The 72,089-nt window shown below is 37.7% G+C and overlaps 3 protein-coding genes across 13 annotated transcripts in view; 2 read left to right on the top strand and 1 right to left on the bottom strand.

Annotated features, from left to right (window-relative positions):
• Positions 1–12,307, top strand: part of tns1a (tensin 1a) — a 121,779-nt gene extending 109,472 nt beyond the window's left edge. For 7 of the 10 annotated variants that reach the window (XM_042725729.1, XM_042725728.1, XM_042725726.1 and 4 more), the window contains 18 exons: positions 532–2,064; positions 3,226–3,303; positions 4,130–4,317; positions 4,474–4,549; positions 4,782–4,865; positions 5,140–5,166; positions 6,026–6,173; positions 6,296–6,927; positions 7,035–7,124; positions 7,313–7,441; positions 7,526–7,621; positions 7,775–7,852; positions 7,987–8,058; positions 8,140–8,169; positions 8,428–8,596; positions 9,051–9,119; positions 10,137–10,166; positions 10,257–12,307. In XM_042725729.1, coding sequence (XP_042581663.1) covers positions 532–2,064; positions 3,226–3,303; positions 4,130–4,317; positions 4,474–4,549; positions 4,782–4,865; positions 5,140–5,166; positions 6,026–6,173; positions 6,296–6,927; positions 7,035–7,124; positions 7,313–7,441; positions 7,526–7,621; positions 7,775–7,852; positions 7,987–8,058; positions 8,140–8,169; positions 8,428–8,596; positions 9,051–9,119; positions 10,137–10,166; positions 10,257–10,398 — 3,671 coding nt within the window. In that variant the 3' untranslated portion in view covers positions 10,399–12,307. The remainder of the gene's footprint in view (positions 1–531; positions 2,065–3,225; positions 3,304–4,129; positions 4,318–4,473; positions 4,550–4,781; positions 4,866–5,139; positions 5,167–6,025; positions 6,174–6,295; positions 6,928–7,034; positions 7,125–7,312; positions 7,442–7,525; positions 7,622–7,774; positions 7,853–7,986; positions 8,059–8,139; positions 8,170–8,427; positions 8,597–9,050; positions 9,120–10,136; positions 10,167–10,256) is intronic. The other 3 variants (XM_042725727.1, XM_042725730.1, XM_042725731.1) reach the window with 3 other exon arrangements.
• Positions 12,308–24,938: 12,631 nt separating this feature from the next.
• col18a1b (collagen type XVIII alpha 1 chain b) lies at positions 24,939–50,103 on the top strand. The gene is given in 42 exon segments (XM_042725725.1): positions 24,939–25,895; positions 30,936–31,477; positions 31,982–32,095; positions 32,288–32,344; positions 33,515–33,581; positions 35,125–35,171; positions 35,466–35,651; positions 35,752–35,778; positions 35,874–35,936; positions 36,366–36,449; positions 36,846–36,881; positions 37,329–37,481; positions 37,577–37,630; positions 37,745–37,789; positions 37,942–38,004; positions 38,870–38,937; positions 38,939–38,987; positions 39,142–39,210; positions 39,306–39,332; positions 39,442–39,540; positions 39,616–39,651; positions 39,804–39,887; positions 39,992–40,024; positions 40,175–40,210; positions 40,520–40,579; positions 42,381–42,458; positions 42,561–42,596; positions 42,772–42,825; positions 44,275–44,346; positions 44,442–44,507; positions 44,622–44,655; positions 44,868–44,921; positions 45,048–45,082; positions 45,191–45,304; positions 45,395–45,560; positions 45,742–45,806; positions 45,900–46,028; positions 46,925–46,957; positions 47,207–47,578; positions 49,185–49,382; positions 49,484–49,599; positions 49,691–50,103. Coding segments are annotated over 42 exon segments (4,746 nt in total). The 5' UTR covers positions 24,939–25,075; the 3' UTR covers positions 49,896–50,103.
• A 1,457-nt stretch (positions 50,104–51,560) lies between these two features.
• On the bottom strand, positions 51,561–64,596 carry slc19a1 (solute carrier family 19 member 1). Of its 2 annotated transcripts, none has more exons than XM_019097785.2 (6): positions 64,202–64,596; positions 63,343–63,946; positions 55,731–56,511; positions 53,374–53,566; positions 52,894–53,035; positions 51,561–52,738 (listed from the first exon to the last, which is right to left on the bottom strand). In XM_019097785.2, the coding sequence occupies exons 2-6, from the start codon at positions 63,619–63,621 to the stop codon at positions 52,538–52,540; spliced, it is 1,596 nt and encodes a 531-aa protein (XP_018953330.1). In that variant the 5' UTR covers positions 63,622–63,946; positions 64,202–64,596; the 3' UTR covers positions 51,561–52,537. The 2 variants fall into 2 exon arrangements, with proteins under 2 accessions (XP_018953330.1, XP_042581658.1); XM_042725724.1 differs by having other exon boundaries at positions 64,244–64,596.
• Positions 64,597–72,089: the final 7,493 nt, after the last annotated feature.

The raw sequence follows: 72,089 nt of genomic DNA, 5'->3' as shown, positions 1-72,089 counted from the left end.
TCAACCTCCGACTAACCTTCCGTTAGTCCATTGGAAATTTCATCCACCTAGCCAAAACTTCCCAGGAAGATAATTTTTTTTTCTTTACTTTATTTTACTTTATTTCTGCTAAAGCAGAAAGTTTTTTTTTTTTGGAAGGACTTGGACATTGTGAATGACTGTGTGTGAGTGAATGAATTAGAGTGAGTGAAAACCAATACTTAAACAGAAAAATACATAGACAGAATTTTTCAGTTTCTATTTCATAGACAGATTTTTATTTAATAGCAGATTAAAATTGGCATCTCTTGTCAAAGATATGCTATGACTTCAGATAAGGTGCTGTGCAGAGGATGTGTCCTACGTTCCATTTTAAGAATACTGCAGAATAAAGAATGTATAGGTTCAGTGGCATTTCATGAGGGTGAGCAAATGATAGAATACATTTGATTTTTGAGTGAACTAGAAAAGAGAAAACTGTTTCTAATGAAGAAAACCGACAAAGGGATTCTATAATGTTAATGAGACCATTTTTTATAACCTCTTTTTCAGATGTGGCTCATTCTCAAGGTCCAGTAGACGGCAGCCTTTACATCCGGGTTCAGAAGAAAGACTCTCTTGAGGGAATTGTGTCAGCCAGTGGTGCTTATTCAACTGATCGTGTTCCTCCTGTAGTTGAACACGCACTTCCTCTTCCAGTTGCCAACCATCCACTACCAGCTGCAGACCACGCTCTTTCTGTCAGCAGTGACTCAGGAAACTCTACTGCTTCTGTTAAGACAGACCGCACAGATGATGCTCAACAGCCTTTGTCATCCTCAGGGCCTGTGAGCCAAGCTCCCCCTGAGACTGCAGTAAGCCCTTGTGAGAACCGAGAGTTGGAACAGCTTCTGAGTGGGTCAGAGGGACCACCACTTCTCCCTCATCAGAATTTCCTCTCTTTTGCCAACACAAGCCCAGGGGTTGGAGTGCGGCACCTTGTGCCTGCCCAGGTCCACGTTAACGGACAAGCTGGTGCTGAGCGTGAAGCTGACATCATTGACGACGAGCTGCCAGAAAGCCAGATAGGAGATAACAGTGCAGGCAGTCTTGGCACACTCTCTTCCTTTGAGGGTCAAGATACACCAGCTGACAGCAAACCAGTCACTGAGTCCACTGTAGTGGAAGTAGTTGAGAGACAACGTGGGAATTTCCTAGAGCGAAGGCTTAAAAAGGAGATGCCTGTGCACCAGCTTCGAGGGTCATCATCAGCACATGGACTGATAGACTACAGTGGGCAGAATGAAGGAATGTATCGCTCGCAGTCATATGGTGGTCTAATGCTGGATGGAGGACCTCGGTACTTGCCACAAGCTCCTGAACGTAATATCAGCAGCCGAGAGGCAGTGCAGCGAGGGCTCAGTGCTTGGCATCAATATGGTCTTGTGGATGACCCCTTCTTTGGCTCGAATGGTGCTCTGCCACGCTTCCCAACTCGTGGAGGTGGTTCACAGCAGGATGTAGAACAGTCTATAGATGCCCTAAACATGCTCATGCTTGACTTGGAGCCTTCACATACACCATTTCCCAAATCCCAGAGTGCTCCACCAGGAGAGAACATCTCAGCTTTCCATCCACCATTTGCCCAGACACTAGCCAGACCTTCTTACCAGGCTGACCAGGCCATCTATAGTGTCACTGGTGGCCCGCCTCTCTCTTCCTCTGCCAGTTTTGGTCAGTCCTCACAAAGATCATCACCTGCTTACCCCATGACTCCACTATCTGAGCACCATCAGAGGGGTTACCAGTCACCTCAGGCCATTTCACCTATGTATCAGCAAGATCCCTACAGTATCCGTGGAGGTTCAGTTACAACACCATCCCCAACTTTACCCCTCCCATCTCCAATCAAACCCCAGTATGTCTACCCAGGAAGTAACGGGGTGTCTTACTCTCCAGACCCTCAGGGCACTTTCCCAGGCCCTCAGCAAAGCTACAGCACATCATCATCCCCACTGCCCCCTGTTACCATTGCAAAAGAACCTGAGCCAAAGTCTGAGGATGAGATGCTGAACCTTGAGGGACTTGTGGCCCACCGTGTGGCAGGTGAGGAAGAAGGAACGAGTACATGGCTTGTGCTGCATGCGTAAGATGACTGAAACTTGAAAAAAGTGTCCACTAAAGTCTATAAATAATCTATAGTTTATGTGATGCTTTTTTTGGTTGTAGTAAACTATAAAAAATGAGTTTGCTGAAGCTGACATGCATTTATTATGGTTCATTATTAAAGTCTGTAAGTGTCAACTTGATGGATAATCAGGATATGACTCTACCCAGCCTCATTTTGACATCATTAGAGCATGCAGTTTAGTTTAGCCTGCTCCTGGCTTCATTTAACAGTCTCATACAGAGTGTGACGGCATCTAATGTTAAGCCATATTTGACAAAGAAAGACAATACACCCAGCCCTGGTAACTTAATGGAGCCATAGTAATGTCAACAAGTTCGCTCATCTCTTGATTTAGTCCTGTAGGAGACCAAACATAAACATTGGAAAAAATTCCCTGCAAGTATGTCCCACTGCATAGATAAACAATGAAGGCATGTTCTAAAAGTTGACCTACACACTAAAGATTGATGAAAGAAGATTATGGAGGTGTCATTATTTCTCATGTAGATATAGAGTATTCTTGGCAGACACTCACACTGTTTATGTCAACACTGTCCTCTGTGTAGGAGTGAATAGCTGCATAGATAAAAGTCACCAGTGGCCAGAATAGACCTTACAACTCTGTGCTTCAGCTACCATGCATTCTCTGGCTTTAACAGCAGACTATTGATATTACAGGAAAATACATAAGAGCACCGCCCTCTGGCAGTGAATGGATTTGCTGGAACAGGATTTCTGTCAAACATATTCTAATGAGACTGTTGTGTTTATAGTGCTTCTTAGTACCACAAGTAGACCACTGTATCATTTTTGTTTCTTGATAATTTACTCACATATGGAAAGCCACATGTAATTACACAAAAATATTATAGAAAGCAGTACAGTTTGTAATATTGCACTGTATTTTAAAGAACTACGTTGAAACCCAGAAATTAAGGTTCAGATTCACCCTCTCTTCATTCTTCATGTTTTTTTCTCCCGTCTGTCTGTTTCTGCTGTGGTATATGGATGACCCCTCACACCACTGTTTTCCAACATGCACCTTCATACTCCTCCTCTTCTTCTGCTTCAACCCAATCTCCATCATTCCTCCACAGAGTACAACGCCCGTATCCGGGGCCTCTCCAATAGCATGTCCTTCCGGTCTGAACATCATCGTTCCTATTCCTTCTCTGGTTTGTCCCCTCTCACGATCCTACATTTCTCCCTCTGTCCTCCACTCCCTTCTGTTCTCTTTCTACATCTCTGTCATCTTATTTTGCATTCTGCCTGGTTCTTTTTTTATCTAGAATTATTAAAAGGTCAATAGCTGAAAGAATGCAGGAAAATATAATAAACCTTTAAAGTATTTAAAGCATGTCAAAATTATTATTAGGAGTCAGAGTCTGTTTTTGTTTTTTTATTGGGATCCCAGCACAAGGTCATCAGGAATATCACATTTTGGGGTATAACTTCTAAACCATATGGTATGTCACAGATTATTTCAGTTTTATAACACTGTAATCCTGAACTGAAATTAAACTGAACACAGATTTTATGTGATTTCATGACTGTCTAGAAGTCTTTCACCGTATTGGATTTTGGCAAAGTTTTGGTTCTTATTTTTCTAGGCCTTTTACACCAGACTGAATTAAAATGGTGTAAGAAGATTCTCTGGAGTCTCAGTATCAACAATAATCAAATATATGTTGTTTTTAATTACATGATTATAACTTTTGAATGCAACCAGCTATTATCATAAATGTACACATACTCTATGTAAGGCCCGATTCTGGGGAGGTTTCAGTCATCAAAAATATAGCCACTAGAGGCCAATGAATGATGAAAGGCATGACTTATTTTAATAAAACAGCTATAATTCTTGAAATAATCCTTAATTTAATGACGCTAATGACACTGATATTTGAAGAGTTAAAATTGCCAAAAAGTTAAAGTTGTACCCTTCTTACACATGATCTGCATTTGCTTGAAGAACTTAGAACACTTTTCCATGTTCTTTAGGATCACATTCACGTACAGCAACCCCAGATGAAGCCATGCCAACTATGCGTCGACGAACCACAAGTGAAAGCCAGTACCTCAGCAGCCAAAATGACAGTGCAGCCCGCAGAGTGTGCTCTCCATTGAAACCTGTATCTCCAGACTTTGCCAACACAATTGCAATGAACCCAGGTGGACAACCTAAGGAGGTATATAATAATGTATGAATTTAGGAGATATATGCTTTACTTTATCATTTCATTTGACATTGTAATGTTTTAAATAAGTTATTGTAAAGTGTTTTTACTTCTCTTAGTTGTACATTATACTTTAATATTTTGTCATCCTGTATGTTTTCCTTTCAGAAAACAGTGCATAGCTACAGGGAGGCCTTTGAGGAGATGGAATCAGCTCCTTTTAGTCCTACCCACAGTAGTGGTGGTAAGACACATTTCCTGTTCCCAACCTTTCCTATATTGTCCACAACCTTAATACAGATAAAGCTAGTGATTTAAGATAAATCTCTAAAACGACGTATATCACTTATGGACTCATATTGACTTATCATTTCCATTTTTAGCACTTTTGTAGTTCATTTCTATGCATGACTGGTGTTTTTCTTGTGGCTTCTGAGCACTTAAAACTAACAATGAAAGTATTTTTGTTTAAATAGGCCATTCTGGTCAGGCCGCTCTTTCAGCCATGGGAATGAAGGCACAGAATCCTACAGAAGCTCTAGTACAACAAAGCAGTTCAGGTGAGAATCTGTAAAACCAGTATGGTGCACTGTCCACTATTTTCCAATTTTGCCATCATTTAATAAATAGACTGCATGGTTTATTTACCATTACATGGCCAATAGTGTTCAGAAATACCCCCCTGCCCCACCCCTTTCATCCATCTAGAGTGCTAATTTCTGTCACTGTCCTCCTGCTGTGCATTCCCACCACATTCACACTGTTATTATTCTCTTCCCCTTTTAAAAAAACTGTCATTGCTCCTCTTTCTCTTTTTATGCCTGCTGCTGTCAGATTCTGATTCTAGTGATGATATGGAAGGTAAGAGTATTTTTCAAATGACAGTGGAAACCCTTAGACTGACATGCTTATTTTCTCAAAGAATGCTACACTTTCCTTCTTGCGCACATTCACTCCTGTTAACTCCTGCAAACCCTCATGTTTATGTGGGTTTTATTGAAATTGCATTTCAGTATTATAGTGTAAACAATATTTTGCCAAAAGACTCTGCTCTGTGACTCTAGAAGTTTTATCCTATTTTAAATTCGATGATAAATCCAGAGTGGCTAAACATGCTTCTGAAGATCTACATTCCTGCAGAGCTCATGGTGCATTCAAGTCATGTTGTATAGATCATATTTACAACTTGAACACACATGAATGCCATCACAAAGTGGTAATTATGAGTGGGAAACTAAGTTTCTTTAATCCCAGAGTTCCTGAGTTGGGGGTGTGTCATATGAGCATCTGTATTGACAGTAAATTTGTTGAAATTAATGAAAAATTGGGGTTACACTCTGCAGGACGTTAGCTCTCCAGGAGCAGGGTTGGATATCCCTTATGTAGACCCATTTCAGGACAGCATTTTCCTTTTAAAAAAAAAAAAAAAAAAAAAAAAAACACATAATACTAATAATCAGCTCCTTCTGACATTGGTATTCTTGTTCTTAAGTAATAACCCTGCTGATTTATATATTTAGTATGTCATGTGGAATAAAATGATGAAATCTTTCTGAGGTCAACCATATTGCCTGCCCTCCATTTTAAATTTTGTTGAAAACATACAGTTTTGAACTCATCCTAGATCTTTCATCACATCATCCCCAAATTTGTGTCATATAATGTTAAAGCAGTGGTGGTTAAAAGGCTTTCACAGTTTTTATTTATTTATTTATTGTAGTGCAACATGGTATTGTGGCAACAGGAGTCAGAGGAGGGGGATTGATTTCTCCTCTGCAGCATCAATCTTCTCCTGCTTTTGAAAGACCAGTTGCTCCTGCCCACACTTTCAACCCACCTCAACCAGTCAACAATGCTATTTCTGATAGGTAACTGTTATCTGACCACTGTCCCAAAATATATGTATGTGTCCTCATCTGTTTGGGTGAAATGTATCTGATTAATTTAATATACTCACACTTTCTCCATTTTATGTTGCACTCTCTAACAGTTTTGGAAGGCAACCTGCCTTTGCATCTTTTCCATTTGAGCCCGTCCGGGCTCCTCTCTTCCCAGACACCTTTACTTACCTTAACCCTGATGAGGCCACTGTTAACATCGTGGGTGTTCATCACGTTCCAGGAAGCCCCAACACACTCCATCGTACAGTTGCCACCAATACACCTCCAAGCCCTGCCCTTCAACGTAGGCTTGGTGGTCCAAGTAGCCCTGCTTTGGGACGACGTCTACCAACAGCCAATGGCGGCAGTGAACCAACCACACCCAATAGCCCTCTTTTGGGTCGCAGTGGCAAGTTCATCCCGCCAAGCCCTGTGCTAGACCGCCATTACTCACCTGCTCCAGTTGCCTCTGGCCCAGATTACAAAGCTCCACCTAGGGTTCAGGCCACCCCAGATGAGAGACATGTAGCAGAGTCCAGGCAAAGCACCACTTCTTTGGTTCAACCTGGACCTGCTACCCCTTCATTTCCCCTAGAGCAATCTTGTAGCCCCTCATTGTTCCTGCCCCTGGATGTAACAGCAGGATCCATTGCAGATAATTCTAAAACTGTTCCAACAGACAGCATAGAAAGTAGGAAAGCTTCCACTCCTACACAAGGACCTGCAATCGCCTCAATATATGGTAACATAAGAACTGCAGATAGAAATCTTGAAAATAAATTTACTAAATGAAACAGATGTGTGTAATCATTTGATCAACTATTCAGGAAACCATTTGTTCTTTTTCAGCAGATGGACCTCCAGATATAAGAATCAATATCAAATTTGTTCAAGATACATCCAAATTTTGGTACAAGCCAGAAATCTCCAGGGAGCAAGGTAAGATATTTGATGCCAGTTTTCACACTCAGTTTTCTCTGAAACTGTTTAGAGTGGAGCCAAACCCGTCTATCATAGAGCAGGCTGTATCAATACACTATTTTGAACATTAGTGTAGTTAACAGCGTTTTGCCTTAGTTGATATATATCGATGACTAGTGATTCATTTACTCTTTTATATGTTCCAGCCATTTGTATTCTTAAAGATCGTGAACCAGGAGCATTTGTCATTCGAGACAGTAACTCTTTCAGAGGAGCATATGGCTTGGCCATGAAAGTAGCCTCCCCCCCTCCAACAATGCAGCAGAACAAGAAAGGTAATATAACTACAGTACATGCATTGTGCTAATCATCACTGAACAGAACATCATCCTCATTTATCTTTTTATTCTTACTTTGAGTTGGTGACATCACAAATGAGTTGGTACGACACTTCTTGATTGAAACCAGTGCCAAGGGCGTGAGACTTAAGGGTTGCCCAAACGAGCCCTACTTTGGTAAAACAAATTTCCAGTGGTGATGGTTTTATGATTTTCTGTCTGCTGTGTATTGTACTAACTTAAATTGGTACCCTTTGAATAGTAGTCTGCAGTCTTCCACACATTAGCTTGTGTGTGCTATAACTTGTCCTTTGTGGATGTATGTATTAGGGTGTCTGTCGGCTCTCGTATATCAACACGCCATCACACCTCTGGCTCTTCCATGCAAGCTTATGATCCCTACAAGAGGTGAGAATGCTATTATCACCCAATCCCTGTAGCCCCTGTAATTGACCTCTTCTCAATAGGTGCCAATTTTGTTTGTATTCCCTAATCACTGACTGACCTGTACTTGTCTTCATGTGTGACCCTTTTGTGAACAGATCCAAATGAAGAGGCCTTGGAGCTAGCCACACCAACAAGTTCAACCATGGATTTATTAAAACAGGGAGCAGGTGAGTGTTTCTTTCACTTCCCTCATTGCTCTTTATAAATCTCATTGTCTCCTAATTGCTTGTCAATTTCTACCACTTCAGGACCTCCTAAAAACACAGAAGATTTTTATGGTAAATATGGCATATTATCTGACACTATTATTTGTGTCACTGTTTGCATGCTAATTTTATAGTAACTACTGGCTATGAAAATCAACTACTCACCATGTGCATCTGAAACCTGTCTTTAAAATAAGGTGATAGCAGCTGACATGCCTCAAATAATAGCTATGATGTCCCTTTTTCATGTCATTCCTTGTATGTGGGACTGTTTTGGTGTTGTTTGAGATACAAACTCTATTTCACACTTATTTTATCTCTTTCTCCCAGCATGTAATGTTTTGTACATAAACTCTGTGGATATGGAATCACTGACTGGTCCTCAGGCTGTGGCCAAAGCCATCACTGAAACGCTTGCTGCCAGATCTTCTCCTACAGCAACAACTGTCCACTTCAAAGTCTCCACACAGGGCATCACACTCACTGACAATCAGAGGAAGTGAGTGGATTTAATATGATTAATTTAAATTATTACATAGACAACTGTTAAATGGACAGTTCACCCAAAATGTTAAATTACCCAATGATTTACTCATCCTTCAAGCTATCCTAGGTGTATATGACTTTCTTCTTTTAACCAAATACAACTGGGGTTATATTAAAAAAATGTCCTGTCTCTTCCTAGCTTTACAATGGCAGTGAACAGGGTTTAAGATTTTGAAACCCGAAAAACTGCATCCATACATCATAAAAAGTGCTACACATGGCTCCGGGAGGTTAATAAAGACCATCTGAAGTGAATCAATGCATTTTTGTAAGAAAAATTGTTTAAAAAAATTTTTTATTGAAAACTGTAATCTCTAGCTTCATTTTTGGGTGAACTATCCCTTTAGTTGCTGTCTTGAATCAAGCTTGTGTGATCTTGCAAAAACCAAACTTAATTTTCCTTGTAGGATTTTTTTCCGTCGTCATTACCCAATCAACATGATCACTTACTGCAATTTGGACCCACAAGACAGAAAGTAAGTATTTTGTTTAGGTATTTTAGTTTGCTCATTGCATGGTCCATGTACTACATTTCATCCTTTCAGAAACTGAAATATAGTTTTACATTAAAGTGCCCCTATTATGGGTAATGAAAGGTTCAAATTTTGGTATTATACAATAATAATCAAGGGCTAAGATTATCACAAATTAAACAAGATTTTGATGCACATCTTTCTTATTAAATCCTTGTATTCCACCTCGTAGTGCAATTGATAGAGAATCACTTAAGATACTTTTCTGTAGGCCTATTCCACATAATAATATTCAATAAAACAGTATGTTAACATGTAGGCTACCTAGGAGCTTGCTTCATGAATCCGTGAGTACAGTTTACAAATCCGAGGGAACGGATTGCGAAAGCGTGTGCACGGATAATGAATTTGTGGGTACGGATTTAAAAACCGAAGGTACGGTTTACAAAATCTGAGCGCACGGATTGGAAATTTGTGGGTACGGTGTATTAATCCGTGGGCACGATTTGTTAAACCGATGGAACAGTTTAAGAATTCGTGAGTATGGTTTACAAACTGAGGGGACGGATTGCAAAACTGTCGCCACAGATTGTATTTTTTCTAATTTCTATTTCATCATGCCTGTAATGCCTGATTAAAGTAGCAGCATTACCAGGGAAACCGCTATTTTACCACTCAAAATGCGGCACCTAGTGGCAAAGAATGAATTTGCATTTGTTTTCAGACCAATGAGAAAAGACCAAGAAGTGGGCGGGCAATATGTTGACATCAACATGAAACGGCTTGGGATTCGTTTTAAAAATGACTCGTTTCAATGATTCAGATGAAAAATGACTCGTTTCAATGATTCTTTTGAGAAACAATAACTTTATACACGATGCACTTTCAGATTTAAAACTTTGCAGGATGTTTTCATTCACTTCATTCACTGTTACACACTGCATGAAAGGTAATTTTCAAAAATCCATAATAGGAGCACTATAAATTCAGTAAGAGTTTCATATCCCATTGTTTTCCCAGATGGAATATTGCAGAGGGTGGTGTAGCAAAGTGAGTATACCACATTAAATCAGTGTCAATAATTTTGTTAAATACTCAGAAAAAATTACTAATAAGACTTTACTCTGGTTTATAATACAGACTGTTTGGGTTTGTGGCTCGAAAACAAGGAAGCACGACTGACAATGTGACTCATCTGTTTGCTGAGCTGGAACCAGACCAGCCTGCTTCAACCATTGTCCATTTTGTCTCCAAAGTCATGCTGAACACCCAGAAACCTTGAGTGATCATCTAGCAACCATCTTGGTTTTCTCACCAAAGAGGATTTGGTTATACTTATCTCATTTTTCCAGAGTGGATTATTCTTTTTACATACATTATTACTTTATTTTTGTTGAATAACTCTGGTGGTTGGGTTCTTACTCTTTCTTCTTTGTGAAGATTTGAAAATGATGCTGTTTTTTTGAGTGAAGATCGTTCTGAAAAAAGCAGATTAAGAATATGTCAGGGTTAAAGTACTGTAGTAAGTGTGAATGACAGGGATAAAGGTTGTCCCTTTGGCCTTCTTTATCAGGAGGCAGGACTTTACAATAAAAAATACAAATAATATTTAGAGAAAATGCCAGTATTGTAATTGAACAACCAAAGGTAGAGTTCAGAAAAAAATAAGGTCTGACAATTATTTTATTTTTTGTAAAAAAAGAAAAAAAAATCAGATCGGACAAGTCAAAAACTCAAAATTCTTCTTTCTGTGTCCTCCTGTGAAAAGTATGAAGAAGCCATTTTGCATGTTTGCTTGCAAGAATCACAAGAGTAAGTCATTTTCTCTGAATTCAGAGGACATTAGTTTGCTCTGCTGTTACTCAGAAAAGCATTTTGCAGAACTTAGCTTTTCACTTTAAATAACAGACCAAATCTATTAATAAAAAAAAAAAAAAAAATGTGGTCCAAAAAATGTCACCTTGCCAAACTGATCACCACATAAAGACTTGCTACACTTGCCTGCGGACATAGAAATAGCAACTACACTGCAGTCACTGGAAACTTTATGCTGAGATTGTATATCCATATGGATAGTAAAGAACATTGGCTCTACCCACAAATGTCCTGGCTGTGGTAGTAGATGTTTAGCTTTTTCTGAACTGTGCTTAACATCCCATTCACAGCTTTGCCCCAGTCAGTGACAATTATAAGACAACATTTTGTTGCATACTGTTTGAATGCATGGGTAGATCCATTTTGTACTTGTCTTTAAAATGTATTATGACAAATTATGACAATTAATGAATATTTATTTTTGTTGCAGTATTACTCATGGGTAACTAATATTAAAATATAGTGTATAGTCTACAGAAAAAAAAACTTGACTTAAAAGTTAAAAATAAATTATTTTAGCTAAAATATCAAAATCAGGTTTTGAGAAACTCTTGATGTAAAATGTATGTTACAGTTTTTGTTGTGCTTTATTTGAATGTGTGTTCACTGTGTCACTTGTGTTAGGTGATTTAGAATGAAAAGGCATGAATGTGGAAGAAACTGAAAAAAAATATTTTAGATTAAAAAACAAAACACCAATTAATATATGTATAGAAATTTGACATGAGTGCTGCCATTATGTGTGTGATTAAAATAGCTCCTGGATTGATGTGGATTACGTTATTGGTCAAAGAGAGGTCATTTAATTTGCTGTTTTCTGTGGAAATGTAAAAGAGGCAATGTAACAATATGTTTGCCAGAAGTATATAGAATTTCATGTAATGCACGTTCCATCCTGTCAATGACTAGGTTGTTATAGTAGGTACATTATCTGTTCACCATCATTAAGTACTTTATAATCATTGATGGGGCAAAAGAGACTGAATATTTAAAAAATAATAATCTAAAGTAACTGACAGGATGAAAAGTGTTTTATTATAGATTTCTCTATAACAAGAGGCAATGGTGGTACTCTTAAACTGTAAGCCATTAATAGGAAGTCAGAGCAGTTCACCTAAAATGTGTTAGCAGTGCAATATTTACTGTCAGGTTTTACTGTTTTTCAAATGTAAGTTAGAAAGGAGCATGATCATGGATGAAATGAGAGAAACTGTGGGGTTTACAGTCAATTTTGTCTATTTTCAAATGGTCAAAAAGGAGCAATTTGAAAGATCATGTGCAGTTGAAAATAAAGAAGAAAAAAATCATAAAGTGAACCATTTGGTAAATGGTGATCATCTTGAAATACATTGAAAGATGTGTACATTATCTTGTGTTTAAACTGCTGTCATTACAGTATTTATGATAATCAGTTTGAAGTGCTTCATGAGTTTCTCAGCAGATGGCAGTGTTTCACATTAAGGACCACATTAAGCGACAAACATAAAAACACGGTATTAGATTCAGCAAAGGACAAAATATTTTAGTTCCACAGTGATCAATGAATCCTTAAACAACACAATGTCTACAGCCACCCTCTAATTAATACTAAATTATTACACCAGAAACTGATTCAACAACAGGTGACTTAAACAGAGCTTTAACAATGACTTCCCTCCATCATGATGCTAAGTGCAAGGACAGCTGAGAGTCAGATTAACAGATTTGTAAGTAGCTCAATCTAAATGCCAAAAATATGATACTTTTTATTATTATTATTATTATTATTATTTTCCATTAAAAATTGTCCATGAAAAACATAATTTAGATATCCAAAAATAATTAATATAATTAATTTCTAATTATGTTTTTGGGGAATACAACATGACCTAGTAGAGGCTAGGTTCCTAATTCAGTAGCCCATGTATAATAAAATAAGTTGAGACAGGGATTACTGATGACAGTAAACAAAGTTCTCCAGGCTTCTCCATTCTCTAGCTTAGGTCATTTCTAATCCAATCCTGTGCAGAAAGAAATGTCCATACAGATAGGGTTTTCTGAGTCTGGTGTGGAAGATCTTCACTGGCCAACCTAAACCCCATTCACCTTCAGGATCAACTGGACCTCAATGATGCTCACCCGAATAAGAGTATATATTGATTTTCCAACATCTACTCTAATAGTAAGCCTTTCCAGAAGGATGTCAGCTGTTAAAGCATAAAAGGGGGAAATACATGGTTTATTTGCCTTCCTTTAGAGATAAATTGTTCAACAAGACACGTAAAATAAATACCGTTTAGTGATGGTAGTCCTATGTGGTTTAGTGTTCATTGTCTCAAAGTGTGTGTTGGGAATTGTTTATGTTATAATGTACTGTGCATTTTGCTTTACTATCATATAATTTCAACGTCATTCATTTTTTATTTTATACTACTGAGTATTTTCTGTCAGGAGAATGTCTTTTTTTAAAGAGTTTAATTATAAATCAAAATTGACGTCATATCAGTTTTCACAATTTTGATAGGCATTTATCAGTTAGGATACACCTGGGGGGGAGGGGGTGAAGAAAATACAGTGAAAAACATTCTCTCTTTCCCTTGCTCTCTCTCCCCATCTCTCTTTACCTTAAATAATGTTTAAAAAGGGTACAAGAAATGTTCTTAATGACTGCTTTTTGTAGAAACATTTTAGTACATTCGTTATTCATCATCTTGGTCATTTTTTTATTAGTCATTTGACCCATGCACAAATAATGTGTGCAGACAAGACACTATTCAAATACAAAAACAAAAGTTTTACTGTAAAAGCTATAAAATGCAGACTTTGTGTGTGACTCTATGTCTGGTCAACTATGACATTTCAGTCATTTTATTTTTAACATAAAAAGTGTTTTGTTCATCATTTCAAATAAAACGTCTCAGTTATGAGTAACCCTCATTCCCTGGAGGAGGTAATGGAGATGTCATGTTGTAACAAGCGAATTGGGATCTCACCTCGAGAGACTAATCTACTTTGAGTGTAAACTAAACGTGCCAATGGACATTGGCATGTGACGATTGCATCTGGCTGCCGCTGATCACAGCGTGAGCATAAAAAGGTAGCAGGTGTAACCCATACCAGGTTTTCGCTGAGAGGCCGAGCCAGTAACTTGATGACTTGACTTGAGCCGATGGGACTTGATGTCTGGCTGCCGAGGGGATGGAGGAGCTCGACAGGGTCTACTGTACGGACTCTCTGGAACAGTTTAGCAAGCCGACACTATTCCAGGGCCTCTCAGTGCTTCTACCCATTTGAGGTGAGAACACAGGAGGATACTGGCTCCACACGAAGGCTGTAGAATCTACCAAATGTGTTGGGGGTCGCCCAGCCCACAGCTCTACAAATATCTGTCAGCGAGGCACCACGAGCCTGTGCCCAGGAGGATGCAACACTTCTAGTTGAGTGAGCTCGCAACCTGAGTGGGCAGGGCACACCCTGTGCCTGATAAGCCAGATTCATGGCATCCACTATCCAGTGGGCCATCTTCTGCTTAGAGACGGCATTCCCCTTCTGCTGCCCTGGTCTGAGGGCCTCAGGATTACCTGGGAGTCAGCTGGCCCAAGCTCTAGGCATGAATCGTTTACCGAAAATGCATGCAGGTCCCCTACCCTCTTGATGGAGGCCAGTGCAAGCAGAAGCAGAGTTTTCATTGATAGAAACTTCAGCTCAACTGACTGCAAAAGTTTAAATGGGCCCTGCTGTAGTGCTTTGAGCACTAGAGACAGGTCCCAAGAGGGTATAGAGGGGGGCCGGGGAGCATTTAACCCTCTCGCCCCCCTAAAGAACCTGATGACCAGGTCATGCTTCCTGATTGGTTAGCAGCAATCACAGCAATATAGACTTTAAGGGTGGAGGGAGACAGCCTTCGCTCCAACCCTTGCTGCAAAAAGGAAAGCACGACCCTGATCGGGCATCTCCAGGGGTCTTCTCAGCAAGAAGAACACCACTCGATGAACAGGTTCCATTTCATGGCGTACAAACCATAGACAGTGCTCTCACCGAAGTGACGGTGTCAACTACCTCCTGAGGTAGGTCTCCTAGAACCTCTGCATTCCATCCAGGGACCAGACATGAAGTTTCCAGAGGTCTGGACGCAGGTACCATAGGGTGGCCCATCCCTGAGTTAGTAGATCCTTCCTCAGAGGAATCTGCCAGGGAGGGGCTGTCACGAGGAGAATTAATTCCAGGAACCAGGTCCGAGTGGGCCAATACAGCGCCACAAGCAGGACCTGCTGCTCGTCCTTCCTGACCTTGCACAGCGTCTGTGTGAAAAGGCTCACTTGGGTAAATGCATACTTGCACAGGCCCCACGACCAGCTGTGTGCAAGTGCATCCATGCCAAGTGTAGAACAAATGGCAGTGGGAGTTTTCGGGAGAATCGACTCCAAATCAGCTGGACTGTCTGGGGATGGAGTCTCTATTCTCCCGGGAAAGCAGCTCATGACAGCTCGTCGGCTGCATGGTTGAGCAGGCCCAGAATGTGAATGGCACGAAGTGACCTCAGAACCTTCCGACTCCAAAGGAGGAGGTGGCGGGCGAGTTTTGACATGCGACGGGAGTGCAGACCACCTTATTGGTTGATGTACTCAGTGGTTGCTGTGTTGCCCATCCGGACCAGCACGTGCTTGCCTAGAACACTGTGTTGACATAGGTTTGACTTCTTTTGACTTGAGGCAGTGTATCTCCTTAGCACCTATCAAGCAGCTATCTATGGTACCTAGCAACTACCCTTGTATCCACTGAAAACAATAATTAATTCATATTTAATGTTAACTATGTTAATGTTCTAACTTCTGACCATTTTAAGTTCTTTTGTAACCATTTTTGAAATATGTGCCTCTAAATAGAATGTGCCATAATCACCTCATCATAGCATCATCTAAAATTAAAACTTAATATAATAGTACTTAAAGGGATAGTTCACCCAAAAATGAAAATTATGTCATTAATGACTCACCCTCATGTCGTTCCAAACCCGTGAGACCTCCGTTCATCTTCGGAACACAGTATAAGATATTTTAGATTTAGTCCCAGAGCTTTCTGTTCCTCCATTGAGAATGTATGTACGGTATACTGTCCACGTCCAGAAAGGTAATAAAAACATCTTCAAAGTAGTCCATGTGACATCAAAGGGTCCGTTAGAATTTTTTGAAGCATCGAAAATACATTTTGGTCCAAAAATATCAAAAACTACGACTTTATTCAGCATTGACTTCTCTCCCGGGTCTGTTATGAGAGCGTTCACACCACTGCAGTTTAGTGATATCCGGTTCGCGAACGAATCACTCGATGTAACCGGATCTTCTTGAACCAGTTCACCAAATCGAACTGAATCGTTTGAAATGGTTCGCGTCAACAATAAGCATTAATCCACAAATGACTTAAGCTGTTAACTTTTTTAACATGGCTGACACTCCCTCTGAGTTCAAATAAACCAATATCCCGGAGTAATTCATTTACTCAAACAGGACACTGACTGAACTGCTGACCGAGCCAGATAACGAACGAAACATTGACTCGTTCTCGAGTCAAGAACCGGTTGCATCGGTTTTCGGATCACCGGTAGTGATGGGAAGTTCTGTTCCTTTCCACGAACCGGTTCTTTCGGACAGTTTGATTCAATAAACCGGTTGCCAAAAACGGTTCACCAGTTCTTTTGCGCTCAACGTAATGACTTCATTGCCGATGATTGCCCTTGATTCAAGCCTTCGGTTTACCCGCGCTCATAACATTAGCACAGAATCAGTTCAGAATCAAATACCAAAATAACCAGCTCGGTTCAGACGCGCTGTGTGTCAGTCTGCTTCACGCTGAATCACGCATGCCCAGTATCATCAGCTCCTCTGTTCTCGAACCGGACGCGTCCGACAGAAACGGTTCTTGACTCGAGAATGAGTCAATGTTTCGTTCGTTATCTGGCTCGGCTCTGTGTTCATCTTCAGTTATCTCTTCACAGCAGTTCAGTCAGTGTACTGTTTGAGTAAATGAATTACTCCGGGATATTGGTTTATTTGAACTCAGAGGGAGTGTCAGCCATGTTAAAAAAGTTTACAGCTTAAGTCATTTGTGGATTAATGCTTATTGTTAAGTCAATGCTGAATAAAGTAGTAGTTTTTGATATTTTTGGACCAAAATGTATTTTCGATGCTTCAAAAAATTCTAACGGACCCTCTGATGTCACATGGACTACTTTGAATATGTTTTTATTACCTTTCTGGACGTGGACAGTATACCGTACCTACATTCTCAGTGGAGGAACAGAAAGCTCTCGGACTAAATCTAAAATATCTTATACTGTGTTCCGAAGATGAACGGAGATCTCACGGGTTTGGAACGACATGAGGCATTAATGACATAATTTTCTAGAAACTAGAAAAGGGACAATGATTAAGTCATTCTATATGTTAATTACTTTGTCTTTCACTGCATCATTTATTCCATTGAACCACTTTAATCACATCTTTAATCTATAAGGAAATCACTTTTTGTGGAAATCGTTTTCATCTATTTAAAATTTGTTTTATCAGTATCTTTTTCTACCACTATTACACATACATACAGTATAAATATTAGACCATACTACTTCAGACCCTAATGGAATGTATGTGAAGAAGGAATCAGAAATGGTACAGATGCTCCTAACATGTCAGAACAGATGCCCTAAATATTACAGTCATGTTCTATAAGCACCTTACTGTACAGCTATCCTGTTATTATGGGCACTGGAGGGGAAAGACAGCCAACTATTATGGTAAAGAAATATTAGTAAAGGCAAAGTAATAAATAAACAAACAAACTAATAAATAAATAAACTGGGTCACTGTGAACAAAGCATGAGTTTTGTTTTGAATTAATATAATTTGTGGTTTCATGATTTTATCTTTAAAACAAACAGTTTGGGGTAATGACTATAGTCAATAGTCATATTTGTGTTAGTTCAGTGTATTTATTTTTTTAATACACATATCCCAGAGCAGCTGTACAGGAAGAAAAAAGAAAGAAAGAAAGAAAGAAAGAAAGAAAGAAAGAAAGAAAGAAAGAAAGAAAGAAAATGATAAAGATGATAAAGGAAAAGAAAATAGCCAACACTATCGGCTTTAGGACCCAGGTATATGCATTTATGTCTTTGAATCATTCATTAGAACAGCTCTACTGTACAGTCCATCTAGGCTGAATTAACATCAAGTGCAATTCTGATAGTGGAACTCCCCGAAGATAGTTAAGCGATGCGCTCAAGATTTACATTCACGCCCCTCTTTCTGTATTACAATGTTTTCATTGTTTATTGGGCATGCATTACTTCTCCACTGATGCCGTTTTTTAATTCTTATATACTTTTCATTTCAGAGGAGTTATTGCAGAAATAGAAAAACATGATAAAGATGCCATCTCTTTGGTTTATATTGGGATTATCGTTTTACCTGGTACTTACGGTGAAAATATCGGAAGCTCAGCAAGCAGGTATCAAAATCACTTGTTCTGCTTGTTGAAATGTTGCAGTTACAAAATTTCAGTTGAAATGTCATTTGTCCAGCATCCATTATCATTGTAAATTAATTATTTAACATAGCCTACTCTGTTTTGATATGGTGCCAGCTTTCTGTGTGATTCTTTGAAAATTAGCAAATTATCCACTGCAAATGTGGATAGGTACAATATTATTTCTCAGTGGTTAACCTGCATGATTTGTTCACATGTGTTTATCTTACATGTATGTTTACATGTTCTTTACATGTCTGTAGGTAGGTTAGTTCTTTTTTATGTTTTTAATTAAGAAATAGCTTTTGATTTTTTCAGAGTTTGATGGAATGCAAATTTCTCTCCTAAGGCTTCCTTTCCTTATATAAACTAACAGGGTTACAAGGTTTTCATGATATTGCTTGCAGTATGCAGGGTTGTACAAAAAAACATTTAACATCTGGTGATGTCAGAGTAAAAGGTTGTCTAATTAAATGTATCTTTCAATGTCTTTCAAGCTTTTTCAGTTTGCATCTTGCCTTATAATATGCCAACTTACTACATACCATTCTTAATTCAACTGCAATCTTTTTGATACAGCGCATCTGGGCTCTTTCCACTTGCACTGCTACTTAGAGCTGGTAGGAACAGTTTACACATATCCTAAATCAAAATAATTCATTCAATCATAATAAGTGGTTCAGCTTTTGTAGACATTTCAGCTTTTGTTTAATTTTGCAATTGACAAGGCATAATAATTGAAGTGGTCTGTTACATGACCAACGTTGGACCAGCACATACAGTACTTTTCCTACTTTTCATTGATTTTGAATGCTCATGGTCAATTTGAAAACAGTTGATAATAATTTTAATATGCACAATATAAAGTGCGTAGAATGCATGATTTCAGTGGAATTGATTATGCATGTCCATTTCCATGTATCATATTTAGGTGACAAACGTTGTCATACTTTCAGTATTCTTTTTTCTTTCAGTTCACTTAAAGCAACACTGTAAATTTTGGCGCTCTAGCAGTAAATAATAAACACAATTGCACTCATCCCGTGGAAGAACATTCTAACCAGAGCTACTTCTCCAAGTTTATGTCTATAGCGATTCAAGCAGGTATGTGTTACTCCACAGCGGTGATGACCCGAACAGGTTACAATAGTCCAAAAATAATCACTTATTATAAATGTACCATAGTGATTTGGGATAAGACAAAAGGCGTTTGGTAGATGAATTTATGATGTACTCGCTCATTATATACATTTTGCAAATTCTGAACACAGAAAAAGTTACATTGTGTTGCAATTAAAAGTCACTTTAGTTTTAATTGTAAAGGCGGGATTGTGCCTCTGTGTTTTGATTCTGATGAATGCTGCATTGTGAATTATATGGAACATTCATTCCATTACTTCACTCTGCCAAAATCCCACTCTTACATAAAGGCATAGGCTACATGGTAAAAACTTTGTGACAGGATGAGTCACAGTTGATAGTCAGTAGAGGACTTTTCAAGACAAATATTCTGATGATATATATGTTTTCAACCTGTTAATTTGTCATCAGTTTTGCTAAAAGTGGTTCATAACAAAAACAATAGTTGTAATTCATCCAGCAAAATAAACTGCACTTTATAAAAGAATTGTCCATACAGACAACAAACTGTATATTACTACATTTCAAACATTTATTTGAAGCCAAAAATCAGTATATTGAGTAAATATATTTTAGAATAATATATTCTATATAGTACATAAAACAGCATATTGTAAATGTATTATTTGCAGGCAATATTCATATTATTTGCAGGTACTATATTCAAGTATATTCAAGTAGGGAGCTAATTTTTAATGTTTTTTTTTTTTTTTTAGTTTTATAGGAGTGGTTTACACTTTTAACATTGACCACTATAGTTGATGGAGCAAATGCAATGTGTCTGACTATCAAAATGTCATCACTTATTGTTTTTGTGTTTACAAAAGATGTTTAAGGCCATTTTAAATTTTTTAAGGTCAATCTATGCCCAGCATTTTGTGCAATTATTGTTTTAGAGTCAGCACTTTTACAATACAATGTGCATTCATATCCTTAATTTAGGTTTCCTGTACTGATTTTACTGCTAGGATGTATGCCTGTTTCCTTTGGAGATTCCCTTTTTCAAACAAACACAAAATCTCATGGGTAAAGGTGGCTTTGGTAGAAAAAAGAATATGGTCGATACCAAAATTGACTCTGTGTGTAGAGCAAATGTGGTTGCCAGGTATAAAAACAATACATTTGAGTCAGGTAGTTACATAAAGTGATGCTGGTTCCAACTCTTAGCTTAGCAATCCCTTTAAGGTAATCAAATTCTGTGCCATTAAGGGAGCTTTAAAACCTTTAAAACAGTAATTGGCTGCCCTTAAAATATTTGTGACACTTATCTATATAATTACCATCTGTCAGCATGTGTGTGTGATGTTAATAGTGTGGGAAAGCAAGACACTTCTGTCACTGTTCTAGAAACATTAAGTGTAATTAGACCATGCTTTGCAGAAGGGGGGGGGGTTACTTATAAGGTAAAGTTTCATAAGCTGCTTCTTACTTTGGTTACTTCTTTATGATATGGTCTCCATGTTGGTGCCTATTTTATACAATATTTCAGTGGAGTGCATAAACATAAAGCCTCTACAAAACTCATGTTACATTTAACAACAACTGCAATCACTACAAATATTGGTATAGTATGGACTGTTGATAGATTGTACAGTACATGTCCCTAGTATCACCCAAATATACACCCATGGAATGCAGTGTTCTTATAAACAGTAAAGGTATTGTATCTGCATCTGTTTCAGTCACGTGACCTTTTCTTCATAGCTGCCATATTTATGACCATCTGTGAAATACATTTTCAATTGTATCAAATCCCATGAATAATTTATACAGATCTGTAGTCAGCACAGCACTGCAGAATCTGACAATTGTTGAAATCTACATTTATTTATTCCACAATCAATCTACAAACGTGCTTCATAATTTTAGGATGTGTCTAGTGTTAAATGTATTTAAAATCACACTAAAGCAAACGGAAGTGTAATTTTATTGAGTGCATGATTTTAAACAATTTTTTCAAAAGTATTATTCATTTCTTTATTTGTAAAAAAAAATACAAAAAAAATAAAAAAAAGAGGAAAGAAATTTCAGAGTGTACTTTTAAATAAGTATATGCAATCTTGTCTTCAAGTGTGGTCTCTGTGTGTACTCCATAACCCTACGAGAAGCTGTCCAGCTGAACAGGATTATAAGGATATAAACTCAGTGTTTGCATAGGCCATTAAGACAGCTGTTCATGTTGCATCAAGTGTTATTTGATGAGCGTTTACATAATGCTGCTAGGCCAATATACAAGTCAATTATGAAACAGCCTATCCAGTGGTTTTCCCAACAATTATAGATCTGAAGAAGGCAATCACAGCTTTATGTTCATTGGTTAATGCATGCATATTATGATTTTATTATTATTATTATTATTATTATTTGTTTTGTATTCCATGATTTTTTTATGGCTAGATAGTGGAGATTTGAAAGTGTCTCTCGAACACAGACACACACGGGTCAGTGTTTGACATGTGGGTGTCATGTAAAGAAGTTCGGTACTGTTTTATAGTGAATTTTGGAATAGGCTGCTGACCTTCTCTGAACACTGAGCACTTTATTAATAATACCTCAGAGTGGGATAAACTCATCCAGCAGTTGTCTCAGGTTTGCCCCCTTGGGTGTTTGTCTGCCCAGCTGATGCCCCTGATCTGATCCCAACATGCTTTGTAATTCAAAGTTTGTAAGAATCAGAGGATGTTATGGAGGATATTACGTCTGAGTTCCTGAGTAGAATATATGCTTATTCTTTTTGTTCACACGCACTACAGTTCAACATAATTTAAAAGCCAAGGACTGTGCAAATAATTTACATTGGAAATTGATTCTAAATAAATATGCTGTTCCCAAAACATGCAATTTGATTGTATTTCATGCCAAAACCAGAAGGTGATTTGTTTTAAACTTAAATGCCCAGCCATTGTGATTTTGTGCCAACAAAAATAGGTTTTAAGCTATGGAAAATAAATTGTTCTTAAAAAAAAAAAAAAGGTCAAATGAAGCTGTGCATGAAATCCCTGATGGCAATTGTATTATTGTTTCCCAGGCCTGTTTCACTGGCCTGTGATAGCAGAGTCAGAGGTGGTCTAAGGTCAAGTCAGGGTTAACACTGAAAGGATCAAGAACAGTTCATAACATCACCACATATAGTGCTGTAGAAAAAGAATTTTGGCATGGAATGTTGTAGTATATAGGTAAAAATAGGTCAAATGGAAAAATATTTGCAATTTTTCATGTTTTTGATTGCTTTAGTTAACAGCTTTTGGGCACTTCAAAGTTAAGACATCTGTTAGTGAAGCAGAGTTGGGTCATTAACTGACAATGATCTGAAACATCCAAGCAAGTCTACATCATGATCATAATGGTTAAATAAATAAATAAATAAATAAATAATACGTTTTGGAATCACCTAGTCAATATCTATGGAAAACCTGGAATGCATAGTTCATTCTCAACCTACAAATGACCTGAAGCAGTTCTGCAGTTAAGAGTGAGCCAACCTTTTATAGTGTTTTTGTTTACTTCTATTCATTAACGGATATTGGTTGACATTTTTGACTGAATATCAATGTGAAAATTAATCTAGATTTTTTTTTACAGCACTGTAGCTGTATGCTACTGTAGCAGTAAATGTATAATTTTCTCTTGTTTTACTATATTCTTTATTATTACTATCATCAGCAGCATCTCAATGTATTTGTTTTTATTAGTTTTTTACCTTGATTAGTTGTGCATGTAGGCTAATAATTTTCATTTATAATGATAACAGCCTGTGTACTAAGGCCAATTCGTACTGCCAGAAGTCCCAATGACACATTTGCTAGGTTTTATTGGGCCAGTGTGTTTGCCTTGTTGGCAACACCCTGGCGGTGTGAACTAGCCTGGAAGATACTGTGAATGTGTCTGTGGGTTGTGCCAATTTCAAAGTTTGCATGTAAGAAAGACAGGAACTGTGAGAGCATGCAGCTGAGGGAGTGGAATAGACAAAGAGATTGTTAGAGGGCCAAGTACCCATGGTGTGATCAGGGTAAGCTGAGAGCATATGTGGAGTGAACAGCTGGACAGACAGTTTGAGATCTTGAGCAGAGGAGGTTCACGCATGGTCAGAATCAGAATGTGGGAAAAGTGGCTTTCACAATGATGAGGTTATGGGTTTCCACACGTACGTAGGCTGAGACATCCACCAGATCAGATATGCTGTCAGCTGCTGTGTGTCTGTCACTCAGACCCACGCCAAAATGCCCTGCTGACATGAATAGATGTACAATGAGGTCTCAGTACAACCAGTGAGGGACTGAGAAGAAATGCTGGGTAAACCATTTGCTTGGTTTTCCCCTTAAATAACTGCAGTGCTGTGTTGTGCAGATCCTTTAGAATATAATGAGGGCTAAACAGTATTAACAATGAGTAAAAATGACTGAAGATCATACACAGTCTTTTAAGGACAATATTAAAATTCAGAATTTATGTAGGGGGTTACTGATGCCACACAGCTTTTAATGGATAATGAAGTCTGTCCATACTATGAACGTAAAAAAGGTCTAATGTTGTTTGGACCTCCACAATCTTCGAAAAGTCTTGTATTGAAGAAAGAAATGCATAAATGGGATCATTTATTTTTGGTGTAAAGCAAAGTGTATTTTTGCTCCATTTGAGCCCTCTACAGTCTACAGTGGAATACACTTTTGTAAATGTATCACTGCTGTAATCGCTGTAGCTGTACACATTGTACACATCCCTTTTCATGGAATTTTGTACCCACTTACCAAACTTACATACTCCCAGAACAGACATTTAGTGGCGAGAAACCATTTATCTTATTAGAAGTCAGTGTACCTTCAAAATGATTTTGAAACTGATATCTCAAGGCATAAAATAAAAATAAAAAATTGGAAAAAAATGTGCTTTAAGAAAATTTATTCCAATTAAATGTAATTATTTAATTATATATTTTTATATATTTTTTATTGTTTAAAAGAAAAAGGATATGTGCACATAATCCTTTTTTTACAGAATTAATCGTCAAAGATTAATTGTTAATTTTTTAACAGTCATTCATGAAAACTGAAATGGCATTGAAATGGGCACTGAAGTTCTGCAATCAAACAAGTAAGCTATATTAAATATTTTTAAGGGGTCCATTAATGGATTTTATTCTCAAAAGAGGAGCATGAGGAAAATTGAGGCTGCACATCTGTGTTCTCGAAGCGGGGTCTATTGGGACACAGAGGGGGGTTGAGTATTTCTCACATTTTGGAGGGCAAAAGTAGAAGGGGCCAATGAGGTCCAACTTATATTAAAGAGAACACGCCTTTCGTCTCTCTCTTCCCCTGTTGCAATGAGCTAAGGGAAGGAAAAGATAACTCATCTTGCATTGCAGTGTTGGGTTGACTACTTTTGCAAGACACGCCTGATAGCATGTTCTGAATGACTTGGGCAACAGAAGGACTAGTGTATATGCAAAGATGAGGTTCAGCTGGGGCTTGTCTATCCTATTGATTCTGTATGTGGGTCCTCTTAATGCCTTTTGGTGGAACAGTTCACCTGTCACAGAGGCCCCCACAGTGGACAATGACACTTCTGTTGGTGGAACGACCAGTATGGAGGAGAAAATTGCTGGGAACTGGGACCAGAACTCAACTTTGAATAACAATGTCACAGTGAGGACACCGGTCATCTCCTCGAAGCTTCGCCATTCTAAAACGGGTAATAATCAGTCTTTATCAGAAGAAGTTGAACATGAAATAAATGTCAAAGGTTCCTCAGGTGATGCCATTGGGTCAAGCTTAGGCTCAGGGCCCACTATGGATTTGGCTCAGGAAGGCAAAACAACAGCGACCAAGCTTACAGGGGCAAGAGTTACTGACAGCAGGATTAGTATAATTAGCACTTCCGCTTTCACTGAGGATTCCACAAACTGCTTATCAAGAGGGTCTGACTGGCCTTTCTGTGTATCTCATGGTGAAGTCACATTTTCTGTACCTAATTTTTTTAACCACACCCAGGCAGAGGATGTGGTAACTGTGTTAAATGAATGGGGTTGGCTCCTGCGCTCAGGCTGCCACCATGGTTTGGAATGGTTTTTTTGCCTACTACTGGCACCAAGATGCCATCAGCCCTCTGAGAAACCTGGGATAGCCCTGCTACCCTGCAGGACTTTCTGTGAGGTGCTGCTGGACAGCTGCTGGACAGTCCTACAGGAGAGGGGCCTGCCTGTGGCCTGCCACACCCTCCCCGAGGGACCAGAGCCCAGTCAGTCATGCCTAACCGTTAGTAACCACAAAGGTAAAACTGCGATGCATCTCAAACTTGTGCCACTTGTCTTGTCGGTATGTGTTTTTTCATTGGTGTGCTTTCTACCGTGAGAGGCACAGGTCACTTCCTGTCTGTCAGCGGTTGCTCTGCTCTGCTATCGCTTTGCCAGGGCTCAGACCAACATTTACTACCTGGGTATACGCTAACCAGCAGAACGTTTACTTATGCACATCTGCTGTGATGTGAGGTCTGCATCTGCATGCGTGGCTCAGTGTGAATCCATTAGAATTATATGATGCATGAATACTAATTGCACATTCATTCTAAAAAAAAAAATTATTTTTACAGACTGTTTTTAACCTGTAGCTCATATTTGTATGTAAACTCTGAGTGCAAGCATTTTAAATCAGAAATAATTATTCATACGTGTGCACTTAATTTTTGTTTCTTAATTTAGGTTTGCAAAAAATACAGAATTTTGGCAGTCTGCAATTTGTTAGTATAAGACAGAGAATAATTAAGTGCCATACAATATTTTTTACAAAATTGTGTTATAGCTAGATCTTGTGTAGTTGAGGCCTGTATTAAAGTTGTTTATTGTATTTTGACTGGTTTTGAAAGTGGCATACTTGACTTAATTGAAGAACAAGCTGCACATGCTTGTTTGCAGAAAGTTACTAATACAGGAGAAAACTGTGGTGTGGAAACCCTTAAGGAGATGGTTTAGGCATGTATCATGCTAATTATTGTGTGCACATGTTCCATCTTTTAGAATATTCCTGATTCATCAACCTAAGAAGAATAAGAATGAGATGATGTGTGTATGCACCATAAATTTTGTCAGAAACACACTTATATGCAGTTATAAGTGAATAAGAAGGAGAATGAGAAGTGTTCTGTTATGTCAGAATTAGGTTATATAACCAGTGTTTACTAATTGAGGTCAGTTCTGATGAGCAAATTGCATTGCCTTGTGGTCTCCTATCCAAGTACTGACCAAGCCAAACCTCGCTTAGCTTTAGAGTTTAGATGAGATCAGGAGAGTCTATGGTTGTCCATGTGAAATGTAGTAAAAAAAAAAATCCATCAGGCAAAGTCATTCATTCTCATGTTTCATATAAGTTCTCCTAGAGTCCTTGATTATTAAAGCAATTTATTTCTATAACTGAGACTCCAGACTACTGAGCTTTAAGTCATCTATCAACAGAACTATGTTCACCGTGAAAGCAATGATAATGTCTCTCAAGTATTTTTACTTTTGGTAACTGCTTCAAGATGCAAAATGGTGTTAGTGACCTACTTGCATTTGTACAACAGGTCACAGAGAGATAAGAGACACATGAAAACTTAAAAATATTAAAAAGAAAAAAAAGACCAATCCTGGTGAATGATATTTACGGCCAGCTCGACCATCTATCACAATAAAATAGATTTTTCACCATATTGAATCAGCATTCTTGTCAAACACAATCCAGTTTGACCACCATCTACATGTGTGAGTTGTGGTGGATGACCTCAGCCATGTTTGTTGGAGAGTAACACTTGGACAAAGAGGCAGATTATTGTGTCTCTGTGTTATTAATAAGACAAAGAACTTTCTTTTCGTGCTGGTCATAACAAGGTTCCCTCTGAAAATGTGTGTCGAGACACACAGCAGAGAATCCACAATCAGATTTAAGAGGCTTTATTTTTAGCTATGAGGGACTTTTTCTCTCTCTTTTTTTTTAGTTAGTTAGATATGTGCAAGAAATGCTGGGAGATTGATTGAAAAAAAGGATTCATTGTGAAGACAGTTGTGAAGATCTGTTGTGTGGGAAGAGCAATTCTTATATGTCACAAAGTCTTCCTTGATCGTTTAATGACCTTTTATATTTATGACCATCTCTGGCATTGCACTATGATGGTAATTAATAAGGTTGGCATTTTGATCTATCACTGTGGTCTTGGAGAAAGCACCATGAAAACTGCAGAGTTCTCAGAGGCAAGCAACTGCCAATGAACATATTAAAGAGTATCGTGTAAACCATGCTGTAAGAGGGTTTTTCTCTCTCTCTCTTACACATCTGGTACTGCATCCAGACTTCATTATTTAACATGTATTAATTTGTTCAGTGCATTCTTTTTGGATTTAGGCCATTTTGAATTCAGTTTGCTAGTTTTCCTTTTATTTACCCTCAATTTCTATAGTATAAGTCGTTAGACAGTGTTTAAAAAGAGCTGAATTATTATAATTGGCAGCTGATTCATGCTGGTCATTTCCTTGAGTTACACGTTGTCTTATCTCTTGGGAAGTATAGGAGCTCAGATAATTTTTTGAAGGGAAAGTTTATCTTAATTAGGTCTCTTGGGAGTCAAGGAGATATCAGTTAACAGGATCCTCCGGTTTCCATCTCATTCATTTAACTCCCAATTACCTATCCAGCTGTCAGTAGACTTACAACCATTAAGGAAAAATTATATATATATATATATGTGTGTGTGTGTGTGACGCTTATATTCACTGTGTGTGTGTGTAAAAACTTGAACTTTAGAATTCAACTGAAAATAAGAATATATAGAATATAAGAATATATATATATATATATATGCACACTAATAAATAATATAACACACTAAAAAAAAATATAAATATATATATATATATATATATATATATATATATATATATATATATAAACAATTTCCTGGCAGTAGGCATGTTAAATTTAGTTCTTTTTTTGTGACACTATCACAAAATTTATATTTTGTTTAGTCATGTCTTATCACAGCTGTAGGATGTACTGTATACGCATGTGGGAGAGTGTGTGGAACAGTTGGCCAATAACACTGGTGCCCAAAGGACAATTTATTCATCAGCATGTTCACAAGTGTTGAAGAAGAGCAAATGTTATTTATTGTTTAATTATAGATAGATAGTTCAAGTAGATCAGAATGAACATTCACCAGTACTTTAAATATAATTTCCTGTGTAATCATGTTTTGAAAGGATTTCTTGCTCACGTTTACACTTTTGATAATATGGTTTATCAAATTTATGTGGCAGTTAAGCTTTGAATCGGCTAGATGTTTTTATCACTTACTTTAGTAGCATTTATAATGTCTTGTGTAAGGCTATATGAGAAATCATTTTTTGAATGACTTCGCAATGACATGATGCACTCTCACTCATAGAGTAATTGGCAGTCTGAACTTTATGGTGGTTCCAGTGGCTCCACCTTTATTGTGATTTACAATTGGATTGTATTAGAGTTAATGTTGTGAGGTAGGATCCAGGAGCAAGTGGACACATCTGGACTAGATAATGGGCCAGTTAAACTTCCAGAATCCCCTGTGTGAGTGTTTTGAAAGAGGGTGACAGCACAACACAGGAATGAAATGAATGCTGGCTGAGTGGGTGAGCGACTGGACAGCCGTGTCAAATGAGAATCATGGTGTAGTATGGAAAAGCCACTAAGCTGCCATTGCCGTTGAAACATGAGCCTAGAATTAGACATGCCGTTCCCACAGTCAGAAGTGTTAGCTTGGTTCAGCCTAAAACTGCCTGCCCATCTTTCTTTATGCAAGAATTTACAACAGTTTATACAACAGTATACACAAGTATAGATGTAGAATGTAGAGAAAACCTCTTCATACAGTAACATATGTTGCAGTAATGGTTGACAGCTATATGATTAAAATAATAAGGTATTTATAGATGTTTATTTTATAACAATTCAGAGCTGTTGGCCTTTTTATAAAAAAGAGTGCACTTACTGTAATTGTTTTCAATGTCGCTTGTAGTATACTTCAAATCTTATATTTTTTATATACTGTACTTGCAGATAATATAATATTAATACAATAAAAGGCCACTAAAATAAAAATGGTAATTTGTTTCACTTCCCAAATTCATTTGTCAGTGAATAATACAGATAAACTTGTTTATTTTGGTAACAAGTTGTAAAAAAGTTTAAAAAGTCATTATCATTACATTTTCTTATATACAATTTTAGGAGTGTGACAAATTTTTACAATGAATTTATGATGTATAATAAAACAATAATAATAATAATTACTTGTACTATCATTAAAGAGAGTAATATGTTCATGACTGTTTTTAACACACTTAATTGCACTTTTTTTAAAAAGTGTACTTTGTAATAATGTCAAATTAATAGTTTTAGCGTAAAGTAATTTTTTAATCAGTTTTGATCATCTTTTGTTATGTTATGCTAAAACACTTATTTTGATTAGCTGACTAATACTGTAGTTTTTACACATTTAACTAGTGTATTATTTAATACAATTTAATAAAACTTTACAAATGTATAATTGCAATTGTTAAAAAGTACTTGACACAAGTTTTAATAGAAATGACATTAAAGTATATTTAATAAATGTGTTGTAGTACTTTCAGCAGTAAACATTTCACATACTGTATTGCATAAAAATAGACTTAAGTCATGTTTAAATGAGTCAAAAAGTAACTCTGTTTAAGTAATTCTATTTAATATAAATGTAAACTACGATATTTTTCACAACATGTACACTAAAGAAGAGTTACATGACCTAGAGACCTTTACATTTCTGTGATCTGACAATGGTCTCCCTATACTCCATCATCAACCCTGAGAAAGCAAAATTTCACATAATTAGCATGCTAAATTTAGTCTGATTCTCTCAGGAAGTACTGTAATGTACACTGTGAAGAATTATTCCACTGTGTCTAACTGTTTTCCCCTAGGTTCTGTAGACATGGTAATAATCACCAGTCACCATTTTTGTCAGTCCCCAGAGGCTGCAGCATGTTGATTTATGAGGCTGAACCAGTTGACTTTCTTGAAGGGTGTAATTTTACCTTACATGTATTAAGATTATATAATAACTGGTCCTTTTTCTAAAAGACACATACTATTTTAGGCACCAGTAAGAACTGAATCTTTTAAATATTTCAATAGCAAATGAAAAATTCAGTAATAACTAAATTCATATAATATATATTCATTTCATTTAATATATTTTTCAATGTAACATCACCAAACACTACATTCATTTCAACTGTACTGATTTCCATTATTTTTTGTATTATAGCAGAGAGTGGAATCTCCCTTCTGCAACTAATTGGAAACCCTCCACCTGAAGACATCACCCGGGTTACAGGCCCAAATGGACGAACTGCTTACCTCTTCACAAACGATACCAACACAGAACAGATGGCACGTGCCCACCTTCCCACACCCTTCTTCCGTGAATTCTCTCTTGTCTTCCATTTGAAGCCAAACTCTGAAAATGCTGGAGTCCTCTTCTCCATCACCGACTCAGATCAAAAGATTATGTACATCGGGGTCAAACTCTCAGCAGTGGAGGATGGCAAAAGAAAGCTTTTTTTTTATTACACAGAGCCTGATTCAGATACATCTCAAGAGGTGGCCAGCTTTGATGTGGAACACAACCCACAAGAGTGGAGTCGCTTTTCTCTCGCTGTTAGTCTGGACCAGGTGTCTTTCTACTCGGACTGTGTATCTGAGCCCAAGGTGGAAAAGTTTGAGCGCTCACCTGATGACTTGGAACTGGAGACAAACTCCAAGATCTTTGTTGGGCAAAGTGGAACTGATGACCCAGACAAATATCAAGTATGTCTAAAAGTACTCTGTATGTTGGCCACATTTTATTTTAAGGTCCAATTCTCACTATTAACAAAAAACATTAACTATGACTTTTGCCTCAATAAACTGCTAATTTGCTGCTTATTAAGAGTTGATAAGGCAGTTTTAAGTTTAGGTATTGGATAGGATGTAGAATATGGTCATGCAGAATATATGCAGCCAATATGTTAATAATAGGCAAGCTAATAAGCAACTAGTTAATAGTGAGAATTGGTCCCTAAAGTGTTACCATGTAAGCTTTTTGTTCAAATATACAAAGGGACAATAGCAAATGTATCATGGACCCTTTGTAGTTTTTCTGTCTGTCTGTCAGTGAGTCAATTGAACAGTCAATTGTCCCAAACCAATATGGTAAAACTACTGTATCTATACATCCATCCAGGAGAATTATCTGGAATGACATATATGTTCATACACATCTACAGCTGATATGTTGACTGATGTTAACTCTGATGTTGACCTGTTTTTTAGGGCATGATCTCAGAGTTAAGGGTGGTTGGAAACCCACTAGCTGCAGAGCGTCATTGTAATGATGCTGCTGCTGATGATGATGATGATGATGATGATGATGATGATGACTATGAAGTAAGCTGCAAATAATCTTAAGACTGTGTCATTCTTATATCTACATTTTTGGCAACTTTTTTGAAATGCATTGTTTATTGTACACAGACAGAAATGACTCTTAATCTTTCTCCCACTGAATATCTTGATGGCTTACTAACTAAATGCTAATGTGGAAAAACTAAGTTAATGCTTGCTTCTCATTATTTGTAGAGTTCTGGAGAAAATGGAAGTGGAATAGATAACAGAATGGATATGGAACCTAATTTAGTAAGTACTTTTGGACATTAGTTGTTGTATTTATCTGATAAAATTTGTGCTGTCAAACCCTTCTAGTCAAAAACTCTTGGTGAAAAAGCAACATCTCAGGAGGTTGGTGGTCACATACTGTATGACTGCGAATTCATTCTTGTAGCAGTCCTATAATCCACTACTACTTCACTGCCATATTCGTTGTTGTTTGAACTGATTTTAGTGGCATAGAAAGCACTTATACTGCTTAATGTATTGAACTGTGGAATTATTAAAAGGTTAGTTCACCCACAAATGAAAGTTCTGTCATGAATTACTCAACCTCCTTTCGTTCCAAACCCTTAAAACCTTCGTTCATCTTCAGAACATAAATTAAGATATCTTTGATGAAATCCAAGAGCTCTCTGACCCTCCTTAGACAGCAAGGGTACTACCACGATCAAGCAACAGAAACATAGCAAGGTCATCTGTAAAATAGTCCATGTGACATCAGGGGTTCAACCATTATTTTACAAAGTAGCGAGAATATTTTCTGTGCGCAGAGAAAACAATAATAACATCAACGTAATCAATGTAATCAGCGTTATTTATGTTCAGTAGAAAGTGCATGCATGCAGAACATACTGTAAATAACGCTGATTACATTGATTACGTTCTGGGGTACTCTCCAAAATGTCAAAAGACGGTAACTCTGGGAGAAGAATTATTGAATAAATTATATTATTGTTTTTTGGGGGTTTTTTGCCCACAAAAAGTATTCTCGTAGTTTCATAAAATTGCAGTTGAACCCCTGATGTTATATGGACCGTTTTACCAATGTCCTTGCTACATTTCTGTGCCTTGATCGTGCTAGTACCCTTGCTGACTATGGAAGGTCAGAGAGCTCTTAGATTTCATCAAAGATATCTTAATCTGTGTTCCAAAAATGAACAAATGTCTGACGGGTTTGTAATGACATGAGGGTGAGTAATTAATGACAGATAATAATGATTTTCATTTTTGGGCAAACTAACCCTTTAAGACAAAATAACCTGAAATATATGTTTAAGTAATGTTTTATCATTACTAAGTATGACAAAACAAATAAGTTAAACAACATCTTTTATCAACCATGAGATATGTTTTTTAAAACTGTCCTGAAGAAACCTACTCTGCAGGTAACAGTTAAGTGTGTTTTCTATTCCAAAGGATTCACAACCTGTTCCTACAGGGGATAAGCCTAAGTTGGGAAAAGATGACCAGCAGAAAGCTACAGGTCTGTGCAATTGCTATTTGATCCAGTTTTTTGATTAATGACATGAGTACAAAGAAACTGGAACTTTATAGAACTGAATTTATAGAATGTTTTTAGAAAGTGTAATTAATGTTCAGTATTAGTGATGCTACTGTAACACAGGGAACTGTTCTTCAGTTGTTAGCCCTGGCTTTGGCACATACATACATTTGAAAATTGTGGAATCTCTGAATTCTGGACAACCTATGTAAGAGCTCACAATATATGATGCCAAAATAGGCATACAGACAGAAATTGCTTCAAACTGAATGCAATGATAATGCTGCAATGCCATCTTGTGGACAATATTTATACAGAACCTTGTGTGCAATGGAAAAAGGTTCTATGAAAAGTAAAGGTTTTTCATGGAAACATCAATGTCAGCAAACAACTTTCACTGAAAATGAAGCTTTGCCCACACAGGAAACATAAAGAATAATGTTTTAAAATATATATTTTAAACTGAAATAATATTTCACAATATATCCGTTTTAATTTTTCAGAGCAAATGTTTGTTGTAATTCTAATTAAACAGGCAGGCAAAAAGCTCTCCTCTTTTAACTATTATGTTTATTGTATTTACTTTATATACATTATATACATGGATGCATGTGTGCATGAATGAATGAATAAATAGCTACTAAAATTTTAGGTTTCAAAGGGTTTTATCATTGTTCATTTGGATGTCATTCTTAAAAAGAAATTAAGTTTATCTGGTTAAATCTATATTAAATTCAATTTGTTGAATGTGTGCTCATTTTACCCATTTAAGTAGGGGGGAAAAGATTATTAAATTATTTAAAATGTACTGTACAGGAAAACCTTTAATTTAAAATTAAATTTTAAAAAGTGCACATTTTAACCCTCTGTGCCTCTTTTAATTTTTTGAAATTGTACATTTTTTCAGTTCATAGAAATTAGCTACTGTATATGAAAACAAAAAAAATCATGGACATGATTTGGATATGTTAAAGGTTCAATAAATAAATAAATAAAGTCACACCAGGCTCCTTCACAGTCAAAAATGACTGACATATGAATGGGAAATATGAAGAAAAAAAATCATTGCTGTGTGCTTTTGTTTGCATCATGTCTGATTTGTAGTTTATACAACCAAAATATTATAGTTACCAACTTAAACACACACTCACTGACACACACAGCACACTATTGTACACACACAGATGAAGTGGTGTGGCTGTAACAATGACTAAATTGATACGGAAGACTCAAATAAGAGGTTGAAATCAGATCAGACCTAGCATTCCTAAACATTTTTTGTAAAATTTTTATTTAATTCTGATGTGTAACAATGTCCTTCTCTCTGTTCAGGTTTAATTCTAGTAAAATTAGGGTTATATATAAGTATTTATGTCTAAAAAACCAACTTGAGTGTTACTTGTGTTGTTGTTGTTGTTTGTTTATTTTTTTAATACTCCCAGCAGATGGCACTCATCTGCCTTCAAAAATGTAATTTTAAATAAATTCTTTATTTTAACATGAAATGCTGCTTTGACATTCACAGAGGCAAAAACTGATCCAACCACATTCTCCAGCACAGGTGAAGAGAAGGTACAGTACAGTTCTGTTTTGGGTTCTTTTAGAATCAAACATATTAAATGATTGTTGCATTAATGGGATGCTAACAGACCACTAACTATAATGTCTGAAACAGAAAAGGTTAAAATAAATAGACTTTAGATTGTTTTTTTAGTTGGATGAGGATATGCAATTTCCATAGTAAATCTTACATAAATTTGCTTTACGCTGTGTCCTAATCAGATGTGACAGGATTTCTTTCTTTCTATTCAATCATGTCCAGATATTGGCTAGGTTAATGAACACATTGCCCATTTTTCTGTATAGGGTAGTATTGGGTCTGGATATCCTGGCCCCAAAGGTGACCGTGGGTCTCCAGGACCTACTGGTCCACCTGGACCAGCTGGACCCCAGAGTCCAGTAACAGAAGTGATAACCGCAGAGGATATAAAGGTGGAGAGGGTACAGGGTCTAATGGGCCCACCAGGTCCAAAGGGCCCACAGGGGGAGCCAGTGAGTAACATGAACTTCCCTTAGCCTTCCATTACTGTTCAAATAAATATTTCAAATAAGAGTCATAAATGTTGAGAAACATAATTTTGATGTTTTATAGGGTGAACCAGGGCAGGACGGCAAACCTGTGAGTTTTCTGGACGGACTTTTCTGGACAGTGTTTGAATATTTTCTAAGATTTTGTGTAATACTTATTCATTCTCATTTGGTGTTACTGTCCAGGGCCCTGAAGGACCTCGAGGTTTTCAAGGACCACCTGGTACTACAGGACCTAAAGGACAGAAGGTGGTTTGCAAAATCTGAATTTTCAATAATTATTGAGTTTTATTGATTATAAATTATTTTTATGGACCCTACTACACATTATATGTTAAACCAGGAGTGGCCAAACTATTGCAGTCTGTTGTGCTTTGAGATTTGAAAAAAGAAAAGAAGGAAAAAAAAGTGTTTTTGTGAAAATACAAATTCAAACAATATGGCTGTCATGTGCATTGGCATTGATAGTCATTACTTTTATAGTTAGGTTAAAGTCATCTTGGAGATGAAAAATCATTGTTGACCAAAACTTTGGCAAGACATGTTTAAAACAAGAAAACAAAAGACCTTTGAGGGTTTGAAGGCAGAACATTATCAGGCACACTGGGAAAATACATTTTTTCAACGTCTTTTTATGGACCAATAAATAAAAATATATTTTTTTTTTTGCATCTCTAGGGAGAGAAAGGGGAAGGACATTCAGGCCCTAGAGGCCCACCTGGGCCACCTGGACCTCCTGGACCCTCAATCTCAGACAGGACTGTGAGTATGAATACATCTAGTACAGGTCTACTGTATGTGCTTGGAGCTAAAATGTGCATACAGTAGAAGGAACTACTGAGAGCCTATTATGAATTATGGGCACATTCACACATTTCACACAATTCATTGGAAAGTTTTTGTCGTGTACCTACTCTGCAGGTAACAGTTGTCAGTCATGTAGCAGAGAGGTACAAAAATGTTGTTTACCAACATTTTTGTAGTGACACAAAAAAACAAAGACATGGTGAACTGGTGAACAAAGTTTTATTTTTAAAAGTTGTTTTCTTGATTTTCCTTTGGTTGAAAATTATCAGTTGTTACAGTATGGAAACTACCATGAAATCCGTTGAATGAGCTAAAACATCTGTGTTTTATATTGTAATGTTCTCCTTTCAGACATTTATGGATATGGAGGGTTCTGGATCATTGCCGGTATGTTTTAACAATCAGCTAATCTATGCCTAAGACTACCAGCCTAATTTGAAAACATTCTTCTTGTTATTTTTTATTTATGTTTTTATAGTGTATATGTACTATACTATACTATAAACCCTTCTTATATAAAGCATCAACAATTTGGATGGCAATATGTATCTTTGCAACAAACAAACTTTGCATTTCCCAATGCAACTTTGCCCTTTCAAAACCATTTCACTATGGTTACCACACCATGTCAAACATCATATTATAAAAATATATTAGAAGTATTTTTTTAAATATGTTTAAGATGAATTCATTAGGATATATATATATATATATATATATATATATATATATATATATATATATATATATATATATATATATCCTAATGAATTCACTAGATCTGCTGCTGTTGTTTTTATTCCATATGAGTTCCATATGTTTTCATCTTTTCAGCATTTATGTTGTCATCCTGGTCTACCTGGACCTCCTGGGCTTCCTGGGCTACCTGGGCCCCCAGGACCAGACTGGCCAGCTGAATCAGGATTAGAACCTTTTGAAGCTGGCCCCACTGGTCAACCTGGACAAAATGGGCTCCCTGGACGTTCTGTAAGAAATTGTCCCCTCTTCATTAATCCCATTTATTTTAAAACATTTAGTAGAATTTTGTTTGTGTTCCGTTTATTCTCTCTATTATGACTCAGGGACCGCCAGGTCGACCTGGAAAACCTGGTCCTCCTGGTCCTCCAGGCCAAAAGGTAAGTATTAATATGATTTTTAAAATGATATTAATATGATTTTTTAAATGATTTTTAATAGGCCTGATATTAAAATGAAATCGAATTATTTATTTTTTTCTCTCTCTCTTTTAGGGAGACTGTGGTGATCTTGGCTTACCTGGAGTTGCAGGAGAAAAGGTAAGACAAGTGATGCTAGCATGTTTAATCAATTAGATGAGAAGATATGCTCACAGAATACTGAAATACAACTGAAAGTCAGACATTTCTGTCTATGGGGCTTTTTTCATTGGGAAGTTAATCTTCACTATATTTTTTTTTTCTCCCTGTAGCAAAGCTCAGATTTCTCTTTTTTCTCCAACTGGTTTCCTTCCTGGGAGACTAGTGGGGCACAGGTATTCTAAAATCATGCATGACTACAAACTAACTGAATTGGGTTTTGTGTGACACAAGAACTTCACTGATGAATAAAAGTGTTATTTTTAGTTCACTACAGACAACTTTTCATCATCTAAATTTCCCCTACCAGTCAATGAGGGCTAGTGAATTGATCAAATCAGACTTGTGCTTTCTGTTTGACTCTTCTGCTTATGTTTTTAGCTCTTGTGCGAGTCTTTCTTGTCATTTTCATGCATTTATTTTTACAACACTGTGACAATTGAGGACTGTGCACATAACCAGCGTTACACTGTTTTCATGAGTGGTATTTACTGTAGTTCATGACATCTCTCTAAATAAACTTACGGCATGGCAATGGATATGGCAAATTAATGTAACTGGTCTGAGATATTAATACACTGCTGCTGCAGCTGTTGTTAATGGATGCATTCAAAACACTGCTTCATGAAGCTTCAAAACTTTGCAATTAGATTGTTTTGAACAAGTTGTTCGGAGTGCATTTAAAATTGGCTAATTCATGTGATTTAAGCAAATGAGGCTTCAGTATGCTGTATTTTGCAGTTTCAAAATTGTGATTGTTCGGTACTATGGGATGTTTATGAAGTGAACCCATAAACCATGCAGTGTCTAATAGATGATTTTAACTGATATTTAAGTTTATAATATATTATTGACAAATTACAGTAAGAGCCCTTATTACCTTGCACCATGTTGTAAACAAGGCATATTATCTATCAAGAACCAGTTTCATGACTAAACGTATTAGTTGACTTTAATTTTGTCTACAAAAGACAGTCAACTTTAGCTTTTTAAAACAAACAACTTTTGGAAGTTTTAAACCCTTCCTTCCCATTCCCCTAGGGTCCACAGGGTACAGTAGGAATCCCAGGGCCAGAAGGTATGGCAGGGCTGCCTGGGCCAATGGGACCTGGGACCTCCAGGACCCCCTGGACCCCCTGGACCAGCCTTCCAAATTACTGTAAGTTACTTACTGTAATCTATGAATTCAGCAGCCTCAAGGCTTTTAATCTCAGGACTATCGCAAGGGCCATGTAGTCACAGGACTTTGTGCCTTTTTACAAAGATTAGTAGGAGGCCTAGAACTTGATCTACCATATCCACTGTGTTTTCAGACTGATGGAAAAGAAAAAGAAGTTGATCTTCAATACATTCCAGGAGTCATGGGGCCACCAGGTCCACAGGTAACTATAAACTGCTGTCACATTATCATCACAGCAACATAGTGCTTATTCCACCTCATCCCTGTTGTTTTTGTTTGTTTTTTTTTCCTCTAAAGGGACCTCAGGGGATACCCGGACTACCAGTGAGACTATGACTTATATGTTTATAATGTGGTATCCATGTTACAAATTACAATATACATTACACCTTCCTGGGAGAAAAGTTAATTCTCTTTTCTTTAAACTCTGCAGGGAAAATCTGGTTTACCAGGTATTTCAGGTCAGAAAGGTGAAGAAGGTCAAAAAGGACAAGAAGGAATGCCAGGGTTAGATGGCTTTCCAGGAAAAATAGTGAGTGAAAGATCACTAGCATGAATACCAGCGTTGAACAGCAATATTAACATTTAAAAAATTTATGTTTTACAGGGGCTAAAGGGGGAAAGAGGATGGAAAGGTGAAAAAGTGAGTATTCATTTGAAGACAATTAGCTTAGATGTAGGATTTCTATTTCCGGTTCACTCAGCCTTCAGCAACAGTAGTATTCAACCCAGTTCAACCCTACAACTATTCTGTGGACCTAAGCAATAGATTTATATTAATATATTTGTATTTAGGGCGATCCTGGTCATGCAGTAGGGCCTGCAGGACCACCAGGGCCACCAGGTCCTCCAGGACAAGTTATCTATATTAATGGCAGTGTAAGTGTTATCATACAGTTATCCCTCAAAGGACATTGTATAACTCTGTAACATTTTACTGATCCTTTACAACAAACAATAACTTAAATTGAATTTAATTTCAGACAATTGGAGAATATGGAATCCCTGGACCACAGGTGAAAGGAAATGATAAATACTAGTCGTTATAGCTTTTTATTAATTTGAGTATGTAAAAATCATGCAGTTCAATACAGAATATCCTGTGTAATTTTGATTTACTATTTGCATAATATAACGCATATCGTGTTTTGTTCTTGTTTTATTAGGGTACACCTGGTATAGCTGGTCAGGCAGGATTCCCTGTAAGTTTTTAATCTCTGGTAATTTTGTTGTGAGTCCAGTATTGTACATTTTGGATAACATCAGATTCTACCACATCTGCACCTTTTTATTTAAATGTTCATTTTAAACTTTAAAGATCAATCAATGCATTCATCGTGCTCTCCCAGCTATTTAGGTGCCAAGACCTATATACAGTATGTTACAAAATTACAAAGATTGGTCTACACTCTACAAATTGGTTTATTTAAGTTAAAGCAGGAGCTTTAAACTTTAAAAGACTGTGAGAAGTAAAAACTGTTTTACAGTGCATTTTTTTCATATCTTTAAAGGGACCAGTGGGTCCAAAAGGTGATCAGGGGGAACCTGGACTACCAGGAGACTCTGTCAAGGTAATACATGTATGTTTTGGTAAAACTTTATTATAAAAAAATCCACTTTAGAAAATCAATTAAAAATCAGGGGTATTTCACCAAATATTCTAAAGTTAGTATTGTGTTGTTTAAAAATGAATATGAACTTGTTTTCTTTGGATTATTTGAGGTCTGAAAATACTTTTTTATTTTGACCAGTTGTCATTTTCTGCAAATTAATGCTCTAAATAACATGTTTGAAATTTGGGAAAAATGTTGTCAGTAGAATAAAATAAAAATGTTAAATTTACTCATTAATATTAATTTAACCCATACCTATAAATAGGAAAACCAGAGAAACTGATAATTTTGCAGTGGTCTCTTAATTTTTTCTAGAGCTGTTTATATGTATGTGCCATAAAAAGGTTTTTGCCCCCTTCCAGACAAACTGGCAATAGTCTTTCACATCGCTGTGGAGGAATTTTGGCCCACTCTTCTTTACAGAATTGTTTTAAATAAGCCATATTGGAGGGTTTTTGAGCATGAATGGACTGTTTAAGTTCATGCCACAGCATCTCAATCGGATTTAAGTCCAGACTTTGAATTGGCCACTCCAAACCTTTTTTTTTTTTTTTGAGCCATTCACAGGTGAACTTGCCCGTGTGTTTGGGATCATTGTCCTGCTGAATAACCCAAGCGCTTGACCATGAGGTCACAAACTGACAGCCGGACATTCTCCTTCAGGATTTTCTAAAAGAATGCAGAATTCATGGTTCCATCAATTATGGCAAGTCATCCAGGTCCTAAAGGTGCAAAGCAGCCACAGACCATAACATTAACACCACCATGTTTGACTGTTGGTATGATGTTCTTTTTATAAAATGCTGTGTTGGTTTTACGCCAGATGTAACGGGACACACACCTTCCAAATAGTTAAACTTTTGTTGCATCAATCCACAGAATATTTGCCCAAAAGTCTTGGGGATAATCAAGACATTTTTTGGCAAATGTGAGACAAGCCTTTATGTTCTTTTTGGTCAGCAATGGCTTTTGCCTTTGGATGCCGTTTTTGCCCAGTCTCTTTCTTGTAGTTGAATGAACACTGACTTTAATTGAGGCAAGTGAGGCCTGCAGCTCTAGATGTTGTCTTGGGTTCTTTTATGACCTCCACTACTACTTCCACATCCACACCTACAGCAATATTGTAGGCCGGTCACTCCTGGGAAGGTTCACCTCTGTTCCAAGTTTTCTCCATTTGTGGATAATGGCTCTGACCATGGTTCGCTGGAGTCCCAAAGCCTTAGAAATGGCTTTATAACCCTTTCCAGACTGATACATGTCAACTATTTTGTTTCTCATCTGTTCTTGAATTTCTTTAGATCTTTGCTCTTTAAGCTTCACTTTGTCAGACAGGTCCTATTTAAGTGATTTCTTGATTCAACAGGTCTGGCAGTAATCAGGCCTGGGTGTGGCTAGTGAAATGTAATTTAGCTTTCTAAAATAATGATTTAACAGGAGGGGGCAATTCATTTTCAAGTAGGGCCAGGTAGGTTTGGACAGATTTTTTTCCCTTAATAAATGAAATCATCATTTAAAAACTGCATTTTGCATTTACTTGCAATATCTTTGTGTAATATTAAAATGAGTTTGATGATCTGAATCTTTTAAGTGTGACAAATGTGCAAAAAAAAAAAAAAAGAAACGAAAAAAACAGGAAGGGGGCAAAAACCTTTTCACGACACTGTATATGGGTACAGCAGTGTTCGGAAGATATTGCCTTTATTCATTGAGCATTTTTCATCCTCTCACACTGAATATGGTTTTGTTCTGTTTTCTTTAGGGTCAAAAGGGTGAACCTGGCCTTATCGTAGACTCCAGTGGTAAACCCATTTACATTGGGGGGCTGGCTGGACAACTGGTGAGAGACCTGTGGCTTTCATTCAGATAGATGAGTTTAGATTAGAACTTTTAAGCATCCATAGCATTGTTAGACAATTGATGTAGTTACTATATGTTTTAGGGTGAACCAGGACCTCCAGGACCAGAGGGGCCTTTGGTGAGTTTTTGAATTTTTGTCCTGCTGAGGTATACCACACAGAAAAGCTCTATTTTTACCTGCAAAATGTCCCTAGTATTAAGAAATGCATTTACCATTTATTAACACTGCTGATATTTCAAGAGTATATGTAATAGATATGTATAGAGTATATTTGATATTTTTCACTCTTTAGGGACCAGTTGGGCCACCCGGACCAAAAGGAGAAATCGGATTACCAGGCAGACCAGTGAGTAACTCTAATCAAATCTAACAAGGTTTTCTATTATTTTACATTTTCTGAAGAAAGATTTTATCTTAGACTTTTGCAGTGACTGTCAGTAGCAACACATTAGCCAATATAATTCATCAAACATATAGTTGGCTCCAAATAAAAAGTATAATTACTTTTTATTAAACTTTAATTAAACATTTAATTATTTTTTATGAATTAATTTTTATTTACTTTAAATTAACATATGCATTTGCTGTAAAACAATTATATACTTACTACATACAATTATAATATATACAATTATATAATTATTCAATTGAATAAATAATTTATCAAAAGGTATTAATGAAAACATGATTAGTTTTTTTATGAGGATAATGTGTTTTATAGATATATGAGTGTATGTATACTGTTTATTGTGTTATTACTGTTTTTATACCAGTGTCAAGTATGAATTTCTGTCCGGGAACTCTGTACAGACAATAAAGTAAAGTAAAGTGAAGATACCACAGGTGAAAAGTCAGAAAATTCTAATGTTTGGTCACATGCCTGAACATTCAGGAATAGAGATAATATAATTAAAGGATATAGATAATGGTCAGTTTTGTTCTAAGCAGAAGTAAACCGTTTTCAAAAAGCAGCACTGAAGATAAAATAGCCAGATGAGAGTCTAAGACAAGTTAAACATTTTTTCAGGCAGAATTACAATATTGTGATATATTTTTTATTGTGGTTGAAAATTGCATATATTGTGGTAAAGCTTTTGGTTGAACATTACTTAGATGATGGTAAAGATTTTCGTCATATTGCCCACCTCTAAGTAGTAAAACAGGAAGCAGCTAGAATGGACGTTAAACACATAATGGTTTAATAATCGGAGACCGTAAATCACAGAAACTCCAGATTTGGTAGGTTGATCTTGAATCATTCTCATTACTCAGGCACACAGAAAGGCTTCCTAACATTTGCTCACTATGAATTAACCTAGTACAGAAAATGCTATGAAGTCCCATTATGAATAGTTATCAAAATCATGTTTAACTGTAATTCAGCATGGTCATTTCCAGCAAAAAACACAAAAATAATAGGCATGGTCACCATTATTTAAATGGCCAGTAACACAGTAAGATTTATTGTAATACATTGATTTTATAATGCAATTGTTTGTATGTGTCAGTCTAGGCACCAGACAAACATAAAAATGTCTCTGTTGGATCATTAGTCCAATTAGCTTGAATTTTTGCTTGTAGTGTCTTTGTCCTACTTCTTTCTTCTTTCTCACATGCTAACTATCAAAAAGATGCTTAACTATCAAAAATATGTGTTTGACTAAGATTAGTAAACCCTGATAATTGTAGCTCACAGCTAATTTATTTTCTATTTTATTATTTTTTCAGTGAATATTATTATTTTTATGAGTTCATAATTTGGTATATTCATGATAATGCAATATTTTTAATCAAGGGTCGTCCTGGACTAAATGGTAAAAAAGGACAGAAAGGCGATTCAGGTGGAGGATATGGTTATGAATATCAGGTAGATAATGAACAACTTAATACCATTTATTTTGTTTCAATTGTTGCTACAGAAGTGTACAGTATACAATACTACAGATTTTAAACTGGTTTTAGGGACCCCCTGGGCCGCCTGGGCCACCTGGTCCTCCAGGACCTCCAGTTTCTGTGGGACGATATGATGTGAGTAATTAATGTTTTTAAAAAATATACAAGTACCTCATATCTTGTTGGTTTATTTGTTATAAAAAATAGTATTTGTACTGGCTCCTAATATTTAATTTGATCTACCTCAAGGGTTATGATGACGGCAGCTCAAAATTTCCCTATGGTGAGTAATTAAATCTGATTTGTCATTTTCCAATCCATATCTGGTGTTATCACATTCCAGTTTAGTTTAGCATTAATATGTGTATAAGAATATTTGTTTGCGATGTGTGCTCTTATGCAAAATAATTTTTCAGAAGGATTTATATATTACTTTGGATAAAAGCATCTGCTAACTGAATAAACGTAAATATATCTGAAATTTCATTACCTCAGCTATCAAAGGGGAAAAGGGTGAAAGAGGAGCCGCTGGCATCCCTGGCTTGCCAGGTATGACACATAAAGCCTTTTTATAGAAACAGTTGAATAAAGATTCAAAACAGTGAATATCTTCTTTTTTTTTTTCTAAACTGCAAAATGTGAACATAATTTGAATGTCAACATGGTCTGTCATAGGTCTCACTTCCACCTTTGATATTTATGCATTTAAGGTATGATGATTCCAAATTTATACAAGTTTCCTGTTTACATATAATGTTCTGCTGAATATGTGCAGCACATGGAAATTGGACTTGATTTTGTAATATGTTATGCTGTAGCATGAGTTGAAAGGGGAGCTTGGTCCTAAAGGACAGAAGGGAGAACCAGCAGAAGGTTACTATGACCCTCATCATAGTGGAGCACAAGGTCCACCCGGAAGACCTGGACCACCGGTGACAGCACAGACATGAAACAATGCTTCCTAGATTTTGAGTAAACCATTCTTTCTTCTTGTTGACTAAATGTTTTTTTTTTCGGTATAGGGCCCTAGAGGAGAATCTATTAATGGCCCTCCAGGACGTCCAGGGCCCCCAGGGCCTCCTGGAACCCCAGGAATTGGTTATGATGGTCGCCCAGGTAGTCCTGGTCCACCAGGTCCACCTGGACCCCCGGGATCGTTGCTGCCAGGTGCACACCAACCCTCGCAAAGTAAGGAATTTATACACAACCACTTACACGTAAAAAATCATTTGGGTGCTGAAGGATGCAGATTTGAACATGACCTGTTTCATGTCCTGATCTAATTTCTTGTCTCTCCCTTTTTCCAGTCTTGTCTCAAACTGCCGTTAAAAAGATTTTGCCTTTTTATTTTAACACCTTGATCCTTTAGCATTCAGTATTCCTGGGCCTCCTGGACCTCCTGGACCCCCTGGACCTCCGGGGCATTTAACTGGGGTGAGTTTACACTAAACTGCAACACTACTTACTGTCTGTAGGCACATTGATCTTTTTTTTTCTAGTTAGTTGGTCTGTTATTTTTTTCCTCAGGTTATGGTTTTGAGGTCTGTTGACACCATGGCTGCAACAACTATCCGGTATCCTGAAGGCACGCTAATCTATGTTAAAGACAACAGAGAACTTTATATGAGAGTACATGATGGCATCAGAGAAGTCATGGTAATTGTCTATTATTGTTTCTCCATCTTTTTGTAAGAAGAGTGAAACTTTAGCCTTATTTTGCCGTCCACACAGACGCAAACAGCAGCACAAATAAGAGTGATTGTGTTCAAAAACAAAGGTCCATTAGGTTGTGCACATGTGAGGAACACATCCATTGATTTATGCTCAAAGTCAGTGGAGTATACTTTGAAAGGCTTTCACACTTAAATGTGTGCTACCGTAAGAGTGAAATGTGGATAAGTATACATAGGACTTCATTTTTGTGTTTTTGTGAATTTTTGCACAAACACCACGTGAATGACTGAACATTTAAATAGAGCAAGTAGGACATTTTTCATGCTGGCAGCATTTCTCAGTCAGTGCCCTGCTGAAAAAATCAGCATATGCTGGTTACAGTAGGTATGTTCTGAAGCATGGCTGCTGGTTTAAGCTGGTCACATGACCAGCTAAGGACCAACTTAAACCAGCTCAAACCAGCAGCCATGCTTCAAAACATACCTAACCAGCAAATGCTGTTTTTTTTCAGCAAGATGGGCAATCAGTTTCTCAATCAAAAGACCAAACAAATAGGCAAGTGGCAAAATTGGTTTAAAACACCTATCGGTTTGAAAATGGCCACTAATAGAAACACCCGATTTGATTTTGCAGAGACACAAGTATCAAATAGAAGGGTCATTCAGATTCATGGTCAAGAGTAGTCAAGTGGTTACCTATTGAGTTGCAAAAAAAAACTGAGGGGTAACACTAGTGTTTCACTTGAATGCCGTCAGTTGTGTAACTGATTTACAAACAAGAAATTGTAACTACCTTTTTACAGATTGCCGAAAGCTACAGAAAGATAGATATTTGCTGAGAACATTATTATGCCTGATTTGTGGTTGTTTTTATTTCAGCTTGGTGAATACACCCCATTCCCCAAGGGTCTGGTGAGTAACATAAAATGTACAGTATTTAGTAATTAAGTAATTAATAAACCCTTGTATAATACAAAAGCTACAAATCGAGGGCAAAAAAAAATAGGTCACACAGATTCTTACTGAAATGACTGGATTTCGCATGCAAATTTTCACCAAGCAATAGTAAATGTCACTGTATCTTAAGACTCAAGTTATGGGATCAAATCATACACTGTGTGTCTCTTCCCCTTGCTACATTTTTGCCATGTTGGTTTCTAGGATAAACAGATGGAAGCAGTGGAGCCTCCACAAGTGGTTCAGTACTCTCAGGATTACCCCACAATCTCTCCCCAACAAGGCCCTCCACAACCAGGAGCCCAGTACCCTGTGCCACTTGATCCCAGACTTCAGCCATCATATGACCCACAACATAGATATACATTTCCACACTACTATTCTCCAACTGATCCACGACACTCTCCATCAATCGACTCAATTTACCAGCACCATCCTGATTCCAGAAAGCACGTTCCCAGCAGCCACCCAGATCATTCTGCCTATCCTGACAGCAGATATGAACGTACACACCACCACAGGCCTGTCATTCAAGAGTCTAAGCTTCCAGCTCACACACACACATCAGGCCGTGCAGTAAGTACCTTATCATTTAAATGAGGTGTAATTGTGTGCTAGTCTGTTCATCTTTTTCCTACACCCCATGACAAATTTCCTACTAATTATAGTAGGAAGTAATCTGCAGCATATTGTAAACAATCATCAACTACTAATAGACTTGCCGAAAGGCTTGCTTATAATAACAAGCATTCACAAAAATTGGGTATAAAAAATGCAGAGTAAAAGATGGTGACATTATTTTGCTCATGCCTCAAGGTGAAATGGACAATTTACTTGCAGCAGCCTTTGTACAAATTTCAACACATACTATTATATGCTATCAACAGGAAGACCATGTATAAGACCGTAGTGTAATTAAGATGAGAAGTTAATGTATGTTATAGTAAATGTAACTTACACAGACATTATTGAAACTAATATATCTGGACATTTTCCTTAATTTACTGTAATATTGATGGATATTTCAAAATGCTTTTTTGTTAACACATCTAAAACACATCTGTTGTCTTCTTTAGAAATAGTAGAGGATAATAGGGAATGAAAATAAAAGACAAGATTCACAAGGGAACAATGTTCAGGGTAACACATTACAAGTAACTTGAGTTACGTAATCAGATTAATTTTTTCAAATAACTAGTAAAGTAATGCTTTACTTTTAAATTTCCAGTAAAATATCTGAGTTAAATAAGTAATGCCAGTTACTTTGTTTTCCCATGTATTGACTAACAGCTCTCCTGTCCCCATGCTGAGAGAAATCGGGAGTATGTGCAGAGACGTTGTGTGTGCGGTGTTAACATGATGGTTACTGTAGTTCTTGACTATAAATGTCAACATGCATTTACTAACCCCCGCTTGCACAAAAACAGATTCAGTATTCCTCAAAATGCATAAAATAGCAGTAGAAAAACAGCAGAATTCAAACTCAGAATATGATGCAAACCTGCAATAATTAAATATGTTAATAATTTAATTTACATTTACTTCAGACTGAGGCTTATTCATTTCACTTTTGGTGTGAAAGGGCTTTTACATATGCTAAAAATATATATTAAAGCAAGCAAGCAAGCTCAGTCCAGATGAGAAAATGTAATGCAAAAGTAACGTAACGCATTACTTTCCATAAAAAAGTAACTAAGTAATGCCATTAGTTACTTTTTAGGGAGTAACTCAATATTGTAATGCCCCAACACTGCATATGACTTAAGCATCCAAAAATGCAAGCCAAGGGAAATCCACAACACTTGGTAAAACTAAAAAAGCTCTTGCCACAGAAGCTTTTGTGATATCAGTCACATTAAATTAGCTTTAAATAGCCTTAGATTATTTTACTGTCAAAATTATTTTACCATTCAAAAATGTGGAATCAGTAATTTGGTGAGCAGAAGAGGCTTCTTTCAAACACAATATACAGACCTCAACTGTGATTTGTGGGATATATTAAAACATGCAGGTGATGTGTACAACTCATCAATATTGTTTGTACAGCATATTCTAAAAACACTGAGAATTTGTTAATAGAAAGTGCAGAATGTCAAGTGATCAAAATAATTTTAATCTTCTTGTAAACTACTTTTTGAATATATAATGTATAACTATCTGTCACCTGATTTTGTCACCCTAGCTGCACCTGATCGCTCTCAACTCACCCCAGCCGGGCAACATGCAGGGTATTAAAGGTGTTGATCACCAGTGCTTCCTACAGGCCCAAGCCATTGGGCTCAAAGGAACGTTCAGGGCTTTCCTGTCATCCCGGTTACAGGATCTATACAGCATTGTTCGACAGAACAACAGAGAACTGTTACCCATAGTCAATCTTCAAGTAAGAGCCTTCCCTTCTCCACACACAACACTATTGTTTTACAGAATATACTGTAGTCTCTTTAATACAGTCTTATACAGAGCTGTTTAATATGTTCACAGGATGAGGAATTATTCAGCAACTGGAAATCCATCTTTAGTGGCTCAGAGGGCAAGATGAATGATAATGTGCGCATCTATTCATTTGACGGTCGAGATGTTCTTGATGATGATGCCTGGTAAGTAGGTCTAACACACATCTACAGCTAAAATCTCAACAGAACTGATTAGTCTGATTAACCATTTTTTTCTCTATAACCACTTTAATAGGCCTGAAAAGATGGTATGGCATGGATCAAGCCCTGAAGGAAGCAGGCAGACAGACAGCTACTGTGAAACATGGCGAACAGGTGGTCATGCCGTCACTGGAATGGCTTCCTCTGTCCAAGAAGGCTACCTACTTCAGCAGTTGCCACGTGGCTGCAGCAGCTCTTTTATCGTACTGTGCATTGAAAACAGCTACACTGCTGAGTAAACCAAAATGTTTGCTAAACCATTACTTTCCTTGAGTCACACCACAAACTGAAACTGAGTGTTTTATGATTGATGGTGATACTGTTTATGTTAGTGTACATGTATTTTAGAATTAAATTTTGACTTTTTTTGTATTAACTGCTGTGTGACAGCCATTTGTTTCAAAACAAACAATGATATACTTTGCATTTTACATCATGAGCCTGCACAACAAAAAAAACATTTCATAACAAAATATTAAAAAATACTAGAACATAAAAAAAAAAAAATAAAAAATAAAAAATCAGGGGAAATTTGCTTTAATTACTTAATTTTGTTTTATGATTTATATTTTTAACAAAAATGTGCATATTGTATTTTCACAAATAACTGGGCAGTATAGAACACCCTCAGGCAAAAAAAAGCATAATTTTTTAAAATACAGCTTATTTTAAAATAGACATTCGCAAGTGCCTTCACAATATATTGCCAAAGAAAAGGACTACGTTCCAAATTTAAATAACTAATTCTCTTTAAACTACTTTGTTGTCATAACCATTTTCATTCACATTTGTATTTGATTTTATGAAACATATCTATGTAACCTTTCTACATTTTTATACTTTGCAAATCAGTTACATCAAACATTCCATGATGTAATGCAATATGACTGGTTGACTTTCTCTATAGAAAGATGACGACTATTAATAAAAATTTGTAAATCTTTGTTTTTGTGTTATTACTATTATTTTGGTTTGTTTTTTACACACAACCTGAATACAATTTTAAAGAGTTGAAGTTCTCTGTATTTTACAGCCTGCTGTGACCCCTAAAAATATCAAAGCATTATTACTTTTTTATTTACTGTTTTTCAATGGCACTTACATTAATAAACAAATACAACCTCTATTGTTTATTCATCACCGGTTGCTTCACTTCTAAAAATTCTATATATATATATATATATATATATATATATATATATATATATATATACCACGCTCTATTTTTCTCCACATATGAAAAGTTAAAGCAAGATGAACAGTTGTTTTTGTGCAACATATTGTAGTAAGGTTTTGTTTCTGAATGAATTTGTGTTTTTGAGTAAACAATTTAATAACTCACTCATAAAAAATGATAGTGATATAAATTGTGAAACCTCCCAGTGCTGCTTGATTTTCTACCAGCACTCTTTATACAGAGTAAATAAAGGGATATTTAAAGTAGAGCTTGCAGCAGTCTAAATAAACAGGTTCAAAAATAGAAATTAATTTCATCATGGCTACACTGTCAATTTTTGGTGCTCAAACTCTTAATTTAAGGCTAGACTCCTCACGTCAGCCTAGCATACACCTAATTTATCTTTCAACCAATATGAGAGAAAAAAACAGGTATGCAATGTCAGACAGGTCTGCAAAAATGACCAACCAATCCAACAGTTCTCTGGATTTCTATTTCTGCAACTATAAAAATAAGCATCACTTATACACATTGTCATTTGTTTTCCTTGTTTCCACCTTGGAATACATTTCATTATCATTGAAAGATAAACAAGCTTAATTGGCAGCATTTCATTTTACATCTACCGGCACTGGGTTCTGTAGGATATCAAGGCATATGTTCCTGTAATACTGGGTTGAAACAATTGGGATTTTACAAAAAAGAAAATACAAAGTACACATATAAATGAAAATTACTTGGTATTGGTAATTTATTTGTAATTAGACATGGTCTGGAATTCCTAATGTGATCACACTATAAAATATTCATAATAAAAAAACAGTAGTAATTATTTTAAAATACAGCAGAACTAAGCAAGTGTCCTTTGAACAATCTTATTATCTTTGTGTGGTATTTCTTTTATAAATGTTCTATAAAATTAACACTGAGTAACTTACATTTCCATCAAAACATGTTCATTCACATATTTTGTTCCTTCGACAACGGCAAATATTTCCAAAAGCGCTAAAGCATCAAACTTTGTGTCATCAATAAGCAATGCACAGAAGTGAAGTGTTTATGAATCAATCCCTGTTCGTAACATTCTGTTATACTAGTGTTACTGGTGAGCAGAAACCCACACTGAGCTATCCAGGAGATAAAGAAAACACTGACAAAAATGGTCCTCACTTCAAAAAAAAATTAATAAAATTCACCCACCCCTACCAGCTTCCACTGAAGAGCAATCATATAATTAGATATAAGGACATATAACAAATATCAGCATTCCTTGATAACTGCTTGGCCAATCAATTTAGAGAACTATAACTAAAGGCTGTACAGTAGTAATTATTTAAATTTCAGTAATTAACTGCAAATAATACTTTTGCCTGCAAAAAGTAATCCTATCAGAGGTTAGAAAGCAAAACTTGCCATGTTTGGTTTTCAAACATTCCTTACAATAATCTCAATCCAAGACTACATTTTCCATTGGCATATTCCATCCTAATGACAACCTCAACCATTATATTTACATTCCACAAAATGTAATTAGAATTTGATGAGGTTTACAAAAAAAAAATAATAATTGAATGCTATTCCTAAAAATAGGACATACATAAAATAATAAAACAAAGGCTACTCAAAATAATAAAATTTTCTGATTTTGAAGTAACAGTTTAAGAGATGGAGAAACTCCACCTGTAGGCACAATTCCTTCGAATCTCATGTCTTAATGGTGGCTCCATTAAGTGCCGTTGTGCCTTCACTATCAGTCGTTGACATGGGACTAAGTTCAGTGGCTATAGCTACTTCCGTAGTCTCCTCCTGTGCTCTTTGATTGCGGTAATGACATGTGATGACAAAGGCACTACATCCCAGATAAACCACAGTCAGCAGAGTGAAGTAAAAGAAATAAATAAAAAACTGCAAGAGAAAGAGAGAAACAGAATCAGGCCAAAATCTTTCAGCATTGTAACATTACTGTACTTTCTTCTTCTATTAACAAGTTGGAGGTATCCATAACTGGTCCTGTTTTTCTGTGTAACTATTAACTGAAGTCAATCTAGAAAATTACACACCTGAGACTGAACATTCAAAGCCAATCCCCTCTTATCTGCCACAATGATAGTGATGATCGTTTTCAGGACTGTTCCAAGAAAAGTGTTTACTCCAAACACTAAAGCACACAGTTCTTTAGTGAGAGCGGAGGCAATCTGGAAACTGAGAAGAAAAACACAAAATGAGTTATTTAGGAACAAAATGCAGAGAACTGAAGCATTTATTTTTCTTTGTGTTATTGAGTTTTAGTTCCATCAAAAGCTCCTCATGTGGCAAACTACAACAAACTTGAACTTCAAAGCAAAGTTCTTGCTCTCCATGAAATAAGCTAATGTTTTCACAGGTGCATACACATCTGCTTTTAAAACAGTGACTTTGAAACACTGAATGCAACGTTTGCCAGTGTTGTTTAATGTCATTTTAACAAAGATAAGACATTTAAAAATCTTTTAAATAATAATAAAAATAAATCAATAAATAAATAGGTTTATATAACTCACATAGCGATTGGCACCAGGAACTGGTAGAAGCCTCTGAAAAGGGCATATGCCACATAGCAAACCCAGATGTTATCAGTGATGCCCATGAGAAGCAGTAGACCGGCCTGTGCTGCAGTGATCAATCCTATCACAAGTTCAGACCAAAGATTCCATCGAATTTTCACATAGCCTGCCGCAAACGATGTGATTGCGCCTATGGAGCACATAAAGTGTGATTGTCATGTAATACTCATGCAGTGCTGTTTAACAAACATCTATTCTCACCAAGTTGAAATCTGTTTATAACATAGTGTAAACAGTTCTGAAAAACTTTTGCAAACATTTTCTACTTTTGTGTCATGTCTACTATTGATCCTCATTCCTAATTCTGAAGAGCCACTTTCCTGTCGTGTTTAGCTCCGACTCTGATTAAGTGCACCTGAATCAACTAATAAAGGTCTTTGGGTTTACTTTGAAGAAACTCCAATAAAGAATAAGCAATCCTGATTTATATGTTGTTTTGTGTTTTCAAAGCATGTCATGCCAAAGATCAAAGGTTGAGGAACATGAACTTTGCTTGTTCTCGCCAAATAGTAAACCATCTTGTATGATGCAAACCTTAATTATTTTGATTCATGTGGAGATCAAACTTTAAGATCCTATTTAAAAAAACAACTGCAGGTCACAATGATCTGCCAAATCCATTGAGAACAACGAGAGCGAATCTGAAATTCTGGTTAGTACAAATACGCAGATTAATATGTTCATGTTTTGGCCTTTAACTAATAAATGGCTGTTATTATAAATGTATACTATTTGTTAAGTGAGAGCGCAAGAGAGAGATTGAAAACCACAACAACAACAAAAAAATCTAATACTGTATAATCTGTCTGCTAAAGTGAAAATTGTATGTATGAGTACCTGCTATTGAAAACTGTAAAAAATATAAAGTAGGTGCCTCTGGCTTCCTGTTTAGATATTTCTTGAAAAAGTCTGGGTAGAGAATAGAGCTCAAAGAGTTATAACCAATGGATTTTAATGATTAGTGAGTGTGTAGAGAGTGCGTGTTTGAAATGACTGCCCACTGCAAATTAACATTAAGAAACATAAAAAAATTATACAACTATACACAAATGCACACAGCTTTGCAATCACTATAATTGCACAGCAACTCATTATGACTTGCCCTCTTAAAACACTGGCCACAGATATTTATCTGTATTGTGTATATCTAAGTAAAATGGATTATCAAGAAGAAAAACATGTTGGACAGGGATTCGGTTCAATCATTTGGTAAAAATACTGGTAAAAAAAAAAAAGATATATATATAGCCTGAATGCACTGTAAGTTGCTTTGGATGAAAGCATCTGCTAAATGCATAAATGTAAATGTAAATTTGGTTGTCAATTGAATGGGCACAGATCTGAATGCAAACTTGTAGATGAATGTAAGAAAGATGTGGATGCAACAATGTTTGGAGAAGTTCAACATACATCCCTGGGGGAAGTATGATGTTTTACTAAAAGAACCAGAAATTTTGATTAAAATTTTGAGGTCAAAATATAGAGATATGTAGAACATGCATTAAAGGGGGAATTCACCGCTGACAAGATGGGCTTTTAATAAACATGGCTGTCTATACAGTAGAAACAAAAACAAAATAAATTGGTGCTACATGACTAGAGAAAAAGAGCGGTGCAAAACACTCCAAAAAACATAACTGCACTTCTGATTTTGACAATCTGACTGTCCAAGGACAGGAACATAAAATTGCAACAGTTTCATACATAGCTTTAACAAAAGCCCTGGAGCTGTCAAACATCTGCTGAATAACACAAAATGACACTTTTGCTTCATCCATGTGGACCTTTGCTGAAAACTGATAACTGAGCTATCGGAGTGCAGGTAACATGAAAAAGAGTTCCTCACGTCATTTACATTCACTACTGACACTGCAGCAATACAAAGTTCATTTTTATTTTATGCTGACTTTAAATCTTTCTACCATAATTTACTGCTTTCCCTGAAAAAAGTGCTGGATAATGAAAAAGTAATCTAAATTTTACAATTAGTGGACTGGAGGTTGATATCCAACACATTGTACAGTATATCTATATTCATGACCACTGGTAAATCAGTCTTTAAGTGACATCTACTCTGAAATTAATGAACAGTTGGTGAGCAAGAAATGCCTCTTGTATGTTCCTCTGCCAACAACCTGTTCAATTATTTGCTTACGAAATCAGAGTGAATGCTACTTTTTTAAAGTCAGATTCTGTGGTTGAGATTATCAGTATTTTTTGTTATTTTAGGCTTTTTTTTATTATTATTTTAAAAAGAAAATATGGCAACTACAAAACACTAAAATTCATCTTACCTAATAAGGTAGAGGCAGCTTCAACCGCTCCGTTGTAAACATGTTTGTTCTCTGTGACAGGGTAGACTTTATTCCACAGGATGTGCACATAAAATAGTACTAAATAGTAACCAGTGGAATTGAACACCCACCACAAGCTCCAAAGCCTTAAACTGGGAACTTTCACTACATGTTTTAACTCCTTCAGCATCTGAACAAACACTGAATTTGTCCAGGATGGGGATTTGTGGTTACTGCTTTGTGCTGCCACACTGCCATCATTCTCCTCAGGCTTCATTCTGGCTAATTCCGATTGAGCTGCTTCCTTCCTTTCCTCTTCCAGACGGGCTTGGTTGAAAAACAAGCTACGTTTGGGCCAAGGCAGGCAGAAGGACAGGAGTAACCCGAAAGTGACAAAGCCCAGAGAGACTGCACTTAACGTCCTGTATGATACACCTCCTAGTGACACACATATCTGACCCAGCACAGAGCTCGTGAAGACTCCCATGAGCACAGATGAGCGGGAATAGCTGGCTACACGCTGGTAAACATTCGCTGGTACTAGTGAGAAAATGTATGAGGAGTACGCCACACGGGCAGCCATGGTGATGCCATAAAAGAACTCCATAAACTGCATCTCCAGCAATGAGGCTCCCAAAAGCAGAATGAGCCAAATGGAAACATGACTCAAGCTCTGAAGGATCAGCACAGGTTTGTATCGTAGGTAATCTGTCAGCAGAAAGACAGGCACCAGCACGGCCATATAGGAATATGTGAGGACTGGGCTGATTTCATTGGTGACCTGTAAAAACCACAGAAAGCCATTATTACATGGGGTAGACAAAGCAGAGATAATTGTAACGTGCAATAAACATAACAATATTAGACAATGCACTTACCTTCACCACCAGGAATATACACTGTGAAATGTCAGATTGTGAACACTTTAATTGTTAACCCCAGGTAAAGCAGGAACATTGTGAAAAAACATAAATCCAGGACTTTGTTTAAAATGACCCAGCCCTTTTGTATGCCATCTGAAGTGAGGGTAGTGCACATGGAGAACACATGGTATCCCACATTATACTTCATATTATTGTGGAAAAGGGTTTTATTTTGAAATACAATTTTAGTCCATTTAAAAAGTGAATCTTTGGGGTGATTGAAATATGTATTTTCCTTATACACTACAGTGGGGAAAATATCAATTCAATCCCCTGCTGATTTTGTAAGTTTGCCCACTTACAAAGAAATGAAGGGTCTGTCATTTTTACGGTAAGTTTATTTTTACCGATAGAGACAGAATATTAACCAAAAAAAATCCAGAAAAAAAAATTATATAAAGGTTAGAAATTGATTTGCATTTCAGTGAGTGAAATAAGTATTTGATCCCCTACCAACCAGCAAGAATTCTGGCTCCCAGAGATTGGTTATGTGCTCATGTGGAACACAGATTAGTCCTGCCACTTTAAAAAGTTACTCCTAATGTCAGCTCGTTAGGTGTATAAGACATCTGCCCACACAATGCGTATTTTCCATTCCAACCTCTCCCACCACCATGGACAAGACCAAAGAGCTGTCAAAGGATGTCAGAGACAAGATTGTAGATCTGCACAAGGCTTGAATGGGCTACAAGACCATCAGCAAGAAGCTTGGTGATAAGGAAACAACTGCTGGTGCGATTATTTGGAAATAGAAAAAATACAAAACAACCAACAATCGGCCTTGGTTTGGAGCTCCGTGCAAGATCTTGCCTCATTGGGTAAGGATGATCATGAGAAAGGTGAGGGATCAGCCCTGAACTACACGGGAGGAGCTTGATTTTTTTAATGCCAAAAATGCTTACATTTATGTGTCTTTTTGTTCGCTCAGGCAGCCATGTTGCCGAGATAATTCATACCCCTTCGTTTGAAGTGTGGTCCCGAAAAATCTTCGTTTGAAGGGCTGTCTGGCCCTTCCCCTACCCCTCTAACCAAAAGAGAATCGAGACACCACTACCCCTTCACGTGAACACGCGAAACGGAGGGGTGGGGAAAGGGGAAGGGCTAAAGGGTAGAATTGGGTTTGGGCCCTAAAGTACTGTGGTCACATGAGACCAAAATTGAACTCTTTTGCATTAACTCGACTCGCCATGTTTGGAGGGAGAGAAATGCTGACTATGACCCCAAGAACAACATCCCTACATACGAGCATGGAGGTGGAAACATTATGCTTTGGGGATCTTTTTTTTGCTAAAGGTACAGGACGACTTCACCGCATTGAGGGGCAAATGGATGGGGCCATGTACTGTAAAATCTTGGACGAGAACCTCCTTCCCTCAGCCAGAATACTGAAGATGGGTCATGGATGGGTCTTCCAGCATGACAATGACCTAAAATATACCACCAAGGCAACAAAGAAGTGGCTCAAGAAGAAGCACACTAACTTTTCCCCGCTATTGACAAGTTATCTCGTCATTTAGAAAACAACGCTTCCCTGCCAAAGACAAGTTTTTACGGCTTTTTGTGTTTTCACTGTTATACACTCGGGGGCGCTATTACACATCTTCTGAACGAGTACAAAACCTCCCGAACAAAAAACACACGTGAACAGGACGGAAAAACTAGTGATCTCTTATGTAAACAGATGCATATGAGAAATAATGCGATCATCAGCAATAGACAGCATAAAAATGAAAACTGCATAATATTATGGAGTACAATGATGATCCAGGAAGTGTTATATGGCTGTGGAAGCTGTGGAGGTGTTGATGGAAGCGATTTACTGGATTTATGCTTTGATAATCGTACTGAATATTATCCAGATGTAGTTTTTGATAAAAATGTGATTCTCACCTTTTTGCTCAAAATTATACATTTTTATGAAACCTACCTGTATTTAAGTGTTGATAAAAAAAATAATACTTTAAGCTAGAATAAAACTTTTTTTGTTGTTGTTGTTGTTTAAAAGTAGAGGCTTTGATCTTTATTTTGGTGTACTGCATATTCAAATATTCATACAGCAAAATATACTGTAGGCCATCAAATTTTTGTGAAAACTATCAAAATCGCTGGCGGTGGCTGACAACTTTTTTTTTTTTTTTTTTTTATAAATGCTGACTGGGAAAGAGTTGAGGTCATGGAGGGACCTTGCCAGTCTCCAGACCTCAATCCTATAGAAAATCTGTGGGGGGACCTGAAACTTAGAGTTGCCCAACGACAGCCAAGAAACCTTAAGGATTTAGATAGGATCTGTAAAGAGGAGTGCATCAACTACAAAAAAAAAAAAAAATTAAAAAAAAAAAAAAACGTTTTACCTCTGAGGTTGCCAACAAGGGTTTCTGCACCAAGAACCAAGTCATGTTTTGCTTGGGGATCAAATACTTATTTCACTCACTGAAATGCAAACCAATCAACTCTATATAATAACTTTATATAATGTGTTTTTTTCTGGATTTTTTTGGTTGGTATTCTGTCTCTATACGTTAAAATAAACCTACCATAAAAATTACAGACCCTTCATTTCTTTGTAAGTGGGCAAATTTACAAAATCAGCAAGGTATCAAATAAATATTTTCCCAACTGTATATTCCCAAAAGTATTGGGACACTCCATTCTAATGAACAGGTCTGACTACTTTAGGAATTTCCATGAGTATAAATCTTAAAGGGTTAGTTCACCCAAAAATTAAAATTAGGCTGCATTTTACTCACCCCGGAGGCATCCTAGGTGTATATGACAGGGCTCCAAACAAAAAAATTGAGTAAGGAGCCATTGGCTCCTATAAGAAAAAAACTTAGGAGCCAAATAATTTTTTTAGGTGCCACAGAATAAACGTGTTTTATTTATTTTACGATTATTATTATTTATTTACATTTTAACATTTCAATCATACTGTCATGTATTTATGTCTCGTCTTTTCTTGACTTTATCAGCATTTTAATCCATCTTGTAGATGACCTGGGAACTAAGGTTCACTTAAAGTGGGAACTAAATGTGTTTTCCAGCTTGAAATATACAGTCACAAAGAATTGTTCATTACACAGAATCTGTACCAGTATCATGGAGCATAAGCATCACTTGACCACTGAGTGTAGCTTGGGCTCCTCCTACATGAGACATTTCAGTAAGTTGTACTGTAGGATCTCTTATAAAATAGCCTACCTTTTGATGTTAATTCATGTTCACTATGTGCTATATTAGTAAAGAGAAAGATTAAATGGGTTCACTTGCACTTGAACTGAGGCGCTAAAGCGACCGCGCCTGCCCCATTAAGGAGCGCCAAAACTGTATTTGAATTTTGTTATGAATTCAGAACAATTTTAAAGCTGGTACTTTTTCTTAAAAAGTGACAAAACACAGAGCTTTTTGCGATTACTGGACGGCAGTTGCACTTCAAATAATGAAGTTCACGCATTAAAAGAACACAGACCAAGATCTTGTTTAGAAGAAGCCATATTAGTTATTATTATAAAACGAGAATTGTTAATGATATTGCCAATATTCACACAGCTGACAGCTTTACCTGTTCTAGTTTGTTCAAGTTGTGCACGAAATAGATGCTGTATTTTCTGCACTTTCCCTTCTTACGTCTCTGTCATTTCTCTCTCGCTGCACAGCTGAGCTGCATTTATCAGACTGTGTGCGTCAGCACTGATGTGCGCCAGAGATGAGGACTGTCTGAAACTTTCCTTTTCCACTAAAACTTTGATGCGCATCGTCTCAGTTTAATACGTAAACATAACAAAAGATTTGATCGCAAAAAAATTAGGAAAAAAGGCATTACATTCAAATTTTTAGGTTGTAACATGTAAATATATAACCAGATAGCAATAACACTCGGGCTGATTCTGGCTGAAATGCGTCTCTGTCGGTTCAGTCTCGGCATCGGTGAGAAGATAATGGGCCAGATCCACGCCGACTCTACAAAACAACCTCTGGCTGACAGACGGCTTTTTCCCTGGGCCGATCTCGGCTGAAAGCTGTTGTACACGCGGCAGGTCCACACTCGGTGTAGTTGTGTGTATTAACCTTCGGCCCGAGTTCGTTTTATCACAGACGGGGTGCTGCTAGAATGAAGCAAATCATCCGCCTGAGAAAACTTTTTTAGCGGTTAAATCCTGAGGAGCTTTCGGCAGGTAGTCGCCAGTGACGACCTCAGCAAAAACGTCACTCGCAAATTAACATTTATGCTCGCAAATGCGACTGTTTTAGTCGCAGTTTGGAGCCCTGTATGACTTTATTTCAGACGAATCCAGTCGGATCTTTCAAGCTCTATCATTGCAATCAGCAGATGTTGCATTGCTTCAGTCCAAAAGACATGAAATAAAAAGCGCCCTTCCATAAAAAAAAAAAAAAGTGTCTACAGGGTTTAACAAAGGCCTCCTCTAGCGAATTGATATGTATTTGTAAGAAAAATATCCATATTCAAAATGTAATCACTTGAATCTAGTTTGCGCTCACTGTTGTAAACAGAAGCAGTTCCGGGAGAATTACGTATGAGGTCAGCTTTGCACATGCGCCGCTCAGAAGTGACGCACACGGAAATGCAGTGGAGAGATCAAAACAAAACAATGGTCACTAATCAGAAGTATAATATGAGGATTTGTAAAGAAGAATGTCGGAGGATTTGGATATTAGCCAAGAGGAGACTGGTTTTCCTTTGTTAAAATAAGGAAACTTTGCTTCTTTTGATCCTTTAAACAAACATTGGTTTTCACGAGACTCACTGGCGCATGCGCAAAACTGACCCCATATGTCATGCTCCCAGAACTGCTTCTTACAGTTTTGAACATGGATATTTTTCTTACAAAAATGCATCAAGTCGCTATAGGAGGCCTTTGTTCACCCCCCGGAGCCATGTGAGACACTTTTTTTTGTATGGAAGGGCGGTTTTTATTTCACTTCTTTTGGACTGAAGCAATGCAACACCCACTGACTGCAATGATAGAGCTTGAAAGATCAAAGACAAAATTGTATATAACTCTGACTGGATTTGTCTGAAAATGAAAAAGTCATATACACCTAAGATGCCTCGGGGGTGAGTAAAATGCAGCCTAATTTTCATTTTTGGGTGAACTAACCCGTTAGTGTTTAAGCATATAGTGATATTCTAGGGAATTGTGTGCTTCTAATTTTATAGCAAGTTTGGACAGGACCCTTTTCTAATCTAACAGTTTGGACAGGACTATTCTAACATGACAGCGCCTCTGTGTATAAGGCATGGTTCAAAAAGAAATTATTTATTCAGCCAGTGTGGAAGAACTTGACTGGTCTGCAGAAAGCCAAGTCAAGTTCTTCCACACTGACTGAATCAATCATTTCTTTTTAAACCATGCCTTATACACAGAGGCATTGTCATGTTAGAATAGTCCTGTCCAAACTGTTGCTATAAAAGTAGAAGCACACAATTACCTAGAATATCATTATAAACTTAATTATTAAGATGTGTGCTCATGGAAATTACTAAAGTAATCCAACCTGTTCATTAGAAGGGAAGGTCCCAATACTTGTGGCAATATACTGTATCACTGTTATAGTCCGTCATTCATAATATGAGGATGTGTTTTGTAATGGATAACATTATTACGTCAAAATAAAACAATAATTCACATTACAGAGGTTAATTTATCTTTACATTTACCACATACGACTATTAAAATTACACAGCATAAATGTAACATTGGCCTTTGTACTTCTAGTTTAATTGTAACTGACTGCAGTACTGTAAGTTATAAATTTAACTGACATGGGTAATGACTGTTAATATATCAAAGACGTTTTATGTAAATTTCAAAGCATCAGGCTAAATATTGGCTGAAAAAATAAACCCAAACAAATGATCAATACACTTTCTAATGCATAACTTAGACAATGCATTTAGTTACCTAAACAGGAAGACTGAAAAAATGTGTCTTGGTTTTGCCTATTTAGATGAGACACACGTAGGACACATGAATGTAACAGCTTTTAGGTGTCCTTTTATTTACTAAAATGTAATAAAAATATGTAACGTGAAAGATAATGTGGGCTAAACAGAAGTGTTTTAATCCATGAGACAAACACTGGGCTAAAAACAAGTCAAAACAGGGACCTACTGTAATCTATTTTGCAATATTTAACAGTGGTAAATTCCCATACAGATATTCTCTGTATGTGGTTGACTAATTTTATGATTTAAGTACTAACCTTATTTAAAAACACCCAGTTAGAGCCTGATAAGATCAGTACATTGAGTACAAATTCATAAGAATTTACAAGTGTTTACAAAAGTAATCTTATAGTTAATAAATCCACATATTAACAAGTCAGCATAATTGTTTCAGGCCCTCCTCAAAGCAGATCTGACCCACTTTGGAGGAATGTGAACTCTGACCACATTCACATGGCTTGCCCGATCCCAGTGGCTGTGTCAGAGTTTGAAAACTCACGCAGAGTCACGTGTCGACTAGATATTGGGAAAATAAATAAATACATACTATAGTTGGGAAAAACACTCTCTCACATTTTAATGTTTACAAAATAAAGAAATAAAAAAAAACTTTGCAGTATAATTTATCAAGATTGAATGATTTTATTTTTTTAAATGCAGTTTTTTTTTTTTTTTTTTTACAAACTTAGAAAAAGATTATAATAAAAGTAGAATAGCACCACACCTGTTTACTAGTGAAGTTCTTCTCTGTACTGAGCAGGTATGGTGTGATAAACGGCTCTCCAGGCTTCAGCTGCACCATGAAGCCATAGAAACAAAGATAAACTACGGACCATATCCAGGTTCTGGTCTTCTGCGTTTGGGTTTCCGGATCTTCCTTGGTTTCATGGATGACCGGCTCTGGAGCCACATTTTCCACAATGTGTCCAATGCCATCAGTCTTCATGACCTCCTTAACATCCTCAGTTCTTTCATCGCATGTTACTTCCACCACTTCCACCATGTTACAACAATAATGATGCTGTAAAGCTGAACTATTTAATGATGTATTAAATACAAAAGGTATGTTGATCCTCAAAGTTAATAGCTGAAGGCTTAGCAGTGTTCACAGACCGGTAACAACCAAGCGAATGCACAAGCCAGTAAATCCTAAGGCATGCGTCATGTTAACTATTACTGGGGGCTGAGAGGACACATTCAGAATGATACAGCAATGTGTTAAACAGCTACAAGCTGACATTTTCTGTGTGTAAGCATTCACCTTTGTCCAACTTCCAACACCGTCAATGATTAAAAAGTACTACCTTAATGTACTGCACATTGTAATTCTGTAAAGAAGCACAAAACAAATACAATACATTGTTATATGGCAAATACGTACTCTAATGAGAACAGTTATACATAATTAGCAAAAATATATTTTTCACACTTAGTCTGTTATTTCCTTGTTCTTGGGTCATATATTAAATAAGAAATAGACTTTTAAAAACATATCAAACTGACATATCTATCAGAACACTTATAGCAACGTGTCAAAGGAGTTTGCAAACACGTGCTCTTGTATCTAATGCATATGAACTTACTGTAAATATTCTGTAAAATGTGCAGTGCCAGCTCTTACACACATCTCATGACTACGTCTGCTTGTTCATGCATAACAATGTCTCGCAGTCTCTTAATGTTGTTCGCACATAATCCCACCAATATTCAAGTACGGATCGCGGTTTTTAGCGTTAAACTTGCCTGTTGCTTTCCAAATTTAATCCTTTCTTGCTGAGGCTGACGGTGAGCTAATAATCTATGCTACTTAAAACAATATAATGCCAGTTATTTAAGCGACAACAACGCGACAGACTTTAGCCCATCGGTATGGGATAGCCACACGTTCCAGATATGTCACTGAAAGCAGTACTTCAGTCTAAAATCGACGACACACTCGCATGCAGTTGCGCGCGCCCAATGACACATGGTCTGCGCATGCGCACCGGATGTTTATCTCAAGTTGATGAACAAATCGTTCTTTAAAAGAATCTCTTTAATGAACACCTATAACCATGTAACATTAAAAATTGTATAAGCCAATCCGAAAGAATAATTTGCCATGTGTGTTTTGAGAATTTCTAACTGGAAGCGTTTATCTACAACATGATTTTTTTACAGTTAGCTATACATCAAAATATTAAGCAGGTGTTTTGTTTTTGTTTGTTTTTTCCAGCTACAACGTAACACATGCATTCCAGCGGGACTATTATAAGCACTGGAGAGAAAACCCATCGCTCTAGGCTTGCACCTAAAAGATAAAAAGAATTCAGAATGTTACAAAATGTGAACATTATTCTGTAGTTTGTGTAATGTGCTATGATGTCTTTCCAAAGGAGGGCGCTCCAAGCATGGTAGCCTATGTAAGAAGGTCTAGTCCTTGTCATTAGTCCTTGTTGTTTATACGTTGTTTTCTGTAAAATGGAGATGGATGAGTTAGGATGTCTTACCAACAGAGGGCACTCCAGGGTGCGTAGGATAAATATATCTTAGCACCACTAGGGGATCTTCTTAAACATGGTAAAATTTTCATTGTAGGAATGTGAAGCACCATGTACTCTGTGGAGCTTACTTCTGTGGGCCAGGTTAAAATTTAACAAAGGAGAGAGACGTTGCAGTAACAGTAAAGTTCTTCCAGTTGACAACAATTGTCTTGTACATTTTACACCCCTGCTTTGTAACTGCATCAACAACAAAAACTATTTACTTTCACAGTTCCTAAGTCTTATTAACTATTTTAGAAAACTAGTGGCTGACATAAATTCAAAACTAAAATATAAATCACTTTAAGGAAATTATTTATCACATTACTATCAGCAGCATGTCATGTGTTTTCTACTGTGCTCATGTATTATGGTCCAGGTCAGAAGCGCAAAACCTTTATGTGAAAGACAGACTCAAGCTGTTGCCTTTTGTTCCTCTGAGAATTAAGGAACTGCAGCCTCTAGCCATTGAGATGGACACATGATTCTTTAATGTTAGTGCAAAGTCCTCTATTGCACATATTTTGGTGCTGAAAACAAGTGTAAAAACTATTAATCGTGATCATCTTTACATATAATAACTCATAAAAATCTAACTTGCCTTAGTCCAGTAAGGTCCACTAATCTTGAAATATTACTAGTTAAAAGTTATTCTTGTTTACTTTTTTAAAAAGTCTGTGAAGATTTTACCACAAAAAGGCATTTTAGAATTATAAAAAAAATCCATTAAAAAGTTTAATATTATAAAATATAAATGATAGAAAAAGGCTCATAGCAGACCAAAGTTTTATGTTGATTTATTAAATTTAGAGGCTTTAAAAATATGTGTATAAAATATGAAACTGTTGAATCGATACGGTTGAATCACTGATGGCAGATTAACTATTCTGACGATGCTTTTCATACTTTCCTGGACCTTGACAGTGTTACTTACTTGGCATCTATGGGACAGTCTCAAGCCTCCCGGTTTTTAAAATTGTGTTCTGAAGAGGGACAAAGCTTTTACTGGGTTTGGAACGACATGGGGGTAAGTGATTAATGACAAAATTTTCAATTTGGAGTGGAGTAACCCTTTAAGCATCAACCTTGTTCCGACACCTGGTATTTTACCACTTCTCAAACTGTAGATTTCCATTTTCCTCACTTTCATGGGCATCAGGCTCATTGTCCTCAATACAGTATCTGTTCTTTTAAAACAATGGTTATGAAATGTCATGACTGTATCACTACATGTCTGCAAAATTCAATACTCATCAGTTTGAGGTATATTTTCAGTAGTGAAATAAATCTGTTTTGCTAATTACAATATACTGGTAGTCAATATAGTCTTTTTTGTAACACCACTTTAGAGAGTGACCGGTACTGTGAATTTAGTTTGCCTATAGGATGTTTCTCTGTCCTTCACGCCTCTCTGGGCCCATCAGATCACTGAAATAATGTGTACCAGGGCCTGTCGATAACTGAATAGACGCTGTTCTCCTTGCTGGGGGCAATACAGGGTGGGTATTGTGGTAGAGACTATGCTGATCTGTCATGCATTCATCAAATTTAGTACCACTATACTGTTCCTGAAAAGTATCAAACCTTATATTGTTTAATGAATGACTTTAAATAATACCCTGAAAGTGTCATATCATGGCATGATCAGACTATATAAGAGCTCATAACTAACACAATTTTGAGTGTGTTTGACTTACATGCACACAAACAATATCTACTGTGTTGTTTTAATTGTTTGCATATCTGTTTTTCCAACTTATTTGCTTTAGGATAAATGTTTGTATTAAAATGCTTAAAAGGAAATTTTCAAAACAAAATAAATGTGTGTACAAAACACGAACTCTTGTCTGCTTTCTATTAGTGTTACAACCCGTCCAAACTACTGTTATAACTTACCCCAGCACTATGATAGATTGTAAAAACAGCTCAAGGAACCCTTTGTACTTGACATTATATTAAGGGTAGGCAATTATTTCTACATTTTCGTCACATACTGCAAACAATCATTTAAAAAGGGGTCATGAACTGAGAGACCAAAACTCCCTTGGTGTTTTGATATATAAGAGGTCATTGTGCTATAAAAACATCCTGTAAGTTTCAGAACTCAAACTTTGTTGTTAGTCTAAAAACAGCTTATATTGTAGGCAGTCTGCCAAAATGACAGTTTTTGCAATGTTCTACTCTATAATGTAGGGGAGGAGAAGGAGAGGATGGAGGAGCTTGACAGGGTCTACCGTACAGACTCTCTGGAGCGGTTTAGCAAGCCGACACTAAACCGGGGCCTCTCAGTGCTTCTACCCAAGTGAGAATACAGGAGGATACCTGCTCCACACAAAGGCTAAAGAATCTAGCGAACGTGTTGGGGGTCGTCCAGCCCGCAGCGCTACAAATATCTGTCAGCGAGGCCACGAGTCAGCACCCAAGAGTATGCAACACTTCTAGTAGAGTGAGCTCACAACCAGTGGGCCATCCTCTGCTTAGAGACGGCATTCCCCTTCTGCCGGCCTCAGTAACAGACAAAGAGCTGATCTGAGGTCCTAAAGCTTTGTGTCCGGTCTATGTACCATCTCAAGGCTCGTACGGAACAAAGCAAAGGTAGGGCTGGGTCTGCCTCCTCCGGGGGGAGCACTTGCAGTTTCACTACCTGATTCCTGAAGGGGGTAGTAGGAACCTTGGGCACGTAGCCAGGCCAGGGCCTCAGGATTACCTGGGAGTCAGCTGGCCCAAACTCTAGGCATGATTCGTTGACTGAAAATGCATGCAGGTCCCTTACCCTCTTGATAGAGGCCAATGCAATCAGGAGCAGAGTTTTAATTGAAAGAAACTTTAGCTCGACTGAATGCAAGGCCTCAAATGGGCCCTGCTGTAGTGCTCTGAGTACTAAAGTCAGGTCCCAAGAGGGTATAGATGGTGCGGGGGAGAAGAACACCACTTGACGAACAGGTTCCACTTCGAGGCATAAGTGCTCATAGACAGTGCTCTTGCTGAAGGGATGGTGTCTACTACTCTTGGTAGTAGGTAGGTCACCTAGAACCAAAGGGTGCCCCGTCTCTGAGTCAGCAGATCCTTCTTTAGAAGAATCTACCAGGGAGGGGCTGTCACAAGCAGCATTAGTTCTGTGAACCAGGTCAGAGTGAGCCAGTAGGTCGTCACAAGCAGAACCTGCTCCTCGTCCTCCCTGATCTTGCACAGTGTCTGTGCGAGAAGGCTAACTGGGGGAAACACATACTTGCGCAGGCCCCGCGGCCAGCTGTATGCCAGTGCATCCATGCCGAGTTTTCCCTCAGTCAGGGAGTAAAACACTGGCAGTGAGAGGTCTCTGCAGAGGCAAACAGGTCTACCTGTGCAGCTCCAAAATGTCTCCAAATCAGCTGGACCGTCTGGGGATTGAGTCGCCACTCTCCGGGGAGCGCAGCTTGTGACAGCTTGTCAGCTGCATGATTGAGCAGAATGTGGATGGGAATGTGAATGGCATGAAGCGACCTCAGATGCTTCTGACTCCAGAGGAGGAGGAGGTAGAGGGCGAGTTGAGACATGGGACGGGAGTGTATACCACCTTGTAGGTTGATGTACGCAACAGTCGCAGTGTTGTCCATTCAGAACAGCACGTGCTTCCCTCGTAAGCGCCCTCTGAGACAGTTCAAGGCAAGGCATACTGCTAACAACTCTAGGCAATTGACGCGCCAGTGCAGTTGGGGGCCTGTCCTATCTCCCGACACTGGATGCCCATCGTACGTGGCCCCCCATGGTGGTAGAGGCATCCATGTAAACCACAGCATGCCTGGAGACCTGTTCCAGGGGCACTCCTGCCCGGAGAAACAGAAGGTCTGACCACAGGGCGAAGGTTTAGTGGCAGCACAGTGTGACTTGGACCTGGTAAGTGCCGTGTTGCCATACCCACCTCAGGATTTGGCCATGGAGCTATTGTTAAAGCGGTCTCATATGAAGCAGCCCCAGTGGTGTGACTGCCGCTGCAGCTGCCAGATGCCCCAGGAGCCTCTGAAAACAGTTTCAGTGGGACTCTCATTCTGCTCTTGAATGTATTCAGGCAGTTCAACACCGACTGATCCCGTTCCTGCGTGAGGCATGCTGTCTGTTCAACTGAATCCAACTCCATACCGAGAAAAGAGATCCTCTGCGTTGAGGAGAGTTTGCTCTTTTCCCAATTGACCTCGAAGGCCCAATCGGCTGAGGTGCAAGAGCACCAAGTCCCTGTGTTCGCAAAACTGATCCTGAGACTGAGCTAGTATGAGCCAGTCATCGAGGTAGTTGAGAATGCAAACACCCTGCTCTCCCAAGGGAACAAGGGCTGCCTCCGCAACTTTCAAAAAGACATGCCGCGACAGGGACAGCCCGAAGGGCAGGACCTTGTACTGGTATACTCATCCTTCGAACGCGATCCGCAGCAATGGTCTGTGGTGTAGAAGGATCGATACATGAAAGTATGCATCCTTCAGGTCAATCGCTGCAAAGCAAATTTGGGGATGGATGCACCTGAAGATGCATTTCTGCATCAACATCTTGAACAGTAACCGGTAAAGGGCCCGGTTCAAGACACACAGGTCCAAGATTGGTCATAAACCACCACCTTTCTTGGTTAGGGGCTGAATTACATAGCCGAGTCTGATGGTCTGCAGGAGCCAGCAAGACAGATTGGGAAGCCAGGGACCCAGACACCATACAAGCTGGACCTGCGGGATCACGACATTCCCAGCAGTGAGACAGCGAGGAAGTGGGGTCTAAGTGTGCGGAGCAATGCTTACCTGTTCTGTTTGGCAGAGGGTGCGTGAGTAGGGCCTTTAATGACGCTTTTGAACCACCCGCTGCTGCCTACTGGAGAGAAAGGAGGATGAGTGTGGTCCAATGTTGGTCCGTCTGCAACTCTCCCTGCCCTATTGGGACCCAGAGACAGAGGAAACTGCTCTTTTGTTGAGATTTTTGGAAACAAGATTCTCCACTCAGGGGAGACATTCACCATCCCTTGAAGAGCAGTTCCCTCTCTCTCTGGTTAGCCTGTCCCATGGCCTCTTGTTCTTCCGCTCACCACCAGGTTTGACAGGGGCCTGGACAGGTGGGGTGTACTGCCTGCCTACACCCAGCTCTATGGCACCACTTGTGCGAGGCTGCTGCGGATGCAGCAGGGGAGCGGGGTTGGACGCAGGGGGCCGCCCTCGATGACAAGCAGGCTGGGGTGCTGCGGCCAGCGGACAGGTATTGGATGTATTGGAATGCCTCAGTCTGCTCCTGTGCAGCTGAGAGCTGCTGGGCCATGTTCTCGACTGCGTCACCGAAGGGACACAGGGACCTTGAGGACACAAACTTGTCTGCGTCACTTATGTCGACCAGACACAATCAGAGGTGATGCTCCTGGACCACAAGTGTGGACAGCGCACAACCCAGAGAACTCGCAGTGACCTTCGATGCTCAGAGTGCAAGGTCATTTGGGGTTCAGAGCTCTTTCAGAACTTCCGGATCGTGACCACCCTTGTGCAGGTCCCTCGGTGCTTTAGCCTGAAGAACCTGCAGTAATGCTGTAGCATGTAAGACGGAGGCAGCTTCTCCACAGGCGGCATAAGCATCGCCGGACAGACCAGATGAGTACTTACAGACCCAGGAGGAGAGGCACGGTTTGCCCTGCCATGTGGCAACGGTATTAGGACACAACTGCATCGCAACTGACTACCCCTCCAGGGGGACCCCTGTATATCCCTAGCTGCACCACTGTCGAGAGTGGTGAGAGGAGGAGTTAGCAGGTCAGTTTCCGGCAGAAAAAGGTGCCATCTATGACCTGGTAAGCCCCTCATGGCACCGGGGCAGGGCACTGAGAACCAGCCACCATGAAGAACCAATCGTCCAACCTTGAGGGCTTGGAACATGATGGGGGTCTCCACTTGAGCCCTACCCTCACGGCAGCCTTGGAAATCATAGCCATCATTTCCAGGCTGATTCAGGTATTGCTACAGTCCCAGAGGGCAACAGCGCAGCCGAATCTTCCTCTCCAGAAAGCCCCGGCTCACCATCCGATGCAGCAATCGACATCCGATCATCGGGAGGAGCGCTGAAGAATACTGCTGGTACACTCCTTGTAGAGGGCCCAACATGTTCCTATGGCAGCTCAACTGGTTGCAGAGTGCAAGAGGACCGATGGTCTCCTGAGGGTTGGTTCGTGGGAGGGTTTGCCATCCCTGTTACCCACAGACCACCCATGCTACATGCTACTGACTTGTTCCATGAAGATATTTTATAAATTACCTACTGTAAATATATCAAAACTTTATTTTTGATTAGTAATATGCATTGCTAAGAACTTAATTTGGACAACTTTAAAGGTGATTTTCTCAGTAGTTTGATTTTTTTGCACCCTCAGGTTCCATATTTTCAAATAGTTGTATCTCGGCCAAATATTGTCCTATCCTAACAAACCAAAAAGCTTATTTATTCAGCTTTCAGATGATGTATAAATCTCAATTTCGAAAAATTGACTCTTATGATTGGTATTGTGGTTCAGGGTCACAAATGTTACAGCAAAAAAAGTTGTTGCATACATCCCTGATTTCCCCTACTTCAAATAAAACAAATGGGCACGCTGAAATTTTGTTCATCAAAATACATGATACTTTTTTAGGGGGCTCTTTCTAAGGTATTGAAAAGTATAAAGTTATCATAAACCTCAAAAGATGCCTTTTTAAATTTGCAGAGATAATTAGATTTTGAGCCAGGGCTGGGCATCCGAATTGTCATTCAGTCCAGATACAGGCTTAGCATCCAATATCTCTGAAGAGGAAGGGGGTTGGAAAGTGATTGCATGCCAGTTTACACCAAAGATGCCTGAACATGAACTTTTGATTGGGCAGCTTTTCTCTTCACAACAGTCTGGAGCTTCACTGCAATGCTTATTTCAATGTGGAACAAATTTAATGCTCTATTTGTGTCATCTTCCCAGGGGCCA

Source organism: Cyprinus carpio, chromosome B6 (assembly GCF_018340385.1).
Source record: "Cyprinus carpio isolate SPL01 chromosome B6, ASM1834038v1, whole genome shotgun sequence".
NCBI classification, from domain to species: domain Eukaryota; kingdom Metazoa; phylum Chordata; class Actinopteri; order Cypriniformes; family Cyprinidae; genus Cyprinus; species Cyprinus carpio.
Note: the sequence above shows the minus strand (reverse complement) of the source record. Positions and strands in the feature narration are given on the sequence as shown.

Coding starts and splice junctions, on each gene's coding strand:
- slc19a1 (XM_019097785.2), bottom strand. CDS start 63,621: ATGGTGGAAGTGGTGGAAGTAACATGCGATGAAAGAACTGAGGATGTT. Junction 53,567..55,730: donor AGCTGCCTCTACCTTATTAG/GTAAGATGAATT, acceptor TGTGCTCCATAG/GCGCAATCACATCGTTTGCG. Junction 52,739..52,893: donor CTTTGAATGTTCAGTCTCAG/GTGTGTAATTTT, acceptor TTTCTCTTGCAG/TTTTTTATTTATTTCTTTTA.